Raw genomic sequence first — 72089 nt, forward strand, 5'->3', positions numbered from 1 at the left:
TATTAAGGGCCTGTTATCCCCATCTTATTTTCAGTTCAGTTCAATTCAGTTAAGTTCAGTTTAATTCAGTTCAGTTCAATTCAGTTCAGTTCAGTTCAGATCAGATCAGACCAGTTCAGTTCAGTTCAGCTCTTGACAATACTTTTACTCTCACATATCACTATTCATTTTAGTTCAGTTCAATTCAGTTCAGTTCAATTCAATTCGGTTCGGTTCAGTTCAATTCAGATCAGTTCAGTTCAGTTCAGCTGTTTTATGCCGAAGAGAACAGACCCTAAAATGTATATTGTTACTAAAAAAACTACAAACTTACAATCATTATTCAAACCTGTTTTGTTATTCAACGTTATTTGAATTTACATAATACATAGACAATTGAAATACTATATTTCGAATTGAATTTTATTGCATGATTAGGATGAAAATATGACATTATTATTCTACAAACAAATTAAATAATTGAAAACGACAGGAAATTTTAGTAGAAATCAATAGTAGAAAAATGGTGATGATGAATAAGATGAAGCTAATATATGATAAATCTGGAAAAAAAATTACAATTCTTTTTTTTAGTTTTAAACAAAGGATCATACAAATCTAAACAAAGAAAATTTCATAAAACAGATTTTTTAAACAATGATAAAGAACAAATCATCATTAAAAACAAAATTATCTATCGAAACTATTGGATAATATTATATGTAAAGGGATAATATTATATTTAAAGGGTAGAATGGTCGTTTACTAGTCATATGTCTGTATTATAAACATTATATATATATATTGAATGTCAAGGTTAACATACTCAGGTTAACACAATTATTCTCCACACTTGTACATGGTATCAAGAGCCAAAGTTTTTTTTTCTCTAAATAAAATTAATTTTTTTTAAATATGGATCCTTTGGCCTCTGCTTCCGCGCCTCCTGCTACCCACGTGTAGCCCCTTCCGGCGAGTTCTACCACCGTCCAACCCCTCACGTCGGTGCGCCCCACCGCCGTCCAACCGCCAGTCGACGTCGCCCTTGCGGCGCCCTTTGCTGCGTCATTCTAGTCGCAGCCTCTCTCGGCTGCCCTTGGCTCTTCCGCTTTCTCCTTCGGACTATCTTCGGCCCTCTTCAGTGCCACCAACTCGCCGTCGACATCGCTTACCCCGCCGCGATCACCACGCCGACTGCCGGCGTCTCGCCTATGTACTCCGGCGTCCCTACGATGTACTCCCAGACCACATCGTCCTCTTTATTTGCCCTCCAGCAAATATCTGCCCCCTAACCTAAGTAATTTGGTAACTATCACTCTTTCTTCTCCTGAAGATTATTTATTGTGGAAAACTCAAATTACTTGCTTGCTACTTTCTCATCAACTTCTGGGTATGGTTGAAGGCACAATTCCTATTTCGCCTGCAACTATTCTTGATGAACGTGGTGTTTCCATTCCTAATAAATAAATTTTATGAATATTTGCATGTGGATCAACAAATATTTATAAAATTTATCTACTATTTTTGCGACATTGTCTAGGGATGTTTTTGTAGATGTGCATGATTTATCTACTTCTGTTGAAATTTGGACTAGATTGCAAACTAGGTTCATGCATGCTAGTATGGCTAGATCTATGGAGTTAAAGGGACGCTTAACTCGTATTAAAAAGACTGCTTCCCAGACAATGGATGGTTATTTACGTGAGATTAAGGTGATTACTGATTCCCTTGCCGCCATTCAGTGTCCTATGTCGAACCAAGATTTAGTGCAGTATACTCTTTTTGGTCTGGATCGTGATTCTGAGTATGATCACATTGTCACCACTTTGCTGCATTATCCGTTCCCTATTAGTTTTGATGATTTGCGTCATAAGTTGCTCCTTCATGAACAACGTTTATTGAACTCTAAGGATGCATCTGATTCCTCATCTCATCATGCCTTACTTGCGGTTAAATCTACTGATTCTGGATCAAGTTCCCCCTCCTAGGCTAGTTTTGGAGGGAGAAATAGGGGAGAAATAACAAAAATCGTGGGGGTAACAATAATTAGAATGCTCGTGGAAATAATGGTGGAACTGGGGGAAATAATAACAATCGTGCCTCTGGAAACAACAACAACAACAACAATGCTAATCGGGGACGCTCCAATGGTATGAGTAAATATTCTAACTTGTCATACTGGAAAATTAACCTTCAAAACTACAAGTCTGTCATGTTCCTAACATAAAACATAATTTATTATCGGTTAACAAGTTGTGTCATGAAAATGATTGTGTTGTGAGTTTTGATAAAAATTCTGTTTATGTTAAAATCAGATAACGGGGGAGGTTATGCTTCAGGGAACTAGTAAGAAAGGTGTCTACCCTCTTCAGCCCAGCATTGTCCCTCTGGAGCTTTCAGTTCCTGCTTTTCTAGCCACTAAGGAGTCGGGTGATATTTGGCATGCTCGTCTGGGGCATACATCTTCTAGCATTTTAGGATCCTTATGTTCAAATAAATATATTACATGTACCTCTAAGTTTCATGATAATTGTGTTGGATGTAAGCTAGGAAAGATTCATCGTTTACCTTTTGGTTCAGTTGAACATATTTCTATATATCCTTTATATAAAATTCACAGTGATCTTTGGCAATCTCCTGTTTTATCAAATCAATTATTTCGTTATTATGTTTGTTGATGATTTTTCGCGCTATTCATGGATTTATCCTTTACGTCGAAAATCGAAAGCTTATTCTAAATTCCTTATGTTTCAAAAGATGGTTGAAAACCTTTTTTATTGCAAAATTAAAATCTTTCAAAGTGATGGAGGACTGGAATTTGACAATTCTCCTCTTCTCCAACATTTTTCTAACAATGGCATAATTTCCCAAAAATCTTGTCCCTATGCTCCAGCTCAAAACGGTGTTGCAGAACGCAAACATTGTCATATCATTGAAATGGCTCATACTATCATTATTCATTCTGACTTTCTTGCTGAATTTTGGGTTGATGCATCATATACTGCCACTTACACTATCGATCAATAGATTACCCAGCTCGGTTTTAGGGGGTGTTTCTCCTTTTGAAAAATTATTTCATTGTCCCCACTTCCTATCAATTTTTGAAAACATTTGGCTGTGAATGCTTTCCTTTGTTTCTGAACTCTAAAAATCACAAACTGCAACCTAAGTCTAAAACATGTGTTTTTACTGGATATGCACTGGATTACAAAGGGTATCGTTGTTTTGATCCTCCTACCAACAAAGTCTTCACTAGTCGTCATGTTCTTTTTCATGAACATAAGTTTTCGTATCGTACTTTGGTTGGTTCTACGTCAAATATGCCTTATACCTCCTCAACGATCTTGTCTTATGATTGGAGTCCTACTAATGTTGCTCGCGAGCCTAACCCAGCTCCCGTCATCTTGCCACCCTCGACCCTGCCCCTCTGACCCAATCGTCTAGGTCTAGGTCCGTTGGTGTCTCGTCCCCTCACGTGTCGCCTTCCTCGCCAGCTGCCGAGCTCACGCTCGCTGGGCTGGCAGGCCAGCCGTCCTTCCCAGCGTCTCCTGCTTTCGAGCGTCAGCTCGTGGACCCTCTCTCGCACGCTGCCATGTGCAGCACTCCTCGCACGCCTACTGGCTTGAGCGCACGCTCGCCAGCGCTTGCTAGCCCGGATTCGACGACTTCGTCGATTTCTTTAGCTCACGAGCGTCTGCCTCGCCTTGACTCTCCCTCTATGCCCTCTCCCTCCTCGTCAAGTCCTGTGTCACCCCCACCCCTCTTACTCGACCTCCCTCTGTCGTTGTCAACCATCATCCCATGGTCACTCTCTTAAAAGACGGTGTCTCTAAGCCAAAAAGAATTATGAACTTAAATATTGATATTGTCGAGTCTGAACCCACTAATTTCAAATAAGCTTCTAAGGACTCACGTTGGCGTCAAGCTATGTTAGATGAATATAAGGCTTTAATTAATAATCACACTTGGGAGTTGGTACCTCGCAACTTTGATAAGAATTTACTTGGTTGTACGTGGGTTTATCGGATTAAATATAATTCTGATGGTTCTGTGGAGCGGTTCAAAGCCAGGCTTGTCGTTTTTGGAAATCACCAGCAGGCAGGTATTGATTACTTTGAAACCTTTAGTCCTGTTGTTAAACCTACTACTGTTCGCTTGGTTCTTACTATTGCTGTTTCTCTTAAATGGTCTAATCGTCAGTTAGATGTCAAAAATGCTTTTCTTCATGGTTTTCTTAATGAAGAGGTTTATATGCGTCAACCTCCGTGTTTTATTAATCCATCTAAACCTAGTCATATTTTGTATCTCCGTAAGTCCATTTATGGTTTGAAACAAGCTCCTAAAACTTGGTTTTCTAGGTTTAGCAATTTTCTCTTATCTATTGGTTTCAAGTGCAGTAGTTGTGACACTTTTATGTTCACTCTCAAATATCGTGGTCATCTCATTATTCTTCTCTTATATGTTGATGACATTGTCCTTACTGGTAGTAGTCCTCCTCTTGTTGCCAAATTCAATTATGTTCTTTTTCTTCTCAATTTGCTATGAAGGATTTAGGGGATCTTCATTACTTCTTAGGTGTTCAGGTTGTGTGTACTCCCTCTGGTTTATTTTTGTCTCAACATAAGTATGTTTCTGATTTACTTCGTAAATTCCATCTTCATATTGTTAAACCAGTTACCACTCATGTTGTCTCTAGAGTAACATTGTCTCTGCTTGATGGAGAACTTCTTGCTGATTCCACAGATTATCGTAGTATGGTCGGTGCATTGCAGTACTTAACTATGACCCGTCCAGATATTGCTTATGTTGTTAATATGGTATCTCAGTTTATGCATGCTCCTCGTACTACTCACCTTCATGCTTTGAAATGAATTTTCAGATATCGGCACTTTGGATTATGGTCTTTATTTATATAGTAGTAGCTCTCATACTATTGTTATTGCCTATTCTGATGCAGATTGGCAGGATGTCCTGACACACGGCGTTCTACTACTGGTTATGCTGTTTTTCTTGGGAATAATTTAATATCCTGGCGTTCGAGAAAGCAATCTATTGTCTCCAAATCCTCCACTGAAGCTGAATATAAGGCTGTTGCCTACACAGCTGCAGAAACTATTTGGCTCAAGCATATTCTTGCTGACATTGACCATTTTCTCCGTCGTCCTGTGATTGTCTATTGTGATAATGTCTCTGCTACTTATCTCACTGCTAACCCAGTTCATCATGATCGTAGCAAACATATTGATGTCGACTATCACTTTGTTCGAGAAATGGTTGCCAAGGGAGGTCTTATTGTTCGACATGTTCCTACTCAGTCTCAGGTTGCAGATTTTTACTAAGGGTCTATCTACTGACTTGTTTACTAAACATCGTATCAATCTATCAGTCGTTTCCCCCCGTAAAGATTGAGGGGGTGTATTGGATAATATTATATGTAAAGGGTGGAATGGTCGTTTACTAGTCTTAGGTCTATATTGCAAAAATTATATATATATTGAATGTCATGGTTAACCTACTCGGGTTAACACAATTATTCTCCATACTTGTACAAAAACATTCTAAGTTTGGAATATTTTTAGTAATAATATACATTTTAGTAGTAACACATACACAAGTTATAAATTTTGTAGTAACACATACACCTAGTGTATATATATATAGCCCACATACACCTAATGTATGTGTACATTGTGTAGTCTTTGCGTATTTATGCTTAGCTAATTACTTTTATTACATTTTGAATTTTAGCTTTTTAATGCAAAAAACTGATTATGAACATATGTGATCGTTAATTTTTTTTTTTTTTTTGAAAGAAAAGGGATTTCATTAATATTTCGCCAAACGACACTTATAAGTCATTTCTGAAAAACATAAAATTCTAATAGAAATACATATACCCAAAATGTAAACATCGCAGATTTGACTTAATTTTGCCTTAATAAAAATCTTCATCTGAAGCAATGCAATCTGTGAGTTCGCTCTGGTTCGGCATACGATCTGCAGATGCGGAAATTTTGGGATGAACGTACTCCAATAGTCTTCCATAATTTTACAGAAGTTGTGAAACTCTAATTCTTCATGTTGAGTCTTGAACTTCAACCAATGAGAATAATTTCTCATACCTAAAAATAAAAGAACCATACTCACAACTCCCATAGGGGAGAAGGAGATTTCCAAAATAGAAACTAAAAACCTCATAAAAGTGTTTAAGAAAATCTCATAAAGAGATACTAATTTATTGAACAAAACAAGAAAATGAACTAAAAACTGAAAATAAAAAGGAAAAAAGGGCTTACCATGGATGAAAACATCCATGACAGCCCCCTAATTGATGAAGAAGGGGTAAGGGAGGCTATGGTTTTAGAGAGAGAAAAGGAGAAGGGAGGCTAGGTTTAAGGGGAATAATAATAGTTCTAATGACTTGGAGATTTTAAATACTATGTGATCGTTAATATGTAAAGTTATATATGTTGAAATGTGAATACATATGTCAGGCCCGATCTTTGTGCAACTCTATTTTCCATCAACAATATATTTGTTATGTTACGTCTGCGAACGAATAATATATTACTTCTACATAGTGTAGAAGCAAGTAAGAACTATAAATTTATTGGAAGAGAAAGAGTTAGTAAAGGGATCCTACCTTAGCTTACATAATGATAGTCTTAAATGTGCGTAATGCATGTTTGATTCAAATTTTTATTTCTATTTTAAGCTTCTTATACATAGCCCTTAGGGCTATGTATATCATTTTCCTTATATTATATAGTCTATTCTTACTATAATTATGATTACACATAAAATATGAAAGATTAATAGTTATATGAATTTAGATATATTAACTCGTTAATGTAGAAAACTAACAAAGGTTTATGGGGAGTTTAACTCCTTTGCTGAAACCTCTTTTCATTCTCTTCATTTTGACAATTCATCGTCAAACAGATTGAGCATATGAGGATGGACCCCGAGTTCCCTGTTGAGGTATGTTCTCAAACTAGTTCAGCTAAGAAGAGGGTTGTAGACATGGACGAAGATGATGCTTCTTTTGTTCTGAAGGGGAAAAGAAACTAGATAACCTTGGTTGGATAGGAGCAGATTTGGTTAAAGTGCATTATGTGAATTAAATAATGTCAATTGGCTTTTGGAACATCAAAGGTTGTAGTAGAAAAGGCGCTTTATCAGAAGTAGGGGACTTTTGTTCAAGTAATGGGGTGAAAATATGTATCTTGTGTGAAGTTAAATGTTAATACCTACCCATTGACTATAATGCATAGATCTGCTAGGTTCATTACATGTTCTATGAAGCTTTTTAATCATAACTATTCGTTTGTTAATTGTTATTATGTTCATTTATGAACCTGTTTAAGCTTCACAAAAGTTAGATTTTTGGGAGGAACTAATTAGTTATGTCAACAATTTGTCTTTACCATATATCATTTTAGGAGACTTCAATGAAATTATCCATCAGTTAGATAAAATTGGGGGGAGTTCATTTAAAATAATGTCACGATTAAAAATTATGCAAAAGTTTGTTAATTGTTGTTATGTTTATTTCTCTTAATAATACTCATCTTTGTATTGAAGGAGATAATCTTGCAGTCATTAAAGCTATCAATTCTACTTGGCGCATTCCCTGGGATATTGACTATATTATTACTGATGTAGGGGTAGAACTGTCTAAACTGATTAACTGGAGAGCATCTCATTGTTTTCGCGAGACAAATAGAGCTACGGATTTCATGGCCACAAAAAGCATGATTAGTCTTCTTTTCTGTATTAGTTTCCTCCCTATAGTGCTGATTTTTCCCTTATTATCCACAAGAATATTTTAAGCTGACATTCTAATTGGGATGGTTGAAGGTAAGTTTTCTTTCCATATAAAAAAAATTTATGAATAAAACAAAATTAAAAGTTAAAACATCTGTTAAAAACATATGGGATATTTTAAACAGGTTCCACGTGTCACTTATCCCCCACTTGCACGCCTAAAATTTTCATCTTGAAACTGCAAATTAAAGTCACATGTTTGATAATTGATATAACTCCTCCTCCTTCACTAAACTATTATAGTCAGCTTGAAGTCTTGAACTAGTGTTATATTATAAGTATATAGCATGAGATCTAGCAATTCAATCCATTATGTCAAAATTAGTAAACTTGAAGAAACCAAATAGCAGAGAGAGAAAGTGAGAATACTCTCTTCTCTAAAACTCTAATTCTTCAGATTGCAACATGTTGAAGGAACCTCTTTTAGGCACCTCAAAGGGTGGCCTAAAGACACTCCCTTTCATTATAGGTAAGTGTCCTATTCCCATATCATTGATAGTTGATACCAATTCATGCATATTCTTCGTTTGATTAACATTTGATTGTAAATACAGCAAATGAAGCATTTGAGAAAGTAGCAAGCTATGGATTATTGCCAAACATGATAATGTATTTGATGGCAAGTTATGGGATGGAATTAGCAACTGGCTCCACTTTCATATATTACTGGTCTGCTGCCACTAATTTGGCACCTGTTATTGGTGCTTTTCTTGCTGATTCTTTTGTCGGGCGCTTTTGGATGATCGGTCTTGGCTCCATTTTTAGTCTCTTGGTATTCTTCCAACTTCTTTTTTTTTTTTTTTTTTTTTTTTTGGCTTTTAGACACCCCAAAATCACATAAAATTGTCATCATATACTTACTTACTACTCCCTCCGTCCCATAATATAGTGCTTACATTCCTTTTTTGGTGTTCCAAAATGTTGTTCCTATTTTCTTTTTTTGTCAATTTATTTGGACTAAATTATCCTTAATTTCTACACAAACTTTTCAAAATACCCCTATTTTTCTCTCAAAACATGTGACCCCATTTATTGCTTTACACCATTCCAAGAAACATTTATTGCCTTTTGATTTTATTTAAAGGAAAAAGAAAATAAATAACTAGTTTCAATGCAAAAATATCAAAAAAAACACTTTATTAAATTTTTTTTTTTGGAAATCCTACCACTCATTCCATTTTCCTTAATTCCCGTGAAAAATGAGAAGTAAGCACTATATTATGGGACGGAGGGAGTATGTTATTTAAATTTGGAGTTATTAGAGCTTGAGGTCAAGCTTATTATACACTTACTAATCAGTAATCACCATATACTTTCTCAGTCCCAAAATATAATTCTCATTTTCCTTTTTTACGATAATTTATGCAAGTAGAATATAAGGAGGTTAGTAAAGATTTTTTTGTTTATTTAAATAAATGTTGTATGAGAAAAGATGATTTTAGAAGAGAGAATGGAAAATAATTGGTGAAAAGAGCATTAATTGTAACATTTTGGTTGAATAAACAAAGGAAAAAACAAAATTCAAGAAGTAAATAAATGATGGGATACAGTTTTTCCAGACAAATTACGGAAAAATGTGGAACTAAATATGAAAATAAGAATTATATTTTGGAACACCCAAAATGGAAATCGAAACTATATTTTAAAACAAAGGGAATAGTATATTTGCTTGAATCCCCCATTTTCATCCCTGCACTCTTGACGTGTCTGCCCGCAAATTCAGGCCAGTTTAACCTATGAAAGAGGTTCCGGTCTTGGTAATCCCTTTCAGGTCGGAGACCCCAAAAAAGACATAATATGCAATTTTGTAAGGTAATTATATTTGTGAATTGATTGGGACCAAAAATAATAGGAAAAATTACTTTCAACGGTATCAACAATTAGCGATTTATTTTAAACGGTACCAACTATCATTTATTCAAAAATAGTACTAACTGTTGGGCCTATTTGCAATAATTTGTTTGATTATGAATTAGTAAAAGTGTGACACGTGTCACCCTCTACCGTTTATTGCAAATAGGCCTAATAGTTAATACTGTTTTTGAATAGATGATAGTTGGTACCGTTTAAAGTAAATTGCTAATAGTTGGTACAGTTGAAAAAGTAATTTTTCCAAAATAATACTACAGTATTCGGGTTATTATGATAAAAGAAGAAAAAGTTGTTGGAATGGAGCCATGGAGGTCCCTTTTTCTCGAGAAGAGAGGACCCTTTTTACGGATGGCCATGTTCTGGCAGCTTTGCCGGTTTGACTCGTGTTATTGTATTTGCAAGTAGTTTTTTCAAAATTTGTTTTATGTATTTTTATATTATGAATAATTGTTCCAATTTACTCCATCTGGTTAGGTTGTGGCCCACTACAAATAAAAATTGTGATGTTGATGGTGGCAACAATTGTGGTGGTGTGTGGTGGCCCCACCAAAAGATCTATTATGATGTTTGTCCTTATGCTGGTGACTGGTGGGAAAAAACAAAGAAGTGAAGAACAATAGGGAGTTAATGTGGAGGTGGTGTTGGTGACAAGGGATGTACATTGACAGTGGGTGATGGCGGCAATGTGGTGTTGATGGTGGGGTTGGATTAGAGAGAGTAGAGGAGGAGAGGTGACGAGCGTGTAATCAAATTATACACGGACGATTTTAGTAATTACGGGCAGTATTTAGCTTTTATTAAAAATTTGTGGAAAATGTGTTTTGAGAAAAAAATCGGGATAGATAAATTACAAATTAGCCCCTCACTTCATCCAACATAACCTAATTTCTTTAGATTTGGACAACTTTTTTTCTAGTTAAATCATGCTATGAGGCATGTCAATGTGAAGATTGGATCCCTGTCAAAAAAAAAAAATCTGAAGATTGGAGAACACATTCTATTTCTAGAAATAAAAAATTAAATAAATTGGATTAACAATAACTTATTGTACACCCCAGTAACCATATGATATAGTCAGTTTTTATTTGATATATTTACTTTCGTTTGATATAGTTAGCTTTTGTATGACTTTGTCAATTTTCTGATATAGTCAGTTTTCGTGTGATACAGTCGGTATAGTCAATTTTGTGTGATAAAGTCAGTTAGGGTGCACAATAAAATTATTGTAGATCCGGTTCACCTAAGAGATTTTGCTATTTCTAATCATGGGTCGGGGGTGCTAATCGAGCGAGTCGATCGCGAGCAGGGCCTTGCTCGACTCGACTCAACTCGAAAACTCGCAAACCCTGCTCGACTCGACTCGAAAACTCGTTAAGCTCTTGCTCCACTTGTGCTCGTTATTTTTTTTCCAACTCGACTCGAGCTTGATAATTCATGGCCTAAACTAACCCAACCATTTTGCCCGAATTAAGAGCAATTTTGTCACCCTCGACCTCGAGTATATTTCAAAACCCAATCATGCAATGAATCTAACTCTAAATTGGCCCTAATACTTAATTAGAAATAACTCAAAATTCTAAATCTTTGCTACTGCAGTTCTTAATTTAACATGAGATGAGTATTAAGTTTTCCCTGTCTTACACTAGTGCACGGGTCCCTGTAGACTTCTGAGGGGTTGTAGTGTAGCCTCAGTGCAATGCTTCATGTGCGCTGCGTAAAACTAAGGATAATGGTTATTGGGTAATGTTGCAGGGTACACTTCTCCTTTGGTTAACAGCTATTATCCCTGGTGCAAGGTCATGTAATGACTCTGGTTCCGAATGTGTGTCCCCAAACTTCTTCCAACTTACACTTCTAGCATTATCTTTTGGCATAATGTCGATTGGAGCTGGCGGCATCAGATCATCTTCTGTAGCATTCGGAACTGATCAGTTGCTTAAGAGAGACAACTTTGGCAATGCAGGCATTCTAGAGAGGTTCTTCAACTGGTACTATTTTGCTGCCTCTGCTTCAGTTGTCGCGGCACTGACTTTTGTGGTGTATATTCAAGACAAATTTGGGTGGAAAGTTGGGTTCGGAGTTCCAGTTGTGCTTATGTTATTGTCTGCTATATCTTTCTTCTTGGCTTCTCCATTGTACATCAAGTTCAAAGCCGAGGCAGGGTCACCTATCGCGTTCTCTCAAGTGTTAACGGCTTCATGGAAGAAGAGACATTTGAAATTATCCGAAAGGGAAGATAAATTGTACCTTAGGAGGAAAGACTCAACATTGATCAAGCCAAGTCATAAACTAAGGTATTGATCCTTCCAAACCTGAACACTCAAGTACTATAAAGGGAAAATACTATGTTTTAGCCTCATTTTGTTCAACTTACAAAAATTGATTCCAACACCAATTTGTTATAGATCATTAAATCATCAATCTTATTTGAAAAATAATACATCATTTATCGAGTAAAGTAAAAATAAGTTAAAGTGAATAAAGTTCATTGACACTCGTCCGTGAAATTTATTGTAGTTACTAATTATGTTCATATATACTCCTACCTCATAGAAGTAGTATTGAGGGTAAACATGATCTTTTTCTTCCTTCACTCCTTTCAAAGTTGATCTATGATACATACAAAATTACATTTATATGGACAACTATTCATAATAGTCATTTTCACTGTGATTTTGTAGTTTCTTAAACAAGGCTTGCACTATAGTTGGAAATGCTGAGGAACAACTAACACCAGATGGAAAAGCCATAAACCCATGGAACCTTTGTACCATAGAAGAAGTAGAAGAACTAAAAGCTCTACTAAAGGTAATGCCAATATGGTCAACAGGTGTTATAATGTCAGTAACTGCAACACAGACTCCTTTTAAAGTTCTACTAACCAAAACCATGGATCGCCATATCACCTCAAACTTTGAAATTCCAGCCGGCTCTTTCTCTACTTTTTCCGTCATCTCATTAGTATTATGGATCGCCATCTACGATCTTATTGTCATACCATTAGCAACAAAACTGTTTGGAAAACGCGCTCATCTAAGTGCTAGAACACGGATGGGAATCGGTCTCTTACTCTCATTTGTGTCAATGGTTGCAATGGCTATAATTGAGTATGTTCGACGTGAGACAGCTATCAAGGAAGGATTCTCAGATAACCCAAACGGGGTAACACATATGTCCGCTTTATGGTTATTGCCACATCACTGGTTTTCCGGCATGGCTGAGGCTTTCTTTGTTGTGGGGCAAAGTGAGTTTTTCTGCTCGGAATTTCCGAAAAGCATGTTGAGTGTAGCAACAAATCTTAACGGCGTGGGTATGTCTTTGGCGAGTGTGTTTGCAAGTATACTCTTGAATGGCATCAATTATAATACAAGCAAAGATGGACAAGAGAGTTGGGTATCAAGCAATATAAATAAGGCTCATTTTGATTATTATTATTGGGTTATAACTGCTTTGAGTCTGCTTAATTTCTTCTATTACCTTATTTGTAACAAAGCTTATGGTACCTCTTCGGACGAGCAAGACGACAACTTCAATGAGGACACTGTAGATGAATGAATTTATCTCTTGTTTTTCCCTCCCCTTGGTTAAGGAACCGATATCAAGGAAATCTGTAATCTTAGAGAAATAATTAGCTCTAGTAAGAGTGTTATCATAAATAAGGTGCATGATGCATAACCTTTTGTATCTTCGCGACTAGATACCATTTACAGTTCAATTCAATTTTTATGTATATATAAAGACCAAAGTTGCACACGCTATTTTGGAGACGTGATTTGATCTTAAATTTTAGATACCATTTTTACAAAAATTTACTAACTGAGATTTATTGACTCCTTATAATAACATAGCGATTTAGTTTACTTTAAAGAACGGTGTATGATTTAGAGAAACTTATTGCTGATTATTATGATAAGATTTCACTAACTTCACTACTCACTAGTAAGTCTATACTAGAACAATATGACAAGTACATATTTATTATTATATCAAGAGTAAGAAGAATCAACATATAGTATTTATGTATTAGGTTCTGAATTCTGATGAGCACCACCTCTGTATTGTAAACTTAAAAAAACAATTGTTGGATATTGGACCATGTAAAACAAACAACTTAAGATCAATTGGTATCAAAGCAAAATCGCAAACTTTGACTTCATGATCAGCACCTACTATAGGACAATATAAGAAGATTCGCAACATTAGTCAATCCTGATGGAAACCTCATTATATATTAATGTTAGAAAGAAATATCTTGAAATACGTTAAAAAAAAAAATGGTGTATTGTAAAACAGATGTAGTATATATACTTTGTAGATATTATTACAAAATTATTGAAAGAGATGGTCTGATTTTAATATAAAAGTAGACATAGTCACTAAATGAATTATTTTAATATAAAAGTAGACATACTCACTAAATGGATTAAATTAATCACCGAAAGAAATTAACCTCGTCACTATTGGGTTAATTCTCTTTTTAATATTAAGCTTACCATTGTCTAATTTTGATTTTAAAATAGGCGGTCTTTTACAAGACAAACTCTTAAAAATTATCAGTTGTCAACATCATATGGTAAAAGGGTAAAGCCTATCAAAACCCAAAACTCTACAACTAGTGTAAAATAGAGCCAAAAATTGTCAACAATTACCTAATATATATCACTTTTCATAAACAACTATCTAATATAAAAATTTTCTTATACAACTACCTAACTTAACAATTCCGTCAACGTAACACTACCAAAGACGTTAAATTTTGAAATTTTCGTCACATGGAGCCCACCTTTTCTAATTTCCCACCAATTCGACTGCATTTTCCTCCTAAAAACTATGTAAGACATTATAAAACCCTCGAAAACCATACATTGTTAATACTTAGGCCAAAATATTCATTGAAGGTTGAGTGTGAAGGTTTTTAATTCTTTAGGTAAGTTCCCTTTCCTTCACCTTGATATCAGGGTTTATAGAATAGTGTTTTTGGTAAAAATTTAATGTCATTGGTGATATAATTGAGGCTTTATGATTTTATTTGAAATTAGGATTTTCTATAAATTGGGGGATTTGTTAATTATTATGATCAATTTCTATTTTTTTGACTAATTATTGTTGAATTTGTTGGATTCAAAGAATGGGTAGCACATCAACAGGTTTGTCAAATCGAGTTCTTCCCAAAATTTCAATGCAATTCAACAGTTGCCACAACTTTTTACACATACGGTAGGAGTGAGAGAACAGTGAAATACCTTTCTACTCCTTCAATTGATGCTTTATTTGCAATTTACCCCCTCTTTCTTCCCATTTATTCTGCTCTTTGGACCACCAAGATACTTCCAGAAAAGGAAGATGCTGGCAGAACCAGAAACGACAATGGGAAGCTTTTTTCAGGAAGATGGTGATTTATGATGAAAGAATTACAGTAAAGTGGGTGAGAATTGAAGATGATGAGTGAGAAATGAAAGAATTACAGTTAGACGATGAATGTGAAAAGGCAAACTAAGGTAAGCAATGGTAAGTTCATTCAGGGAGGGTATTTTCGTAAGTCAAATTGGTTCGAAATTAGAAAGGTGGTCCCCATGTGACGAAAATTTCAATATTTAACGTCTTTGGTAGTGTTACCTTGACAGAATTGTTAAGTTAGGTAGTTGTATAAGAAAAAGTTTATATTAGGTAGTTGTTTATGAAAAGTGATATATATTAGATAGTTATTGACAATTTTGGCTAAAATAGATGAAGCACATGAAAACACATCACTCACTCTCATTTCTTCCTTTTCATCAATCATCACTATACGGATTATTACAACCATCCAATAATTGCTAAAAAAGGCACCTTGAATCATTATGCTAATTAAAGTTGCAACTAAATCTTATCAAATAGGAAGGTAATGTTGCTCAAAAAGCAAGCAGATTCTGAAGATTGTCTGAATATCGTCTTTCAACAGATTCCCTCTCATATAACTATATAAGGTCTTCTTTAACAGACATATAGCCAATTCTGCCTACCATCGCTCAAGCCAAGTTTAATTTACAGACAAGTGAAAAATATACTGACAAGACAAGGAAGCAGAAAGATCTTCATAGTATTTAACATCCTTGTAACTGTTGATTGGTTTCATCCATATATTACAAGACATGAGTTTCTAATCTATCTAGTTGCGAAAAAAAACAGTTTAGTTACAGGACCAACGGACTTTTGCAGCACAACTTGGATCGCATCTGCTTCCATTCAAATGACCTATTTAGCTATCCCCTTTTGAAGCTGAAAAGGAGAAGCTGTATCCTAGGCTCAAATTTTATTCCATAGAAAGTTCATACTTATTACATTGAACCAATATTGCTCTTAATGCAAAGAGCAACCTTGCCAGAGACTTCACCACCCTCAGCACCGCATTCTAAATCAACCCCGAGAACCATATATACATTGCTGCACCATATGATACTGGCACAGACACCCCCACTACATTCCGCTGATCCAAGTACCTGAATAAAATCAAAGGAGGTTTCCGCCACAACATTGGAGATTGGGCACCATTTACAGTCCCAAAATATCTCTAAAGTTGTCTAGTGTTTGATTTGGTTGATCATCGAAAATGGGAGATATAGAAATACATGGTGATTTGTAAATGGTACAATTGTTTTGTTGGCGCCAAAAAGTTAAAAAAGGAGGAAATGGAAATTTATGAGAGAATATAACTCCAGATAGAACATGTACGAGTAATTACTCACAAGCCCTTTGTCAATAAAAATACTTGTGAATTACAAATTCCTTGATGCCAAACAAAAAAATGAATGTACATTTTTTAGCAATTGTATGAACGAAATAATATCCATTCAAATGAAATACAATTAGGAATTTGGATTCCATGTCAACCAAATAAGCAGTCGGTGCTTTTATAAAATGGGTGCGAAGTCAGAATTGATCCTGCACCAACTAATTAGAGAGGTAAACTACCTAGTCTAACAAAAATGAAGTCATGTATAATGGAGGTTAGCACAGTCATGTCAGCTATATAGCTAGAGTTTCTAGTTCTACACAGCATTTTTGGGTATGGAGCTCTAAAAGCGAGCAGATGGTGATGGAGCAAAAGCTGAAAACTCGTCCCAGAACAAGCAATGGTGTCATATACATGGCTACTTAAAAACCCGGACATATGGGCTTATCTGTTCCAGCATCTTGCTTGAGAAGATTATGTACATCAAAGCTGATTCAGACCTGATATAACGATCCAAAGGAGTTTTGGCTAAAGATGCACAACATTGGTTAGCTGATATAACATAACAACGTTTGAGAAATGAGCAACGTCACAGCAAGTCCAATGGTCTAAAGACCTCATGTGCCCAATAGCACTTGAATGGAAGACTTGCAACGGCCCATATCTTGATCAAACACCTCCTTTAAAAATATAGCACAAAATTTTAAAACCTTCATACAATATTCTAACCTCGACAATGTCCGCATCATACTGACTAAGACATCAGTAGAGCTCCAGCCTCCAAAACAAGTGCTCATCTAACAAGCTTATTTATTCAGACATATCCAGTCAGTCTGAAAAATCAAGGAGACTGATCATTTCTTCCCCATGTTGTGCCTCCAATTAACAGCCAGAACCAATGGGATAAACTATGTGTACGTGTAAAGTTACTAGGAACTTAGGGTGCAGCAACACGGTGTCTTCTACTAATGGAGCAAGCACTAGGAAATCATACCCTCAGAACAGTTGATATTGGTAACACTTTAATATTGCACATACTAATGATAATTATAATGGATGATATATCTGAAACCCAAAGAACCCACTCTTATTGTGGCAGTACATAAACCATGAAGACAAGGAATGCAAGAACATGATGTATATGATCATAGTACAGTCAAACATGAGAGAACCTAGTTCAGTAATTATAGGATAAAATATCAAGAGCAGACATGGTGGCACACCTTCAAACCTTAGTTTTAAGGTTTGAGTTAGGCCTAGTTTCATATCCCATACACCATACCTACACACAAATCCCGCCATCTAACTACCAACTTCCACAAACACAGACTTTGCCATCCCTATAGTATTGGTCATCAAAAGAATAATTAGGCTTATGAAAACATAACAAGGCCCATTATCTTGTCCCAGAGCAACCTACATCCCACCTTATATAAAGAAGTCTCAAGATTTAACAAAAAAGAGTTTCTTGCTCCTTCCACTCCACTCGTGAGTCCCTCAAACATTTAGGTATATATAAAAAGATAGCAAGTCTATGTTACCTCAAAGAAGAGGACTACAGGACATTGGCTATATAGATTTATTCTTTACCCACTTTGTTGGACACATTAAAAGGAGTGTTAAGTGATGGACCTTTTATTAGTTGTGTGGAAAATTAGACGCGTTTGGAATTTGTGGATATTATCGAGAATACACAAATTAAAAGTGTATACAAAAGGAAAATGCGTGTATTCAGTGGCGGAGCCCAGATTCTCAAAGTGGGGGGACAAAATTCGACCGTTAAGCATTTGGAAAAAAAAATTAGAAAAAAAACAATACAACACAAATTGTTCAATACTTAATGTTTTACATACAAAATTCCAAAGTTGCAAACTAACAATTTCCTATTAAATTGATAAACATTAATCAATTACATATCAAAGTATTCCTCTTCAAACCAAACTATTCAATATTTCAATTATAAATCAACTCATATTTATAATTTCCTAATTAGAAATTCCAAATTGCAAACTAACAATTTCCTAAATCATGAGTTCATGACCAATTCCAAACCAACAACAAATCAATTTATCAATCAACAACCATACATCCACAATCACACAAATTAACATTTCACAAATCACAAGTATCATAATTCAATAATTCACAACCAAACAATGTAAATTGTAAATATTACCTTTAAAAAAAAAACTTAAAACTAAAACTTAGGGTTAAGAAAACTTACTGACTGACTGAAGTGGGCGTCTCGGGAGGTCGGCGACGGTGAATGGACGCGGGCGGTGGGGGTGGCGGCGTCGCTTCGTCTCCTGACTCCGTTGTGGCGTCGCTTCCTCTTTGTGACTTCGCACTTCGTCGCAGGCTCACCACTGCTCGCAGCGTCGCTTCCTCTTCGTGACTTCGCAACCGCTCGTCGTCGTCGGCTCCGACGAATGCGAATGTGTGGTCGACATCGTCGGTCGTCGTCCCTCCTTCGCGAGTTTAGGGTTTCTCTCAATCTCTCTTCTTCCGTCTCTCTGTTCCTCACTCTCTCTCTTCAGAGTTTTTTTCAAAATGTTCCCTGCTGAGTGCCAAGTGTGTTTTTTTTCGTTTTTTTTTTAAGAAATTATTTTTTAAAAGTGGGGGGACATCTGTCCCCATGTCCCCCCTACTGGCTCCGCCACTGGCGTGTAATTTGATATTGGAGGGTGAAAAGAGGAAGGAGATGTAATACGAAAAGTTGGTAATTCTACATTGAAAATAGAGAAACAGAAGTAGATGCTCTCATACCTAAATTAGTAATACCCAACCAAATTGGAATAACTTAAAAAGAGAGATGACGAAACCTTTTTGGGTGAAGGGAGTATATTATACTAACTTACATGAATATGACACATCATCCCAATGATAGAATATATTATCACATATGATCTATACTATGGCCTTACAGAAGAATTGGACCCTATACCGTCTCCTCCAAAGAAAAAAAAGTACATGAGTTGAGATCAAAAAATCGATGGAGCAATCTAGCACTAGAACAATACATCAACCTTTTTTTAGTGAAAGAACAAAAAAGTGAAGTATCGAAAGAGAGATTGTGTTGTGGGCCAAAGAAGTAAGACCGTACAAGGCAAGTATTAATCCAAAAGTGTACAAGCTGTTGTGGAGTAGACGAAAGTGAAAGTGTTCGAACTAATCTAAGATGAGGAGAGTAGAAGTTTACGAGTTCGTTTCATTTACACTTAACTGAACATTTGTAAAGATTATGGAAAAATTGTCAAGAATAAGTCGACTTTTGCCCCATCTTCTCAAATTAAGTTAATCTTTTGATTAACTCATAATAAGCATATCTTGTGGATATACCTACTTTAATCAAGTCAAATGACCTACGACCTAAAGAAATGAAACCGCAGAAGCTCCTTGTTTACAAGTCCCACCAACTCGAAAGCCCTCCACCACCAACAAACCACCAGCCCCACCTACAAGAAACCCTCCACCACCTACCCAAAAACCCTCCACCACCCACGAAACACCATCCCACCAACCTGTAAACCCTCTACCACTCATGAAGCACCATCCGCACCTACTCGAAAACACTCCACCACCCATGAAGCCCCAACCCCACCCATGAAACCCTTCACTCCAACCTTTTGAAACCACTCCTAGCCCTCAACCTTCACGAAACCACACAATCGGAGCAAAATACTCGACAAAGTACACGTGAAACACTCTGAAAATTCAATTCCATCAAATACAAACACCATGAAATCAAAAATGAAGCTTGCTACCCAAACACAAGATCATTAGCCCACAATAAGTGAAGCTTTGTTGTTTTGACTAAAAAGTTAATACAAATACAAACATGTGTTGAAGTTAATACCAAATCCTATGAGATTATTCCATCTCACAAAATCAAATATAATAATTACTAAAAAGCCTGTTTTTTGGTGCTTTTGGACTTGCTACTAATATAATACCTTTGTTCTACAATATATGTACCACATGCTTTTTCACGTACTTCTTTGGACATTAATATCTCTAATTACATATATATAAAAATTATAAAAAGTTGATCTTTGAAATCGTCAATGACGATTTTTGCAAGATTCCACTTGCCTATATTTTTTCTTACATAATAGTGAGCGAAAGATTATCAAAGTTGATTGATAAATAGTGCCTAAATGAGAATGGTGCATGTATTGTAAAAAGGAGGTAGTGCATTTTTTGTTGTTTGCAAAACCTCCTCAACATTTAGAAAGTAAGATTCATGTACCCGGGTTAAGGGTGCGAGCTGAAGTGTTTGTGGTTATTATATAAAACAATCTCTTTAGACCATAAAATCGACCACAACTCCAAAAATAATAAATTAGTCCAAAAATCAATTCCTAATTTGGAGCAAGTTTATTCAGACTAAAAAATTGATCACAACTCCAAAAATAAGATATTTAGTCCAATAATCTGACTTAACCTCAGAAAATGAAAGCCCAACGTTCAATACTACAACCGAACGTTCAATACTACAAAGGTAGTGTTTTGGTGCCAGAGCCAAACTCTATTCGGTACAAAAATAACTTCAAAGCATTGAGTTCTTTCTTTTTAGACTTCCTACTTTGGAGTAAGATATGAAATTTTGGAGTTAGCATTTTGGTGAACTACAAAACATTAAGATCTTTCTTGTTAGGCTTCCTATTTTGGCATTACGATTTGTAACTTTTAAATTAGTATTTTGGTCAACTATAACACATTGAGTTCTTTCTTTTTGGACTTCTGATTTTGGTGTGCGAAAGAAAAAGATCATAAAACGAAGGTTTCACGTCCATCGCAAACTCTTTCAAGGAGATTCAGATAAGCCTCATCATGTAGAGTCAAATCGAATGTCTTGATGATCATGATTAGGGTAACAGGAAAGAAATTCAAAATAGCTAAGCTATATGTAAAATGTAACAATGAAAGTCGTCATGCTCAATTTCTTCTTTTAATTGGTAAAAAGAGATCTTGTGGCACAAAACAATCCTTAAAGGGTGAGTCGAAGTGAAAGTAGCAGATATATATATGGGGAGAAAATGTAAGCATTATCAACTCGAAAGTGCACTATTATCGTTCATAATGAACATATATGATGGGATATTTCGTAGATCGCACTAAAGATAACATGATACTCATGTCAGGAAAAAAAAAAAAAAACCGTAAGCATTGAAGTAAAGAAACAAGAGCACAAAAGAAGTCTAAAAGGAGAAACACATCAAATATATGAAAAATTAGGAAAAGAGCACAATGATTGCTTTGAAACACAAAGTTTCCATGATGAGCAAAATGCTTACAATGTTACTATATACAAGCTTTACATGAAACATGACCTTGTAAGCACCTTAAAAAGTGTTGACATTAGTCTCCTTAGCATACGAACTTTAATGCAAAAGCTTTAACAATAACGAAGGAGCATTAAGTTACGAACGGCTTTTATATTGTCCCAATTCAACTCGGGGTGAAGCTCAAAAATCACATTCTCCGCAGTACAGTACCCTCCCAACCAAAGTTGGTAGGCGTCCTTTTGGGTCAAATCTTGACCTCCCTTAAGCACAAGATCCTTCGCCAACTCAACTTCAACGGTTTTCTTAGCAAGTTCAACCATCTTTTCTTGGAGCTCTTTTTTAGTAGTCTCAAGCTCGTGAACGACCCTCCACATTCTAAGACGATTCTTCTTGATAACATCCTCCATTTTCTTCTTATCACCTTCGATTTTAGCTTTAAGCTTTTCAAGTTCAACATCATAGTCCTTCCAAGCATCGGGATAGGTTATACTTTCTCTTAGCTTCTTAACATTATTATCAACCTTGTCCAACTCATCCAACAGCTTCTCTTTGACCACATTAGACTCCATGAGCTCCTCACATAGAATTTGCACGGAGGAAGGAGATTCTAACATAAGAGAGTTGTGGTTAGTCGAACATAATTGATGTTTTGTTTGCATGGTTGACTTTGAAAAAGACACGCCACGATGAGTCGAATTACATCCCTCTTCAAAAGGAGGAGTGTTGCCATCTCGTACCTCCTCTACACCCGTGATTTTTTCAAAACCCTTTTCACAATCATTACAAGAAAGGGGTATCCTCATACGATTTTCACCTCCATGAATATGGTCGATGTATGTAGGTTCTTGCTCAAGCCTCGGTGAAAAAGCTATATTGGTTGATTTCAAGGCTTTATTATGCCCTATTCCTTGACTCAAAGGGAAACCTTTTTCACTTTGTTGACCATAAGCCATCATCGCAAGATCTCGAGTTGGAGATACATTGCTCAAGGGAAGTCTTAGTGAATCTAGTCCTAATTTTGATGTGCATATTTTTGTCATTTCTGCAAAATGTTGAAGTTTATGAGCTAAGCATAGAGATGCTAAGAGTACCTCGCTGCAAACACGAGGAAAGAAAAAAGAACTATGACTAGAAGAAGTACTAAACCAAACATGATAAGAATTACGACTGCTTATTAGATATAACATCCCAATCTTCACTAGTATCAACATATGTGCCACTATAAGAACCTTGGTATCACCGATAGGGACGGAAAACGGCAAAACCAAAATTTCCAAAAACGGGTACAGGATGTATTCGGCGAAAAAAAATTACATAAATTTATATCTATACGAAAAAGAATATCCATACTTTAATATTGAAAATAAATAGGATAAAAAATTACAAATTGTTTTTAGTGCTCTAGGAGTAAAAAAGTACTTCTCGCGGTAAAAAAAAAAAAGTAAAAGTAAACGAAAGAGGCTATTAGGATAGTAGGGCATGTGATGTAGCACACAAAAAGACCATATGCTTATCACTTGTGAGCTTGCTTATTTGAAAATTGAGTAATGTTAAAACACAATTCTCAATACTTCTTTTTCCACCTCATCATCTCCTCTCTTTTTTCCTGTGATATGTGATAAAACCACTAACCCAGCAAAGTCCCACTTCCAATGCTATCTCTCTCCTCTTCCCTTCCCCAATGTTTCTCCTTTAATCTACAATGAAGCCAACCAAGTTAACCACTAAAGATTGGAGAGAAATGCAAGCCCTAGACCTTATCCTAAAGAATATTGTTTTCTTTGGCTGAAATTCCATAAGGCATGTGGGACGTCTCTAAGCCTTTGAGTACGTCACCATATTTTGGCCCAGCCGTAACCATTGCAACCCCATGTACCTCTTTCCAATGTACGGTTTGGGGACGTATCTACCACGTACTCGTCTCGTACCCGTACCCGATACGGGAAACGGTAACTTAGAGGAGTACTTGTGCTTCATAGATAACAATTATACTCTCATTCTAAGAGAATTAGTAAGTTCAAATTGATTCGTTGCCTCTTCCAACGCCATCATAAACGTGCAAGTTTTGAAATCATTCATATGCTATATCAAATCTTGTTAATCCAATTAGTAACACAAACTAGGATATAGCCCCGATCCTTCAATCTCATCACACCACCATATGGTGTATAAATCAAAACACATAAATACACTACAAAACATTGAAGAACACAAAATTTAAGAAGACCTATATATAACTTCAAGTGAAAGGGTAACACATCAAACTCCTAACTAATTCGATGAGCAAGTTAATACGGTAAACTATTAGTGGTTATAACTATACCATGCATATTACTTATTGGCTTAGATTATAAAAGAAATGGCTTCAAGCAAAATAAGAATTGGCATTTTATCCTCAAAAAGACTAAAGATACATGATGTGATCTTGCTAAGAGTGATCAAGAACACATACAAATTTGAAATACAAATTTACAAGTATTAATCCCATTATGATAACTCATTCACATTTCATATAGAATATTCGACCTCGTTCCACAAGTAGTTTAAACCATTTTCCACAAGATGGGAGCTTAATTTTAGATGGTAGAAAGGTCCGTGAAACCACTACATAAGGCACAAGGAGCAACCATATGTAAAGATGATAGTAAAAGAAAATTACTTTGAAACGAAAGCCACTAGCAAAAATATAAAAAGGGTATGGGCTACGTGGCTTCCTCAATCATTAGATTTCAACAAAAACAAAAGGAGGATTGTTTTCATAAAGTAGTTCTTATACATGCAAAGGTGGCGAATGGGTAAATCAAAATACACAGGCTTTTGGGTGATAAATGAGAAAAAAAAAAAAGAGAATCAAACGAAGGTGACAAAGGGAACGAAGACATGAGAAAGATGGAAAAAGTGAAAGCCCGAGAAAGAGAGAAGGAGAAAACTTCACTTAAGCCACATTCTCGACAATGATTGAAGCTTCGAACATCACATATATTGTTCTTTGTTAATTTGTATCATAGACAATGAGTTGAAGACCACAAATATCAAATTGCAATAGAAATACTTTACTTGGCTCCTTTAAAAAAAAAAGAAATACTTTACTTGGCTCTCAATATGATTACGATTTTGATTTAAGAATAGTATAGAAGCAATTTCTTGCACTTAAATGAGGGCTTTTGCTCAAAATCGAGTTCTCAATCTTATGTCACTTCTCACGCCTCAAACCTAAGAGTGGTCAACTGGTCACGGCTTAACACGATCTTGCGGCACACACCTCTACTTATTCCCATCGGTAACGCGATTATCATGTCACCTACCACTTTGCACACAAAGAGCATGGCCACTCATGCCCCAAAAAAACATGTCATCCCTTTCTTTTATCTAACTTTCTCTCTCATCATACAAAAGTTGATCATGCCTTATAACACAAGTGCACCCCAAAAAATATGACATCCCTTTCTTTTATCAACTTTCTCTCTCATCATACAAAAATTGATCATGCCTTATAACCCAAGTGCACCCCACTCATGACCCAAATAATATAAACATCATCCTTCTCTCTCCTACTTTTTACTATACTTCACTCCCTTTTCTTTCTCGTACATCACTTCATTATTTATACATCAAAACATAGCAAAACGGATGTCCATTGATAGATCTCAAAAATATGACTCTTGGTGAAAGATTTTTGCTTATTTGTATTTTTGAAATTATTGAGATTAAACAAAAATATAACTATTGCGACATGTTACACATGTCCACACACGATTGGCTTGGCTTGTCGTCATGCTGACCAAAACTCACTGTTGCATTTAATCACCCAACCAAAATTGTCAAACTTTTTCGTGATAGGATGTTCAAAACATGGATTGAATCATAGTATGACCCAAATAAAAAAAAACAACGAAAAATCATGGATGCAACCCAATGTTCTTTTTGAGCAAGATTCATGACTCAATTTTATACCCAAATAAAAAAAAACAACGAAAAATCATGGATGCAACCCAATGTTCTTTTTGAGCAAGATTCATGACTCAATTTTATACCCAAATAAACCATGAATGTGGATGCTCTAAAGTCTCTTTATACTATAGTTTGAGATATTAAGATAGTAAAGTAATCGATATGAATTATCACATTTACGAAATTTAATACTTAGTTGATAATTTCTATTTTAGAAATGATATAGAGGGTACCACTGAAGAAATTTCTTGCCACCATAATAATCAAAATACAAAAGTCTAGGAGTAGTCCAATGCGACTTTGAGAATCCAGACTTTTGGTCAAAGAATTTATATAGTCATGATTTAAAATGTATTGACTTATACCTCCCGTATTTAAATGATATTACTTTTCGTCTTTCTCCTTCCTCCACTTCTTCCTCTTTTCCAACCTACCATTAGGCACCACATTCGCACCAACTCGCACCACATTCTTTGCAGACCAAATCCTTGATTTCTTCTACCCAAATGCTCTTTACAGTTTGAAACAAGATTCTCATATTTTGTTGGTCGCTTACTCTCAAGCCAAAATGTTCTAAAAAGGTTAAAACATTTCGAATTTGGAAAAGAATTTGTGAAACCCAACAAAATCAAGGTTTCCCCTCCCACATGCTTCTCCTCGTTCCAGGGAGCATGAATGCTTTTCGGCAACTATGCGAAATTTAGCAAAAAGGTAACAACAAGATGGAAGTATCACCACATCTGGAGCATGTCGAGATGATGGACGCCAATATGATTAATTTAGGTCATATTGCGTAGATTGACGATCGGAGGTCAAAAGTAGTTAACCTTCTTCTTACACTAATCATACCAGCTTCCGAAGTGTCTCCCTCAATGGCAGGAAAGAAGGAAAATAATGTTATAAGTTATGACTTGCCAAAAGCACGAGGTCAAGGCCTCAAGGGAAGGTGGTATTGCACTTTTAAAGTGATGAATAACCAAAACATTATAAAACCTTTCCTTTCTCCCTTTTTTTCCTAATGCTTTTGTTTAGTAAGATAACGTCTTACTACATACCACACGGAGGTATCCTAATGGAGTTCATTCCATGAATAACTAGAGCAAATGAGTCCACTCGATTTGTGTTTGATCCTCTATTCTATCTCCCAGGGTAATATAAAAAGAGGTCACATAAGTAACCTTCATATATAGAAACATTATGAATAATATAATTGAAAACAATGCTTTGCCCTCGGATAAACATCGTTACATTACAAGGAAATTATTACACACGGCCCATTTTATGCCAACGTTCTCACACATAAACATGTGTACCCCACCCAACCAAAGTTATGCTGACGTTGTCCCACATAAGGACATAAGGGCTCTCCCCCAAACACTATCTCAAAATATTAAACACAATGTCTTACTTTGACCGTACAAAAGAAAAATACCAATCTTGTCCTTCACGAATCACAAAATGCGTGCCCTAAATCCAAAGTCTATTGAAGGATAAGGGAATGGTAAATATACTTAAATTTTTGTAATTATTTCTCGCCATTTTCTACTTCCCATATATTTATTTTTTTCCCCCATTAACGCAATCGATTCTTGAATCCGTATGCAGCATGGCTGCCACTTACATTCATAAGACACAACCTCATGCTTAAATTAGCTTTGTATTGATGGAATCACATATGCACAAAGTTGTTATTAGTCTCATTCTCTACTTCATTAATATTAAAAAATGAGACCTTAAGGTTAGTTCCAAGAAGAATATTAAATAAATCTAGCACATGATGCTATACCAATTAAGAAAGCAAAGCAATAGCATCATATAAACTATCATAATTAGAGAAAACTAACCTTGGTCATTTAATCTATCATCTACCACAAGTGTTGTTTCTTTGACATCACTGCCACATTCAACCATATTGTTAAACAGACCACATTCTTGACTAAAGGCATCAACTTGCAATCCATCTCTCAAAGGGCTTGTGTTTAAGGTTTGAGGTTGACTTGTTCCATGAAGTATCTTCCCTACCGTAATAACTTCATGGCCATTGACAGGTTGATCACTCCTTTCTTCACCTAAATTAGCGATGGAATATAATTCAAATTCGCAAACCATGTTAATTAACTCCATAATCCACAGGAAGACACTTTAACAATGGAAGTAGATCATTGCAGCAGTATACCTGTAGTGCAAACATCTGTTATGGTAAGTTTGCAAGCATCAACCTCCTTACTTAAGGAAGGAGATATCTTACACCTTTTGCTTCTAGCTCTTTTGCATTCGGACCCTATGGATGGTATAAGGTCACAAATTGCTATAGTTTCTGTCCTCTTGCGTTTTACCCAATGCAAGGATCCATTCCCAATAGCTGGAAGACCCATATCTATAACTTCCCGAACATTGGTATCCTCACTTGTATTCTCCGGACAAGTATCAACTGCACCTTTACAAAAGCTAGCATCCTCATTAGAATAACCAGCATCAATTTCCTTGTCCATTCTAGAACTGACATCACCAAGCTCTGCAGTTTCTTGAACAGCACATTCATCCCCAACGACTAGTATATCTCGATTCATCTCATTGCAACTGCCAGTAATGTTGACAGTAGATATACTCATGCTTCCGAAAATAATGATTTTCCCCGATGCACTTGCCAACAGAACTAGTCCACTCATAATCTCTTTCGGGGATTCCATAAAAGAAGAAACTGATGGCTCATGTTCTTCCCTGTGATTCGCCGAATGAGTTATGATAGTGGTGGCCATCCTTGAATTTACTTCAGCAATTTGACACTGATCGTGTGTTTCCATGTGTTCTGAGCTTCCATGGGGTAAAAGTGGTAGCAAAGTGCAAAGTGGTTCTACTTCATCAACAATGATCCCATTCAAAAGACCTAATTAGATAGGTAAAATGATCGAATCATTAGATATAGAGAATTATCATGATATAGAAGATTGTATGATGGGGATAAAATTGTACACAGAAAAGAGAAAGTACATTGCTCGCTTTGCAGTTCAAGTGGTACTGCAAGCTCTTCAAAACATTCTTCAGTCCTTATAAAAGTAGCACCAGAGGTATCAAGATGTTCAAATTCCATCGATGGACAACAATATTCGCAAAACCAATTGTATGTATCATCGATGCTTCCTGGCGATATACCTAAGCAGTATCTGGAAAAAAACATATGAACATAAATAATAAATAAAAATATCACAGTAGCCAATTTCTATATGATTCACCTCTTGACCGACAATAGATTAACTGAATTTAAATTCTCCCCACAACAAAACTTCAAAAATGTTAGATAACTACACAAAATCAGACATCTACTTCTGCAATACTGCAATGTGCAGGTTCATCTCTAAAACATGTCATCCTATTCTATATAAGAGCACAGCTAGAGCTTAGAAGAGCTTCTGGTTCCTTCAAACTTTGAAACAAATACCAGAAAGAGAGCATATATAACTTACTGGTGTACAGCGGTATCTGAACACGTTGAGCAGTATATTAGAGCATTCGAAAAGCCGTTATCCCCACAGACATCACAAACTTCCACCTACCAACCAGAGTTTGAGCTGTGGTCAAACATTTGTATTGTCCATTCTATTTAAAACGATAAGTGAATACATCATCAAAATCACAGGGAAGGATGAAAGCCAGTAAAATAAACACCCTAAACCTAGTACAGCGTACTACATATCGGTGTCACAGAATTCGCCCAAGTTCCTCGATGTACCCGTCGATTTGCAACCGAATTCGCATTTCACAGGGGAAGAGGCCGTTTCTTAAAAGCAATACCCTAAAAGCCAAATTCTGTTCCTGAACCGGCTCCACGTTCCAGAGCGAGCTGCAAATTGTGTGACACAGTGACACTGCTACAGAAAATATATGTACATACTTATTTCATCCAATAGAGAAAACCCTTCAATTACATTCCTACATACTTCCTCCATCCATAATAAGTGAAATACTTGCTTTTTTAGAACGTTTGAAAATAAGTGAAACATACTTTAAATGGAAAAAAAAAGTGACAAAAATGACAAGAGTACCCATCATAAACTTGTGTGGTTTGCTTTTCTCTCTCCTACTTTTGATAATATAAAAGGTATTTTATGACTTTTTGGCTTTTGAAAATGAGATTTACTAAATCTTGTGCCCAATTCCTATGCTTCTCTTATTATGGAACACAGGAAGTATGTAAAAATCCAACTATCCGTATAATCTAATGAATTTTGACTCCCAAAACCACGACAAATGAGATTAAATATATATACTCGAATAAAAAATATATATATCAAGAATCATTGGCTACAATCAAACGTCACACCAAGAAAAAAATAAGGAATCAATTCAACTTAAAAAATATTCAATAGTCAATACACATTTTTTAAACAATAAAGTATAGACTTTTTTAAGGAGAAGTGTCCTACTAGATCGAAACCCCATACAAGTTCGCTATCAGGCAATGCCCTTTCGAGGAAAGTAATTCCACCATCAAAGTGCCTATAGTAGGGTTTGATCCCACAACCAGGTCTACAAACCTTACCACTAGACTAAGTACTACTCGATAGTTCACTATAAACTATATACTTTCAGCAAAATTCAACAAGTAAAAAATTTCAGTTTAGTTGAATTTAGTAAAAATAATCTCTTTTTCTACCTGGGTTTGCTGTAAATCCTCCATGCATGCATTTCCCACCTTTTTTCCAAAATCTCCCGTCTTTTTCCTACATAGAAGAAGGACAAACGCAGTTAAGCGTAACAAAAACAAAACTCGACAACAGAATTTCAAAAAAGAACAAAAATATAAGGAAACCGAAAAAAAAAAAGAACAAACAAAAAAAGGCATAAAAAACAGGGGAACATGATCATACTGAAGCTTTTCTTCGTCATTCATGGCGTTCATACAAAGTTGCACTGGGGATGACATGCTGAGTTCGTTTAAACACTAAAAAGTGAAAAAAGAGAAGAAGATTAATCAGTAATTTGCAAAATTGGGGAAATAATTTATGATGGGTTTTAAACAGAGATAATAAGAAAAAGTTCAATTTTAACCTTGGTTTTGATCTTTCGGGTTTTCCGAGATTTCTGACGCTTCGAAGATTTCATTGCGCTATAAATAAATTATGATCGGTGCAACTCAAAACAAAATAGAAAACTGGGTTGTATGATCAGTCCTGTCACTTACCTGACGAGTGTGAGAGAAGAAGCAGAGATGTCTGTGAATCGCACATGGGGCCGATGGGGGTGTGGTGGGGTTGGAACTTGGAAGAATATTAGGGTTCCTAGGTTGGCAACATAATATAAGTTTAGGGGTGAAAGTTATTCGGATGAAAGCTAAAACTCAATTTAATTCAAATCGAATTAGTAATTAGGATTTGATTTTAACTAATTTTAAATTGGATTTGAATTGGGTTTTTTTTTGAGAAAATGAATTTTTGAATATGATTGTATTGATGAGGATTGGATCCAAAAATCCAAAATAGTTAGATAGTAGATATGCTCTATATCATCTATACTCCCTCCCGAATACTCTTACACTTGATTAAGGCATATAGCAGTTTTAGATGATAAGTTGATGTTTGGTTATTAATTGTTATTTTATTAAAAAGTAAATGTGATAGGAGTTAATAGTTAATAAAAGTAATATTATTTCATTTGGAGGAGAGAGAGTCGGTGAATAGTTAAAAGATGGAATAATTAAAATAATAGTGGGTCATATCCCAAAATAAAATTGTAAATAGTATTTCAGGACAGATAAAAAAGAAAAGTGTAAATAGTATTCTGAGACGAAAGGAGCAGTAATTATGACTGGGCTTAAGTGATTTTTTTTTTTTTTGATAAAAAGAAACATAAATGCTCTGTTAGCCATTCTCTTTCCCTAAAAGTTAAACCCTGACTTTCTGCTGTAAAGTTAAACTTGTTATATAGTTTAAACATGCGGTTATATTGTTATTGAACCTTCTATTGTAATAAATTATGAGTTTGAAATTAATTATGAGTTTGTACTGACTTATTAGTTCTTATTAGTTTATTAATAAATTTTTATGGCATTATATTAATTAATTCAATTATCAAACACTTTATTTTGATGATCACATCAAATTTATTTCATCTAAAAAAAAAAGTTTAATACAATTGGATAATTCAGATAGGATCTAATCTAATGTTTGAAAGTTTAGGTTGGATTGGTTCATACTCAAACTCTAATTGGTTTGGATTTGGATTGAAAAATTTAAATTTAAATTTTGTTCGGATCGGATTGGATTATGCCTACCAAACTTTCACCCAAATATAAGAGCATGTATAATGGTATGTGGCTTTCCAACTAGCTCTCCACTCTCTCTGATCTATTTTCTCTCTTCAAGCTACTCTAAAACTATATCTCAAAACACTCAACAATAATAAAACTCTGGAAAAAGCTCTCCATTCGATTTTTTCATTATTTAGTGGTCCTCATGTCGATAAATAAACATTATTTCATATTATGATTAAAATTATATAGATAAAGTTATTCATACAAATTAAATATAATTACAAAAAAAAATTAACCTTCTCCATAATTTATGTAATGTAGTTTTTTTTTGAAAAAAATATTAATTTTGAATGCTAATATTTGATTCAAAAATTATTAATAGAGACGATCTAATTTTAATATAAAAGTAGACCTAGTAATTAAATGAATCAAACTAGTTACCGAAATAAATTAACCTAGTCACTATTGGGCTCATTCTCTTTTTAACTAGCAATTTACGCACGCGATGCGTGCCTCATTTTTTTAAAACACAAATTTTACCTTTTTTAGGCATTAGCAAGGGTAAAATTTGATCCATAATCCCAAAATTGTAACCGAAAAGTATAAACTAAATTCAGTTTTTTTTCCTTGTCTAACTTCTAAATTATATTTTCACACATTGATATTTAAAATTTTCATCATTTTAAATTTTGTCCTTTTCTAAATTTTAACACTTTGACCTTCAATTATATTTGAAATGAAATTTTAAATTATTCGTACACAATTTGATATTAGATTATTTTTAGAAAAACAAAAATTGTTACTTTTTGCAAATTAATGTAGTTTTTTTTCTGAAAATGGATTTTTGCAAAAGTTGTTTGTAAAAAGTTTGATATTGTTTTGTTTTTCAAAATTTATTTCAAAAGATGGATTTTTTGCAAAAGTTTTGGGCAAAAATTTTAATATTGGCATTTTTTTTTAGAAAAAACTAAATTTGTTTTATATGAAAATGAATTAAATTTAAGTCTGATTGCATAAAAGCCCTTTTGAAATCATTGCTATCATCTCCATTTTTTTTTAACTACACAACAGTCGACTAAGTTGTTATTGTTTATTTCAACTAATGTGAAATAATATTGAAGGTTAAAAGAATTATGTACCTTTTTGGAAGTTCGCAAATTGCCGATGGATGAATGTGTGATATATATCGCCGTCAAAATCTTATGTTTTCTCAGATTTGTGTTTATAGGTAACTTTTGTGAGTATGTATGTAATTGTGAATGTTTCTTGAGAATAGTGATATTTCTAAGACTGCATTTAGGACGCGTCATGGTCACTATGAGTTCACAGTGATGCCATTTGGTCTGAATAACGCACCTGCAATGTTCATGGATTTGATGCATAGGATTTTCAGGCCATGCTTGAATAAATATGTGGTTGTGTTATAGATGATATTTTGATATATTCGAAGGTTAGGAGCAGTCATGAACTGCATTTGAGGGAAGTTTTGTCCACCCTAAGAGAGCATAAGTTGTACGCCAAGTTCTCTAAGTGTGAGTTTTTGGTTGGATAAGGTTGCATTTTTAGGACATGTTATCTTAAAGGATGGAGTTTCAGTGGATCCTGCTAAGATTCAAGCGGTGCGCGAGTGGCCAATACCAAAGATAGTGTGTGATATAAGGAGTTTCCTTGGGTTAGCTGGTTACTATCGAAGATTTGTAAAGGATTTCTCGAATATCTCGAGACCAATGACTAGCCTGATGAAGGAAGAATGTAAGTTTGTTAGAATCCAGAGTGTGAGGAAGTTTTTTTTTGGTGTTGAATGAAAGGTTGACTACAACACCTGTTTTGGCTCTACCTGATGAAAGTCAGCAGTATGATGTTTATAGTGATGCTTCGAAATTTTCGTTTAGGGTGTGTATTGATGCAGAACCGGAAGGTCATTACTTATGCTTTTAGGCAGTTAAAACATATTAGGTGAATTATCCAACTTGTGATCTTGAATTAGTTGTAATAGTGTTTGCTTTGAAGTTATAGCGAACTACTTGTATGGGGCAACGTGTAAGTTGTACACGGATCATAAGAGCTTAAAGTATATTCTCACTCAGAAGGAGTTGAACATGAGGCAGAGGAGGTGGTTGGAGTTGATCAAGTTATGATCTAGAGATCCAGTATCATGAAGGGAAAGCTAATGTTGTTGTGACGCATTAAGTCGAAAGTCGAGTCATTCAGTTAATGCAATGTGTTGCCAAGTCAGTTATGTGTCGAGTTTCTAGAAAATGTCATTGGAAGTTAAAGAAGAAGGTGTTGAAGAATTATTGGGTTCTTTGTCGATTCAACCCTCAATCTATGATGAGATTAGGGAAGGTCAATCAAAGGATGAAAAGTTAGAAAAGATTCGAGAGAAGATCCAGGATAGTCAGGTATCAGATTTCCAAATAGCCGATGATGGAAGTATTCGGTTCAAAGGATGTGGTGTATACCAATAATAGAGATGATTGAAGCGGAAATTAATGGAAGAAGCTCATAGCTCACCTTATTCAGTACACCAGGTGGTGATAAGTTGTATAAGGACATGAAGCAAATGTTTGGTGGCCAAACATGAAGCGAGAGGTAGCAGAGTTCGTGGCTAAGTGTCTCACATGCTAAAAGGTCAAGTTTGAGCACAAAAGATCGCAAAGGAAGGTTCAGCCCTGGATATTCCGAGTGGAAATGGAATTCTATATCAATGGATTTTGTGTCTGCATTACCAAGAATTAAGGCTGAAAATGATACAATTTGGTAGTGGTAGATCGTTTAGCTAATCAGCAACTTTCATTCCTATGAAGAATACTTGGTCATATGGATCAATTGGCTAAAGCATATGTGAATGGGTGGTGAAGTATCATGGTGTGCCTAAGGACATTGTTTTGATCGTGATTCACGTTCTTATCAAATTTTGGTAGAGTTTGTAGAAGGCTTTGGGAACTTATTTATTATTGAGTAAAGCTTTTCATCTGGCTACAGATGGACAAACGGAACGAACAATCAGACTTAAAAAATATGTTGCGATCTTGTGTTATGGAGTATCAGGGTTCGTGGGAGGATTTCTTGGATTTGATAGAATTTTCCTATAACAAACAGTCATCATGCAAGTATATTGGTATGGCTCTGTTTGAGGCTTTATGTGGTCGGAAGTGTAGACGTCTAGTCTGCTGGAATGATATTAGTGAAACTGTGGTGCTTGGACCCGAATTCCTCAAAGAGACGCGAAAGAGGTGAAAGTGATTCAAGAAAAGATCAAGGTTTTAAGAGTTATGCTGATTTGAAGCGAAGGGATGAAGAGTTTCAGGTTGGGGAAAAGGTATTGTTGAAAATATCTCCAATGAAAGGGGTGATGCGATTTGGGAAGAAGCGAAAGTTAAGTCCAAAGTATATCGGGCCATATGAGGTGTTAAAGAAGTTCGAAAAAGTGGCATATAAGTTGATTTGCCAAATGTTTAAGTCGAGTCATGATGTTTTCATATATCTAGTTAAGGAAGTATATTTCGGATGTGTCTCATGTGCTGCAACCTGAGGCCATTGAATTAAATGATAGTTTGACTTACGAGGAAAGACCTGTAAGAATCCTTGATAGTAAAGTTAGAAGTACTCGACTTAGGATGTAAGATTAGTCAAAGTATTATGGTAAACCATCATATTAGGAAGCAACATGGGAAGTTAATGCGGATATGCGCAAAAAATTCCGGCGTTGTTTTTCGAGGTTAGTTGTCGAGTTACGGGGTCGTAACTCCTTTTAAGGGGGGTAGAATGCGATAGAGTTTGCGTTCTACTATAGTTATGCATTTTAGCATATTTTTGAGTCATATATGCATTTTAGACGTCAGCATTTGAGTCAGAAACTACAATTTTGAGATTTTAATCCTTTTTTTGGTAAGTGTTATGACTGTTTGTCTTAAGTTTCGAGGTCGAAACTTCTTTTAAGGGGGTAGACTGTAATACCCCATATTTTTAGTATTTATTTAAATAATAAAATATTATTTATATTTATTTCTAAAATAAATATTTTAAGCAAAGGGTATTTTAGTATTTTCAATGATTTTTAATTATTTTGGCGGAAATGGCGCCAAAATTGAATTTGTTAAGCTTTTGGTATTAAATCCTAGTCAAAAAAATTCAGAAAACCAAAAAAAAAAAAAAAAAAAATTTTTTTTTTAGGGCCATATATTCCTACGGATTTATGTGAATGAAGGGAGTTTTGTTTTCCTATAACTTCCAAATTATGATGGATGTTACAAATCTTGGTTTAATCCCTAATTTATGGTGAAGGTTACAAACTATTTAATTTTTGAAATTAAGTACTACCTATTCTACTCCTATAAATACCCCATACCTTAAGCCATCTTTTCCACACAAAACTTTGAAGAATTATATTCTCTTACTTCAAAGTTCTTCTTTCTCTTCCTATTATTCTAGTTTTATATTTCTTATTCAAGTTTCAATTTTCTTTGGTTAAGAAAAATATTTTCATATTTCTTACTCAAAAATATTATGCTCATGATAGTCATTCATGTTTAAATTCATGATTAAGTTCATGTGGTAATTGCTTGTTGGTTGGTATGAGAAAGCTCAAGTATAAGAATAAGTGAAGATACTAGTATTAGTTTGTGCAAGATCAAGGTACGTTATGTAGCTAGATCTTTTAAAATGTGGTTTATATGATAAAGTTGTTTATTATGGTTGGATTGGTTTAGAAATTTGGTTTGAAATGGTTACAATATTTTATTATTTCTCTTGAAAGTGAAAAGAAGGAATGATTTTATCAATCATTTTTATATAGAAGTTTTGTTATCCTTTTTGGAAAATTAAATTATTTTTACAAGGAAAGGTTGATTGGTTTTTATGAACTTTGAATGTTCAAAAAGTTGTTTATGAGGAAAGGAGGTTTATTCATGACTTACAAGTCATATTATTATTTTTTCCGCTTGATTAATATCAAGAGATTCAAAGTCCACTTGTTGGCAATTATAGTTACCCCTTGATATAGCTCCGTGATGGGATGACTAGTTTGGGGGTGTGCACACTTAGCAAAATAGAAGGGGGATAAGAAGAGGAATTGTTTTCAGGATTATTTTTAATCCAAGTTGTTTGGAAAGAGTTTGTTCTTAAAAGTTATTCTTGAATTATTATTCAAGTGTTTAAAAAGTTTGTTCTTAAAAGGTTATTCTTGAATTATTATTCAAGTGTTTGGAAAGATTTGTTCTTAAAAGTTTTCTTGAATTATTATTAAGTGTTTGAAAATAGTTTATTCTTAAAGAGTTATTCTTGAATTATTGGTGATGGAGTTTTCAAAATGAAAAATTGTTATGAACTAACAAATGTGTTACTTATCTAGTACATTTCATACTCAGTTTTATACTGACGCGTATTTCCTTTTTCCTATTTGGCTTTGCCCTGTTTACCTTTTTGGTAAGCAGTTTTACAGGTGAATTTTGGATGTGCATGGGAGCATACTAGGAAGGGATCTTCACCTAGATTAGGGTTTTATTTATATTGAGTTTTGAGACAATATTTACTTTTATTAATAAAGAAATATTATATTTTTGGTTAAATCTTCCGCTGCAAGTTATTTTGGTTAGTTAGTAGTTGGTTGCCGAAAGCGTGTTAGTCACGTGGCGGTAATACTCCTAAATTACTCAAATATTATTTATTAAATTATTTATTTAAAAGTGAGTAATTTGGGGGTGTTACACAAATATTCTAATCGAAAAATTATATGGACAAAATATCTTGACCTTTTTATTATAAGAGAAGATGTTATACATGCGTGAAAAGTTTGACACACTCGCTACACTCGCTATCTTTAATACTCTTTAATTTAGTTAAACCAACTCATTATGTCTATTTTTTTCTATTTTTATTTTTTTTATAATTTGGTGTTGTTTTATTCCATGTGTAGCTTTGGGTACATATTGTAGTATGAGTGTGCTCTCATACCATTGGAAACAAGGTTACAACATGTTTACATTGAAATAATTGAGTAATTGCCTTGGTCTAGGCTATATCCAAGCTACAAAATCGTCTTGTCTCGATAGTCCCTGTTTAGCTAGGGCATCCGCAACCATGTTTGTTTCTCGAGACTTATAAACCACCTCAAAGTCCAAGTCGGATTTGTGATGTTGTCGAATGAGATTTATGTGGAAGGCAAGATTCCATGGCCCATTGTTCATTCCATTGCACCATTTGACCGTGTTGGCCGAGTCTGATTCTATGATTAATCCATGAGATTCAATGCAAGCTGTTGTGAGAGAAATCTGTATTGCGCGGCTTATAGCTAGGACTTCCGCATTGTTGATATCCATGAGCGGGATTGGCTTGAGAAGAGACATTTGAAGTGGCCCAGATGATCCCGAAGAACACCCCCTATTGAGGACTTCATTAATTCCTGATTTAGTGACGCGTCCACGTTCCACTTGAGGGAGCCTGGTGGAGGTGGAATCCAGTTTTGCGGCTGGGCCGTGGCATGAGGACGCAGCATGAGTGGCGGTGTTTCAGACCACATGAGGCATTTGGGATTGCGTATGATTTCATTTGCGCCGTACGGGAATGTTGTGTCCCACCCTTTAACCCACCAGCTTGATCTCATAAGGACAAGCTCTTTTAGATGATTGAGACTATTGAAGGATTGGCTAAAGCATCTTTCATTCCTTTCCTTCCACAAGGTCCAAACCATAATGAAGAAAATAGCACACCATATTTTCTTGAAGAATACTCCTTTTAAGGGAGGCTTCCATTGATCAAAGGCCATTTGGATAGTATTAGGGAAGGCCCATTGTAGATCACATAGGTTCAGCCACCAAGACCACAACTGATGAGCGAAGATGCAGTGGAGAAAAAGGTGGTTGACGTCTTCATCCGCCCCGTTGCAAAGGCTACAAATGGCTTCATTTGGTAGGATAACACAATTCGAGCAAGTTTTGCTTTTACATTTAGTTAACTAGAAATTTATATTAAAAATCACTCACAACATTTGCTTGTTAGTTTTTTATATTAACAAATTAATACATCTAAATTCATCTAGCTATTAATCTTTCACTTTTACAGTGTAATCATCACTATATTACGGATGGAATATATAATAGAATAACAAGTTTTGAAATTAATACGCGAATCGCGTGTATATAAGACTAGTGCAATATAAGGGATTGATAAGGGAATTTAGGAGATAAGAGAGACATACAGAAAGAAAGAAAAAAAAAAGGACTCATGTGATGAGGAGAGAGGAGAGAGATAGAAAAAAGTAATTCCTACTAAGGTAATGTTTTAATATAAACGACTTAAAATGTAAGTGTTCCATTTACTTTAGAATGAAAGAAATGTATTTTTTTCCCACAATAAAGTTGATTTCATAAGATAATTCTCATTTTACGTGAAAAACAAAAAATCCCTCCATATTTTTCATTTCAGACGTAAAGTGTTGAGTTTTTTTTTTTAGTTCAACTTTATTGTAGAAGATAAATAATAAGATTCTGTTCTGCTCAACTTATTTTAGCTTATTTAAGATCTTATAAGATAGGATAAGATCAGATAAAATAAATAAGATGTTTTGTTCAACTTATCTTCACTCATTTAAAAAAAAGAAGATAAGATAAAATAAGCTTAGATAAAATAAAACGGAATAAGTTGAATCATACCCTAAATATTTATCTCGAATCCGTTTCAGCCCTTACAAAGCAAATAACTAGAAACAAAGCTCCCCCACCTCTCTCTTTTCTCTCTCAAATCCTAGCCCCCTACCTTTTTTTCGCAAATTAAGGGCTGCCATGAATAATTTCATCCATGCTAAGCCCCCTTTTTCCTTTTATTTCCAGTTTTTAGTTCATTTATTTCTTGTTTTGTCAAATAAAATAGTCTCTCTTTATAAGATTTTCTCAAACCCTGATATGGGGTTTTTAGTCTTTGTTGTGGAGATCTCCTTCTCTCCTATTTGAGTTGTGAGTATGGTTCTTTTGTCTTCAGGTAGGAGAAATTGTTCTCATTGTTTGAAGTTCGACACTAAACATAAAGGTATTGGAATCTCGGATGCGGTCAACATGGCTAGATCAAGAATTTTCTTCCCAAACTATGTCATAATGATAGACTTCCTCTCAATAGCTGCTTGATTCCGCAAATACAAGGGGGTTGCGCTGTATTGCTTAATCTGGTTCATTGTAGTTTCTTGGAAGATGAATTTGATGTAACCTTGTTTAACTGGATTTTATTTTTCTTTAATATCTATTGTAGATGTCATTTGACCTTCAATTAATAAAATTTCTCGTTAAAAAAAAAATCTAAATAGTTATAGTAGTAACGGTTTTCCCATTAGCCATCACTAAACTAGTAACTACAACCTTTACAAAGCAAAGGATTTGACTCTTCAACAATCGACTTTGTGTAGAGTATTATAAACGTACATGAAATGAAAGCGGCATTTCTTTTGTATTGCATAATCCAGCCCAAGAAACCAACTGGGCTACATGATGTTATAGTCATTATTGTGCGTTGAGTATTATAAACGTTGTATTGCGCCTTGCTGCCCAACAAGACCGCTAACTTCTTTGAGGAAACCGACAAGTCAATTAGCGGCATCTATATTAACCAAAAAAAGATGTAGATTCGGGGAGTAAAATGGTGAAAAGTGGAAAAAAATAATTGCTTAGTGATATTTAGGAAAAAAAGATTGAATATTTTGGCTGTCAAAAATATAGAAAGGGTATGAGAAAAAGTGGACTTCGACATTAAGATTCTATTCATTTCATTTATTTTGTACTTCATCGTTGACACTTAAACTAGTCTAAATATAAAGTAACCCTCTTCATATTTTTCTCCTTTATGCAATCCCGAACATTAATTCTAAGAAGGTGACCATCCATTTCTTTTAACAAGTGGGAAGGGTCTCAATTCGTGCATTCCTTATATATTTTCTCCGTAACATTATTTTTCTAGGCAATTTTTTTGAAGAAAAAAGAGATAGAGAAAGAAAAAAGTTGACCCATGTGATAGGAGAGTGTTGGTACAAAATCATCAGTTGGTTGACTTTACAAACAATTCAATGCACGCCCAATAGTTAGATACTGAGCGCCACGGGAGTTTTAGTCCATACATGGAGGTTACTGGTTTTAATTAGTTAAAACCTTGCTAACGTACTTTGTTGTAATCTAAATTAATTAAACTACAACGTCTAATAAATTCAGGCAATAAGTATCAAATAGAACAAAAATGCAATAATTAATCTATCAATTAGAGTTGAATATTCCCACTCATATCACAAACTTTTAGAAATATTCTCTATAATACACATGGAAATAAACCAGGCTGGACGGTTAAAGGGAAAATAGGAAGATGAATACCTCCATGAGTTCCGGCTAAACTGAGGATGAACAAACTTGTCACTTAGTACATGCTCGAAGTCTAGGAACTAAACTATAACCCCAGAAGGGGGTTGGCTAATCTAGGTTAAAGCTACACTAGAAAGGAAGTAAATTGCACGTTGTTGTGTGTTGTGTTTGTTATCTTTCAATTGATCCTTCTTCTTGTGTTTATACTTCATTACTACGCATAACTTCCTTGCCTCTTTGGAGGAAAATGATGTGAATCATTTATAATTCAAATCATAACTGCTTTCTTCTGGCACCAGAGTGGCCACTTCTCACTACCCACGTAACTTGCATGCTCCATAATTAGATTCATAGTTACCCACGTCTTTATGTTGTTTGGCTTCCATCTCCTGAACATTCTTGACTTCTATAGACTTTCTTTTATGGGCTTGTGGTCATTGACTCCTTATTATGGACCTCTTAGTATGATTGTGTCTCCATATCAACATAAACATTAAACCTTTGGGGCTTAATACAATGTATCGCAATAAATATTAATCATCATATAATAATGATGGTAACAGAGAGATAGAGAGATTGTTGCCCAAAAAGGAAGTGTAATATCTATTTTGTTACAACTATATTTAGAAAGGGTAACATCGATTTTGTTATCGAGGAAGTATATAGTTAATTTATTATCACATTTTCTCTTATGTCAAAAAATGAAGGAATTTGGTACCTAAATACTCTTATTTGTCTATCAATGGTATTTGCTTGACATTAAAAAAATATAAAAAGTGAAGTTGTTATCTAAGTTGTTTGGTTGACAAAAAATGATAAAATGGGAGAAGTTCAATTCAATTTAGTTTCTCACATTTTAGTTCAGTTTAGCTTAGACACTCTTTCATGTTCAGCTTTCTCCCAATTCAGTTTAGTTTAGTTTTTCTCAATTTAGTTCAGTTCAGTTTCTCCCAATTCAAAAAACGAAACATTTATCTTATTTTTTATTCTCCAATATGAAATAACTCACAAGACATAGATCCAACAAACTTGTAACTTATATAAGATTTTACTCATAATAAATGAAATAGCATTGTGCTCTGTTTTGCATAATTATCGATTGGCTAAATAACCCAGTTAGTAATTATTAAGTTATATTCCATCAAAATTGAATTAAATGTTACGGCCATGTTTGGTAAATGGCTATTTCATTGGCTTTTGGCTTTTCAATTTGGTCAAACAACCAAAAAAAAATTTGGTTATTGGCTTTTTGGTTGCCTAAAAAGTTGGCTTAGAAGCCAAAATGAAAAACTGTATGGAGCAGCTTTTCGGATTGACTTTTGGCTTATTGGCCCACAAACTCTCTAATACACCGCAAACAGCTACAATTAATTTTGCCAAACACTTTTGCAAACCGTTGGCTTAAACAACCAACTTAAAAAGTCAGTACATATAGTCAATGATTCCATCCAATCAAACAAGCCAACTAAACCAGCCAAAAGCCAACCAAAACGGTCGATTTTCAAACAACCCCGTTATCTCTATCAAATTAATACACCACTCGACATTGTTTTTCTCCAATCGGTCACCAACTCAGCACTATAAATAGATGAATATTGAATATATGGTCTATGGAGGTAGGATTTAGGAATCTTGATTCTGGAACAAGTTATTGCTCCCCTTTTCGAGGGCAAAAAATTTAGTAGCAATTTGCCACGAAGCTTTTTCACCGTTAGCTACGTGTCTATCTTCATCATCCCTAACGATTTCCAAGAATATGGAACATTTGCTAAGGATAAAATTTATGATCTGATTATGATCTTTAAATCTAATTATGAAATTAAAAAGTTTATTCGTTTTAATTAATAATTTGATGAAATCGCGAAAAGAGATTTGTACAGGATGGAGTGCAAGAGATGAATGGTGGAATCAGGTGGATAGTTGGACTGCATGACAAGTGCTGCATGATTGATTGTCTATGGGGGGTACTATTGTACTAAGTACTAAAACTATTGATCTATTCAAAGCTGAATATCGTGCGTACTTTAAACTTTTACAAAAATTATTAAAATAAACGGTCTAATTTTAATATAAAAGTAGACTTAGTTATTAAATGAATTAAACTAGTTACCTAAAGAAATCAACTTAATTATTATATACTGAACTAATTTTCTTTTTAATATTGAACTTATCATTACTTAATTTAAATTTAAAAGTAAGCGATTTTTTATAAGATAAACTCTATCAAAATTTTAAAATAGCAAAAGAAATCATACGTACTACCATGACGAGGAATTGAGGAAAACAACACACATGAAAGCATGAAACAAGTTCAAAGGGCTTACTATCGACAAGAGTATTGATGGAATCCCCTACTTAATACAAGTATTATTATGAGATAAACAAGCAGGTGAGAGAGAATAGAGTTTAAGATTTAATTCTTTTTTTGGCATGATTGAGGAGAAATATTGTTCGCTTTAATTAAGCTTGGAAACATCATTAGTTAATAATAAGTTTATATTTGAACAACTTATATTACATAATTTTTTAAAATTCATATGAATAAGCTCTAAACATCTAAAAATCAATATCAATATAAATCGATAAACATATAAGAGAAAATAAATCAACTAAAACTAACCAATCATGATAATTACAAATCACCTTTAATCTCTACTAGTAATTTGACAATTTAGTTTAGTCCAGTTCAACTCATTTCAGCTTATCTCATTACAATTTCAACTCGAATAATGATAATAATAATGACGATGATGATAGGGTGTATTATGCAAAAATTATTATTATATGCGATATTTTATAGACTGGATATTGTATTATGTATTATGGCCTGTTTTTTAAGATTGAACCAAATTGAGCTGAACTAATAATAATAATAATAATAATAATAATAATAATAATAATAATAATAATAATAATAATAATAATAATAATGATAATAATAATAATAATAATAATAAATTTAGTTAAATTTGATTAAACCTAAAAAATATGATAATAAATAATACAATATCGAATCTATAAAAAATATTACATACAACAATTACTTTTACATAACACGCCCTATATAATCACACCCTTTGTGCCTCTTTTACATTGGAAAAACTTATATTGTACATAAGTAAAATATTTGTCGGTAGATACATACAAACTCTATAACAGTAGAGTTTCTCCATTTTTAGGTGGGAGCATACAAAAATTGGCAGAATTTTCACCGATAAAGTAGTTTTAAGTTTGGCAATTTTGGAGGAGAAGTTTGGAGAATGACGTTGGTCCTATAAAACTAAGCTAATGTGTCTTGTAGTCTTCAGTTTGCGCACCTTGCCTTGCGCAACCGCTACTTTACTTTCTCTATGAAATATCACACTCCACTTCTTCACGACTTCACTTCTTCCCATTACTTTCTTCCCAACATTTCTCTCTCTTTCTTTTTGTCTCTCCTCTCTATATATATATTGTGTATTGTGTAACTAACTACTAATGAAACATACATAATTAGTTAGTGCACACTACTTCAAAGATCATATCAACTCAATTATTCATGGAGAATTCAGAAGATATTGATCAAGAAAATGGGATGAAAGAAAGTCTCTTAGATAAACATCCCTCAAAACATCAAGTTGGTGGTCTCAGAACCTTGCCTTTCATTTTAGGTAAGTCTTCCAAGAACCTTTTTTCTTTCTTTTTGCATAACTATAAGTAGAAAAATAATACTCCATCCGTCTCAAAATATAGCTCCCATTTCTATTTCGGGAGTTAAATTTTAAAAATTTTGACCAAATATTCTTACTAATGTATAAAAAAACATATTCATGAAGGATCTTGTTAAATTTGTCTTAATATGTGAATTCGTAATATCAACTTTTTATATTTTTTTACTCATAAAAAATAGAAGGATATCATAGATCAAAGATACGTCTTGGAAACTGTGTAAAATAAAATGAGAACTATATTTTGAGACGGAGTTTGAGACGGAGGGAGTAATATTTTTTCTAAGTTTTGTAGGATATTATCTTTGCATTTATCATACACTGGATGTACTATATAAGCATGGTATATAGAGTTTATTTTTTACTCATTTAAAATCATTAAAAAAACAAAATATATTAAAAGAGAAAGTTCTAAAAATCAGTTGTATGATGAATCAATTCTACAAGTATTAACTGTTATTATTATATCACCGATGATTTGGCTTGTATGCTTCTCAAGTTAGTTTAATATTACTTTACTATATTAGCATCATACAGTGCATATAAGTACTCCCTTTGTCTTTTTTCTTCTTATTATAATTGTATGTATTTATGTTGCAATTATTTGATCTTAAATATCTTTCATATATATTTATTTTGTCTTTTTTCTTCTTATTATAATTGTGTGTATTTATAATGTAATTATTTGATCTTAAATATCTTTTATATATATTATAATGATTGAATATTGAAAAATAATTATTGAACGAATCAAACAAGCCTCTAAATGATTATATTCTTTTCTTATACATGAAAAAAGCCTAAAAAATTCTCTTTAATTGTAAATAGTGTTGAGATTTCAAGTAGGAAGAAGAAGAGAGAGGGAGTATCTTTTAAAGAATAATGTCATACAATTTAGGACTTGGAACGTATTAATGGATTTGGGTTTAATTTCATAGAGTTTGTCTTGTGAGAGACCACCTACTTTTAAATTAAAATTAGGCAATGGTAGGTCCAATATTGAAAAGAGAATTTTCGCAATGGTGACTAGGTTAATTTCTTTCTGTGATTAATTTAATCCATTTAGTGACTAAGTGTATTTTTATATTAAAATTAAACCGTCTTTTTTAATAATTTTTGAATTTCATATACTTTCGCGAAATGTTTGCGAGAAAGATTTATGTATATTAATAATTTATCTCAAAATTAGAGTGTTTTTTAGTTTTTATATTTTAAGGAATGATTTCTCACTCTTAGTAGAGTTAACATCTATATAAATATATTAAAAGGTGTTTCTAAATCAGGAATGTGTCACGTGGGTCGTGGTGTTCTCTGTAGGAAGTTTTAGTTCATGTAATCCATGTACAATAAAAAACTTAGAGATTGCGTAATATAGATTTTGAACCCGTGACCTTAAGTTTATACACTGAAGTTTTAACTATCAAACCAAGTTGTATTTAGTGTTATCATTTTAATGTATAATATTAAAAAATGATTTTTTTTTATTCGGGACATAGTCCGGGTTTAATAACCGGTTAATATATTGAAATAAGTATTTGTAAATTCGTCCCCTGCGTCTGAGCTTTGAAGTGCTCTCAAGGAGTTCTCTGAAAATGAAATCTTAGTAATGGTATAGGACTATTTTTTGTGTCTAATAGCGGATCATTGAAATTTGAAATTTGGAGTTAGTGGATCCTCACGATCAAATAGATGGGGAAAAAAGTTATTATGAAAGCTACATTTGGTCCTACTATGAACTCATTTTGAATATAAATATCAAATTTAATATAAAAAAAGAGTTTTTTATTTTATATGTACACATGTTGCCGGAGCTATGTTGTTTTATGAATTAGAATTGTAATATTGCAATTAAATCTTCATGATTAATCTATTATCTTAGCTAAATTAGATTATAGAATATAATTTTAAAAAATTATTTAAGATTTCTTGCTAAAAAAGAAGATAATTTCTTTTTAATATTTTTTTTCCGAAATTTTTTATTACAAATTATTTAACAGGAAATATTTTAATAAGAGAGTTACACATGTCAATTCTGGTTGATTTTGTATAATGTGATGATATAGAGACTTGCTAGGGAAGATATATGGAACATCCCATCCTATCCTACCCCAGTATATAGTTTGTTAGAATGTCTCTTTATTTTGAAATTTTCAAAGTTAGAATGAGTAGCTTCGAGTGGATGTTAATTAGTTTAGTTGGTTAAAGTATTGGAAGATGGTATTCAGAATATCAAATCGAATTTTGTCCACATAATTTACTATTTATGGCTCTTTCTACCTAAAAAAAAGCCTCTAAAGTTAACTACTCCAACCAATTAGACCTAACTTAAATTTTTTTTCCCAGTTATATACATCTCGTAACTACTAAATAAGATTTTGCAACATGCACCACGTATTATAGGCGTATTTTCAACCATGTAATATCATTATCTTGCATGGACCAAAGGATATGTACGCCCTAGACTTAATGATCCATTTTAGTAGAAGAAAACAAAACCAAAATTTTCATTTAAGAGGAGACAAAGAGGGACGGAGGTTGGAGGATTTGACTGGAAATTTTGTTGTTTATTCCATAATTGTTTTTATCACCACGCAAGCAAAAAACAATGGAGTAATAATTAATCCGTAGTTTGGTCCCCTTCTAAAATATATATACCCCCAATTAATATATATGAGGTATATGTTGAATATTGATAAATTCAGTTTTCAAACTGACTCTTATCAACAAACTATCTTTAGTTTACGACTTCTTAGTAATAACCAAGCAGGTTTTGGAAATAAACTAGTTATTAGGCCCGGGCTATGCTCCGGGTAAGAAAAAATTTCATTTATTAATATAATACTTTATGATAATAACAATAAACACAACTTAGCCTAGTGGTTAAGACTTTAGTATATGTACTTGAGGTCTCGGGATCAAACCCTATACTACACAATTTCTAATTTTTTTTATTATACATAGATTACATGAACTAAAACTCCCTAGGGGTAGTACTGTGGTGGTCAACACTGCTTTTCAAATAGTTTCATGCATACATAATTAATTTTAATGAACATGCAAATTTATTTATTTTTAAGGATGCAAGGGATATGTTTAATAACATTAACTGTGGAAACATAGATCACTAAAAGAAGTTAGATGAGATGGTGATTCTTTGAAAACCCGTATATAAGGTCAGGGGTTCGAGCCCAAGCTTCAGCATATTTATTTTTAAAATAATGACCACTTGACTTTATTGGTTAATAGACACGTGGCGAAATACTGGTAGCAGGAGGAGGGTGCCACGTGGCGCATCGACGTTGTTACGCACGCCTTTTAATATATTAGTATAGATCCTAATAACATAATATTTTTCTAAGATAATATATATATATACTAATCATATCTTTATTCCACAATAAAGTAATAGTATCTTTTCAAAAAAAAAAAGTAGTAGTAGGAAAATATATTGAAACAAATTTGAACGAAAAGTATGAAAACCTTTAGGAAAAGGAGAGGGTATATTACTAATAATTATTGACATATAGTAAATGTAATACATTGATAAAGCAGATGAGAGCTTTAAGAGTACGTAGATGGAGGGAGTAATATATTCTATTCCTAGGTAAATCCTAATCACCTATTCCCACTCCTTTTCTCACTCTCTAAACTTCAAATTTCCACTGTAATTTCCATAGGTGAAGTGGTGATGTTTAGAGACTATGACTCCGTTCTTTTGGATTGAGAGAAACTAAATTGAACAGAACGAAATTGAACGGAACGAAACTGAATTGAACTGAGAAAAACTGAAATGAAAAGAGTAGATGAACTAACTGAAAATAAGTCCAAAATAACAGGGTCCAATCCACTTAGAAAATGATTTCCATCTTTTCTTAGACAAAAGAGAAAACTTTCTACAATTTTTAAGAGAATTGGTTGAGCATCCACCACCATGAGTACAAAAATGTTCATCTCCCTAATCTCTCTACAACTTTCTCTCTCATTATCCAATAAAATATTATATGTCATGAGCAAATTTACAAAATCCACTCATGACATAAAGAAAGAATTCCTCCTATTTTTTTTACTTAAATAATATTTTTTATTAAAGTATTTAAAGATTTGGCAAAATAAATATCATTTTATAGATTTCAAAAAAATATAATCGTTGGTATTTTTTTACTTTTCATACGTGTATGTTTTAAAATATAGCCATTTAAATTTGGCGAATACATTTGTTATACAATTTTCCATTACTTACGTGGGATCATTTTTCTCATGACATCTTTTTTGGTCACAATATCACCAATTTCTTGGTTGGTCACAATGATATTTTGGTGCTTGTTCATTATGGGGGTAAATATTTTCTACCATGACCTACTTTTTCATAGTGGTAGATGCTTTTAGAGGTAATAACTCATGGACATGAAAGTAAGTAGGGCTCATGTCCAACATGCCCACGAGTTAGCAAGCAATTATCGTATGAATAGGGTAAATGTAGGGTAAGTTCCTTTTGCACATTTTCACGATGTCAAAAAAAAATAAAAAATTCATGGACATTAAATTATTTAAGTGTTACTCTATCAGAAAAAATAATGTGCATTCCGAGCTCATAAAGCGCTTTGTAGATATAACAGAAAATTTGCAAGATAAATTAGTTAATATTTGCAATCTTGGACTTGCTATTTATCAAGAAATACATGTCTACCGGCGGATATTTCATAGTAAAAAGTAATTTTTGTTTATATCTGCATCCTAATTTTTTTTTACCGTCCATTTATTATGTAACTTTGTGAAAAATGGTGTAATGACATTAAATTTTTAGGTAAGTTTGTGAAGAAAGATACATGTTAATGTTTGTAATTATGAATATCTGTAATCTCCAACTATTTATGGTTCTAAAATTATAATATCACCAGTTACCACCCTATACCAATTTGAAGTCTTAAGTGAGGACATTAAAAATATAGGAAAAATTAAATAATTAACACTATCGATCTTAACTATGACCAGTTAATTTGAAAAATTTCTCAATTTTTGATATCTTATAACTAGTTATTAGGCCCGGGCTATGTTCCGGGTAAGAAAAAATTTCATTTATCAATATACTACTTTATGATAATAACACTAGATACAACTTAGCCTAGTGGTTAAAACTTTAGTATATGTATTTGAGGTCTTGGAATCAAATCTTATATTATGCAATTTCTTAATTTTTATTGTACATGAATTACATGAACAAAAACTCCCTAGGGAGAGCGCCACGTAACACAGTTTCTTGTTTTCACACGCCTTTTAATATAGAGTTAACTACCTAGTAAGGACCTAAAGTATGAGTTTTTTCCAACAAGGACCTCAACAATTTTTTTTATCTACTATGGTTACATTTTTCATCCAACATTATTAACTTTGTTTTCTTTTTGCTTTAAAAAATTGAAATGGCCCCACCAACTCAATAATTGTTTATCTCTTTCCATATTCCTCTTAATTTGATTTTAACTTTTTTTTCCATAAAACTATGAGTATTTTTATCAAATTGGTACTTTAAGATACATTATTTGATCACATGAACATATTTTAAAAAATTATCACATGTGTGTATTTTCAAAGATTTTCTTTAATCATATGAGTATTTCTTAAAATTTGGACTACTTATAAGTATTTAATAAATCTTCATTGACCATATAAGCCCTTTAGCTAATGTTATATATTCACCTCTATTTACATCTTATATATTCTTAGAGTAATTGTCTCAGAAGAACTCTAAAGAATCGATAATTATATCTCTCTCAATTCTTTACCTTTTTTCTCTTTTCTCTCTCGGACACTAATAAAAAGTCTCGGGTTAGTAGTTAATGAATTCATGCCACAACTATTCACAAAAGCAGGATAAAGGGCAAAAAATGAGGGGTAAAAGAAAAAAAATACAGAAATATAAAGAACAATAAGAACATGTATTGCAATCTAGTATGATTAAAGATGGACGCCAACATATGTTAAGAACTTACCATACGAGTATTTCAAAGAAATTACTACGGTATATTTGTTTTTAATAAATTTCTACATCTTATATGTAGCCGAAATTTTAAGAAATACTCATATGATTAAAGGAAATCTTTAAAAATAAACACATGTGGTGATTTTTTTAAAAATGATCATATGATCAAAGAATGTATCTTAAAGTACCAATTTGACAAAAATACTCATAGTTTTATGAAAAAGAGTTAACGTCAAATTATGAGGAAGATGGAGAGCGATAAAGAATAATTGAGTTGGTGGGGCCTTTTCAATTTTTTTAACCAAAAATAAAAAAGTTAATAGAATTGGATGGAAAATGTAACCTATTGGATGGAAAATGTAACCATGGTTAATTTGAGGTCCTTAGTAGATCAAAAAAATTATTTAGGTCCTTGTTAGAAAAAATTCCCATAGTTTAGGTCCTTATTGGGTAGTTAACTCTTTTAATATATTTATATAGATGGTAAGTTTTGAGGGTTTCATCTCAAACCGATCTTTTAGCTCAATTAATTTATTTAATTGCTAATTATTAATTGAGACATACTACGACACTTATTTGACATGAGACTTTTTTTAGAAAATGAATATAATGTCAACCGAACATGCTGTTAAAAGTGACATATTCGAGCCAGAAATATAGTAACCAGTTACCCCCACACACTTTCCGCAAACTTTACAACTCCCTTTGAAATGGAAATATGAAAGTGAAACTTTCGTGTTGGAAATCAAAGTTAACCTAACCAAGCATGTTCTCCACTAAAGCTGTGTAAAATATGTTGCTAGAAGTATGGTAAAGATACGGAAACATGACATAACTGTGAGATTAAAAAAAAAGATGTATAGGTCATAGACTTTGGAACAACTAGATTTTTCTTTAAAAGTTACTTCCGCCACTAATCCGCAACTCATATTAGAATAGCTGACTACTATTTCCAGTTTTTATTAATTATTTTTAGCTTACTTATTTTTTAAGCACATAATTGTCTATTGGTATTGTAAGACACGGTTTACTTTTAGTTTAAAAATTAAGCCAAGGTTCAAGGGCAATATTAAGAATAGATCAGACCATCATTTTGAATACAATGACTAGTTTAGTATATTTAGTGATCGATTTAATCTATTCGGTAATCATATTTCTTAATCCATATAGTGACTAATTTAATTTATTTAGTGAGTAGCTTACTCTATTTAGTAAGACTATCTTGTGATTTTTTAAAGCCTGCTGCAGTTTGAAATTCAAAAGGAAATAAAGAAAGGAGGAGAAGGGACGATTAGGTTGGTACGAGATGTTTAAGGATAGTGTTGAATGAGAGTAAGATGCTTTGAGCTTATTAGGAGAACTAATTCCATGTTAAATTAGATTGCCTATTCTAATTTTGTGGAGAGCTTTAAGAAAAATAGGTATGTGGATGTAGGTCATAGAAGGTAAGAGAAAATGTTAATTTATTGTATATTGCATTGAAGTTAATATTGTAGGCCAAGAGAAATAAAGTAAGAAAGAAAGACAATAATATAAAATATTCAAAAGCAGAAAAATAAAGTGGGTATATTAGTAAATGTCAATCCAAAGAGGGAAACAGATAAATTAAATAAAAAGCTAGAGGGAGTATTATTTAATGATTCGATTATATGGGAAAAAAATTAGTTGATTGAAAAAAAATCCGGTATAAGGTGATGCTTGATAAATTAAATGAATAACATTTTCTTTGTAAGTAATTAATCTTATGAGGTATCTTCTAAAAAAAACAAAAAACAAAAAACAAAAAGGGGAAAGAACTTGTGTATCATAAGTTGGTTGATGTCAAAGAGTGATAAAAGATTGGTCTTAACTATGGCCAATTGATTTAAAAAAAAGAGCGATAAAGATCGAAATCTTGAATAAGGTAGTATCTTGCAAAAAAAATTCACACGTTATAGTTTAATGCTATTTTTTTTTTCTTAAAAGGTCGTCTTTCAAAAAAACTAAGTATTGTAAGGTAAATCTGACAAATATTTTCTTTATTTATATTTGACTATAATAATGTTTTTATTGATACTGCAGCAAATGAGGGATTTGAGAGAGCTGCATTTTATGGGCTGGAGCCCAATATGATAGTTTATTTGATGGGAAATTATGGCTTGAAAATGACAACTGGGTCCAACATTATTTTCTTGTGGTCTGCTGCTACCAACTTCACCCCTATTTTGGGCGCCTTTCTGGCTGATTCTTATGTGGGCCGCTTCTGGATGATCGCATTGGGCTCCATTTTTAGTTTCATGGTAATTACTATGTTTATAATTTAAGTTCACTCTCGTTTATTTTTCTTTATTTTACTTACACGAGAGAAAAAAATAGGATACCCTTCTCTCAAAGAAATGATCTAATAAACTCTATGTCATGTTTATTTTCTAATTTTCTTTTGTCTCCTTCAAAAATCAAATGATTTTATGCTTCTTACTTAGGCTCCGTTTGGTAGAGCGTAAAACATTTTCAGTGTAAAATGATTTTCATGGAAAATAATTTACAATGAAAAACACAATTCCAAAATTAGTTTTCCGTTGTTTGGTTCGATGTAAGAAAAATGATGAATGAAGGAAAATGAAAGGGAAAGTAAGGAGGTAGTGAGAGGAGTGTACAAGAGAGATAAGGAAAATAGTTTCCCCTTCATTTTGAAAGGAAAATGGTTTTCCATCACTGGGAGAGTAGTTTTATTCCAAGGGAAAATGGTTTTACACTCTTTTGTCAATTAAACAATGTAAAACTGAAAATATAGGAAAACAGTTTTCCGAGAAAACGTTTTACGCCCTACCAAATGGAGCCTTAATGATAAGTCTTGTAAGATTGCAGTAGAATTACGGTAAAACTATATGATCACTTTTTTTTTAAAGAGAAATTTTATTAATCGAAGGTCAAACGACATCTGCAATAGATAATTAATTAGATAACATTCAAGATTGATTACCCTAACTACTCATTTTATACAGGGGATGATGCTCTTATGGTCAACAACTATAATCCCAGGAGCAAGGCCATTCACAACAGCCACTAACACAACCACTTCTCCAACACCATTTCAGCTCATTCTTCTTTTCTCCTCACTTGGTCTAATGTCAATTGGCACTGGTGGCATTAGGTCATCCACCTTAGCCTTTGGAGCAGATCAACTAACACACAACGAAGACGAAAATGCAAAACCGAGTTGTGTTGGAGTTTTGGAGAGCTTCTTCAATTGGTACTATTTTTCGGTGTCGTTTGCCGTTCTCTTCGCTCTTACGTGTGTTGTGTATATACAAGATCATGCAGGGTGGCGAGTAGGGTTCGGAGTTCCGGTCTTGCTTATGTTACTTTCTACTATATCTTTCTTCTCGGCTTCTTCGTTTTATGTTAACGTGAAGCCTCCTAAGGCTAGCTTGCTTACTCAGTTTGCTCAAGTCATTGTTGCTTCTTGGAGAAATAGGCATTATGATTTTTCAAGCCAGTTGAATATGGATAGGGTTTATCATGTTGTGAAAGGATCAACATTGGAATTTCCAAGTGAGAAACTAAGGTAATATTCAATGACTTGCTTATTTACTTTCTTAACTTCATTTGTTTTTTGAAATTATTTATTGTAAATATATGCTTTACAATTTTCCGAATTACCCTATTTCACAACTTGATCTCTCTTTAGAATTACCAATAGAGATGGCAATGGATCTGGGACCCGTCCCAGATTCGTGGATCCAGATCCGTTTTGAAGGATCCGGATCTTAGCATTTTGGATCCAGCGGATTTGGGTCGGATCCAGATCCCACACAAAAAATACGGATCTGGATCTTATGGAGAGGATCCAGACTCGACCCGTGAATCCGTTTTTTATAGATTGAATATTTTAATTAGTAACTTAAGGCTACTGTTTATCTCATTCTCATACAAGATTGAATTTAATATTTTGATGGGACTGCTATATTGTAGTTTGCTGAATGTTATAATAATTATATCATTTAGTGATAACATATTGGCAATTGTTTGTACAAATTTTTGGGGAAACAGTCAGATCCAGATCCAGACCCGCCGAACCGTGGATCTAGTGGACCCGGATCTGGGTATTACCTTTTGAGATCCGTAGGATTCGGTCCGGATCTGGGTTTAGGCTCAAAAACGGATCCGTATATGGTACCACTAAGAACCGATCCAGATCCGGCCCGTTGCCATCCCTAATTACCAAGGATAAAACTATAGAGTGCTTTCAAAATCTCCCAGTGAGTGAAATATTTTTAAAATTCACAATCAACTGTGTCCCACATTTTGTATATAGATAGATCTAAGTCACTAATAATTTCAATACTCAAGTGAGAACTAATAAAAGTATGATCCTCATGATATCAGGTCGAATAGAAGAAAAGTATATTTTATGGTGCATAGAGAGTTATAAGGTCATTGATGTAGACGAGATTTAATCTACATCATGATTACTATCTGTTAGAACCCAAGGTGACACTCAAGAAGGGGGGGTTGAATTGAGTGACGAAATTTGATCGATTTTCGCAAAACTTTTGTTATCGCACAGTGCTAGACACTGTGTGAAACGCTCGAAAATTTCTGTTTTGAGTTTTTGCGAAAATTAAAACTAAAACTAAATTAAATCAATACTCAAACTCAAGATATAACGTGGTTCAATCTCACCTCTGAGATCTACGTCCACAAGAAACAAAAACTCTTTTATTTCTTTGAATCCTAAAATATCAAACTCTTGATACAATACGATTCCCCTCACTACTAACCCTAGTAATGACTCCCAACACTTAACTCTAAGTGTTGACACTCTCTATAATGGTGAAATTACAGAAAGAAAACGACCCTCAATTGTGTGCTTCTTAGTCAAGCAATTTAGAGGACAATTACACTTGTATTTTCGTTACTTGAATCTGACTTAAACAGTGCTATACTCTGTGCGAAGGAAATAGTTTTCAGCTCTTAATATCTCCGATTTTTCTCTCTGAAAACGTGAGATCTAAAAGTGAATTATGAATCCCTTTTATAGGACTTGGTTTGGACGAAAATCCTTCAAAAATATCTTTATCTTTTAATCCTTAATTTAAGGGATAAAACTCTCTTTTTAGAAAAACGACTTTATCTTTTTCTATCTTTATCTTTAACTCAAAAAGATAAGTTTTTTTATTAGATTTTCTTTTCAACTAAAATTCTGTTTTTATCAAAAAATATTTTCCAAATCCTTTTTGAAAACCAAATTACGTTGTTTACTAAAATTCTTTTCTAAAACCGTTTTCATAAAATTATTTTATTAAACACGTTTGTAAAAATATTTTTCTAAAACCACGTTTTTTATAAAACTCTTTTTCTAAAACATTTTTTATGAAAATCTTTTATCTTATTTTATAAACTAATTTCCTTTTTATATAGACATATAATATTAATACAATTATTTATTTTCTTAACTCTAAGAAAATAATAATTATACTAATTTTATATTTCTATATTTAGCACATAGTATATCACCTAATTCAAGCCTTTACATTTTACACAAAGTAACTATTCTAAAGGAACATATAAACTTGACTTCAATCTTGATTCTTCTTTTCTTCAAAGTCTTCATTTATTAATTCCTTTCTCATGCATCTGTTTCAACTGTTACATACTTTCATACTATAACATATTATATTAATTTTCATCATCAAACATCATAACATATATGCACAAAATTCCCCCTTTTTGATGATGAAAACTATGAATATAATATTGTTAGATAATGACTTGTTCCCCCTCAAGTATGCATATGATATTCTCTGTTATTCCCCCTCAAAGTATGATGCATATTTTATTGTTTTCATTTACCCTTTACAACCTATCCATACATTGGATTAATAGCTTTCAAATCCCACGTGTTTCCACATGCTCATTTTTATATTCGATTCTCAAAGTAGCAATGAAATATCTTACTGTTATAAAAGCATAATATTATATAGATCGTTTTCCCCCTTTTGGCATCCTCAAAAAGTACGAGAAGAAAAAAAACCATGCACGTAGTTAGAACATTCCAAAATAGTCAATAGCTCTACTAAGCTAGCTAGTGATGCTGGTGCTACAATCATCACCAATTCACAATCCTCATGATCATCCAAAATATATCAAAAAGTATCACAACAAACTAAAAACCGATTGAAAACAGACAAGTTTTAGCAAAAAGACAAGACTAGCCAATATCATAGTACAGTTAGGATCAGGGTGGGGATGGTTTAAGAAGGACAGCAGAGAGAAGTTGACAGTGCCGCTGTGCTGCAATAGTCTCAATAGCTCGCAGACGAGCCAATGTCTGCTGCTGTTGTTGTTTTAGCACCCGCATCTCCTCACTCATCTTTAGACAACCCGCACAAGCCTCTTTCTGTTGAAACCCCACAAAATCTTTTTTCAGTAACTCTTTACCCATGACACACAGCTCCATTCTACTGAGCATCCCATCGCTCATAGTGTCAGTACAAGGAACGCCCTTAGAAGTAGGGAGCAACACATCAAATGCTTTAAACACTCTAGTAAGCCACATCCCATATGGATAATAGGGAGAAGAAGAGGACAAATGACCCATATGTGAGATCATCAGGTGAGGAAGGTTTATGGGATGTCCATGAGATAACAACCAGATTAACACTTGGTCCATAATCAAACAATCTCCACGGTTTTCTATACGGGGAAGAAGGGTCTTTGTAATCAGGCTACGAATCAACTTGAATTTTGCAGGAAGCATAGAAGCAGAAAAGATTTGTGCATGAGAAAGAGGGCGGTCAGATATAGTGCGACTAATCGTAGCATTGTTCACATCAGGAACAAAAGGCCAGGACTGAGTTGAATAATCCGAAAAACCACTATGAGGAACTCCTAGTAACTGGGCCAATTCCTCCACCGATAAGGTGATCCCAATATCATTCACAGTAGTAGTGAGAACAAGATTTTCACTAACAACCAAATTCTCATAAAATTGAGTAACCTCATCAATATAGATGCCATCAGTATAATCCAACAAATTCAACCAACCTTGATTTTTTAATGCATCAGACAAAAACTTAACACCAGAATTTTTAAGCCATAGCTTCGGAAAAACTCGACCGGACAAAATCTTAACCGAAGTTGAAGAATGCAGAACTTGTGTTTTTGTCTTTTTCGAAGGAGGGTGAGAAGAACTCGGCTTACCGGATGGTTTTCTTTTGCGAGATGGACCGGCGCCGGTGGAGGTAGCAGCGGAAGGCGACGGCGGAGAGGTCGGAGAAGCCGTGTGCGCCGTGGTGTTAGCCGAGTTCGAAACCGGGTTCTTGACCAATTTCTTTCCCTTCGTCGTCGCCGGTGTTTTTTTAGGTGGGATTTTCTGGGCCGTACTCTTTTTGGCCGGAATTTGCTTGGTAGCAGGTTTCTTGGCCGGAGTTTTTTTCCGAGGTGGTGGAGGTTTTTTGAGAGGTTTCTTTGGCGATTTTGTGAGAGGTGGGTTAGGGGGAGGAGAAGGTGGAGGAGTCGGGTCACGGGGAGGTGGAGAGGGTGGTGGAGTCGGGTCACGTGGAGGTGGAGAAGGTGGTGGAGTCGGGTCACGTGGAGGTGGAGAAGGCGGTGGAGTCGGGTCACGGGGAGGTGGAGAAGGTGGATCTGGTGCCGGAGGAGGAGAAGAGGTGACTGTGGCGGCGGTTTTCTTGGGAGTCCGCCGGGTGGTTTTCCTCTTCACCATTGTTGATGGTGGAGAGTGGGTTGAGAGATGGAGTAAGTGAGAGAAGTTGAAGAGTGTTAGTAGTTTGAATTTCAGAATGTGGGGAAATGAAAGGGTTAGGTGAATTGAAGGTGTATTTGGTTTATGGGCAATGGGCTATGTGTGTTTGGGCTAAGGGGGGAAGGACACGGGTTTTAAGAATGGGGAGGTTTGGGCTGGGCGTGTATTTGGGTGAGGGGTTTGGGCGTGTGTTTGTGGGTTAGGCATGTATGTGGCTTGGGGTAGGGAGTACTTGAGATATAGCAGCCTAATATTTTTTTTTTTTTTTTTTTTTTTTGAAAAAATGTTGAAAAACTTTTTAAAATAATGTTTTTGTATTTTATGCAAAGCAACATCTCAGTATTTTGTAAAAAAATGTTTGGTGACACTTATATGATTGTTTAGGGAATTTTCATAAGGCAACTTAGGTGTAGATTATCAGGACAGCATCAATAGCCTTTTTAGGAGTCTTGACTTATGATAAGAACCTTTCTAACTTTGTTTAGGTAAAATCTTTCGAGCTTAGTGAGACATGTAAAGGAGGTCAATGAAAAATATAAAGCAGCTAAGTTCCAGAAATCAATCCCAAGGCAACTCTAAGTTTTTCAAATCTTTCACGAGCAAGTGGTTTAGTGAAAATATCAGCTATTTGGTCCTCAGTACAAATAAATTCAAGGGCTATGTTACCTTTTTCTACATGATCACGTAAGAAATGATATCTTATTTCTATATGCTTAGTACGTGAATGTTGAACAGGATTTTTAGAGATGTTAATAGCACTTGTATTATCACACATAATGGGCACATTATCAATCATAACTCCGAAATCTCGAAGTTGTTGTCTTACCCATAATACCTGTGCACAACAAGAAGCGGCGGCAACATATTCAGCTTCTGCAGTGGAGAGAGCCACGGAATTTTGCTTTTTGGAAGCCCATGAAATTAAGCAAGGACCTAGAAAGGTGGCTGTTCCAGAGGTACTCTTTCTATCTACCAAAAATCCTGCATAATCTGCATCAGAAAAATCAATCAAGTCAAAATTTCCTCCTTTAGGATACCATAGATATAAGTTAGTAGTGCCTCTTAAATATCTAAGTATTCGTTTTACAGCTTTGAGGTGTGATTCCTTTGGGCAGGACTGAAATCTGGCACAGAGGCATACACTGTGCAGAATATCTGGTCGACTTGATGTCAAATATAGAAGAGAGCCTATCATACGTCTGTAGATTGTTTCATCTACTTTCTTACCATTGTCGTCCATATCTAACTTAAGAGCAGTAGGTACAGGTGTAGGATAAGTTTTTGAGTCTTCCATACCATACTTCTTCAAAAGCTCCTTCACATATTTCTGTTGATGTATCATTATGCCATTATCCAGCTGCTTGATTTGTAGACCTAGGAAGAAACTTAATTCCCCCATCATAGACATTTCAAATTCACTTTTCATTAGCTCAGCAAAATAATGACATAATAATTCTGTAGTTGCCCAAAAATAATATCATCAACATAAATTTGAACAACTAGTAATTCTTCCCCCTTACTTTTCAGAAACAATGTCCTATCTACTGAACCTCGTTTAAAGCCATTTTCCATTAAAAAGATAGATAAGCGTTCATACCAAGCTCTAGGAGCTTGCTTTAAACCGTAAAGTGCCTTATCCTTGTTAAAACATGTTTAGGAAAATTTTGATCAATAAAGCCAGGAGGTTGTTCAACATACACTGTTTCTTTAAGTACCCGTTTAAGAATGCAGTTTTGACATCCATTTGAAAAAGTTTAATTTTTTAAAAGCTGCAAAGGATATCAAAATTCGAATAGCTTCAAACGGGCTACAGGGGCAAAGGTCTCTCATAATCAATTCCCTCTTGTTGGTTAAACCTTGGCACACTAGTCTGGCTTTATTTCGAACAATCATCCCACTATCATCCATTTGTTTCTAAAAACCCATTTTGTTCCAATAACTGATTGATGAGTGGGACGAGGTTCTAATGCCAAACTTCGTTTCTTTGAATTGATTCAACTCATCCTGCATAGCCAAAATCCAATCAGGGTCAGTCAATGCAATTTTATAATTAGTGGTTCAATTTCAGATATAAAAGCATTGAAAGCACAAAAGTTATGAAGAGATGAACGAGTTTGAACTCCCTTTGATATGTCGTGGTATTAGGTCAGTAGGATGTGATCCTTGTGTTTCCACTTCTTCGGAGTGAAATTACTTTGCTGGCTCAGTGCCATGCTCTGAGCGTCTCGTGTTTTGTTTTGTCTTTCTTCAGCTTCTGTTGGCTCTTCCAATACTTCTTCTACATGAGCTTCAGTGACTTCTTCTGTATCTTTTTCATTCTCGTCGCAGTTGTTGATTTGTTCTTCAGACTGTGCCATGCTCTGAGCGTCAGAACTTGTTTCAGGTTGATTCTCATCATGCTTTGTTCTCGTGACTCTCTAATCAGTCCAATAGAGAAGTCTTCGTCATCATCTACCTGCACATCTTGTAAGCTTTTATCAGATTCATCAAATATGACATGGACACTCTCCTCCATACGCATTGTTCTTTTGTTGTATACTTTATATGCTTTGCTATGAGGAGAGTAACCAATGAACACTGCTTCATCACTTCTTGGATCAAACTTACCCAAATTATCCTTGCCATTGTTGTGAACATAACAAGTACATCCAAAACATCTTAAGTGAGAGATATTTGGTTTCCTACCTTTGATGAGTTCATATGGAGTTTTATTCAAGATGGATCGTACTTTAGTTCTGTTATATATATAGCATGCAGTACTTACTGCCTCGGCCCAAAAACTTCTAGGTAAGCCACTATATAGAAGCATGGTTCGAGACATGTCTTCTAAAGTACGATTCATCCTTTCTACAACTCCATTCTGTTGTGGTGTTCTTGGTGCAGAGAAATTATGATCAATTCCATTGTCATTGCAAAATTTTTCGAAATCTGTATTTTCAAACTCAGTGCCATGATCAGTACGGACAGACAGCAATTTACAATTTGTTTTGATTTTGAACTTTTCGAATATGAACAAGAAAAACATCAAATGTTTCATCTTTCCCACCAATGAATAATGTCCAAACAAATCTAGAGAAATCATCAACAAGTACCAACACATATTTGCTACCACCTCTACTCCTTACACGCATTGGGCCACAAAGATCCATGTGAATTAGTTCCAAGGGTTTAGAGGTGCTAACAAATGTCTTTGACTTAAAAGATGATCGAACATGTTTGCATCTAGCACATGCATTACAAATTGTTTCCCAATCAAAGTTTATGGATGGTAAACCATCTACTAAATCCATTTTTCTCAATTTGTTAAGCAGTCTAGAGCTAACATGTCCAAGTCTTTTATGCCAAAGTAGTGGATTATCTTGTAGGGCACTCATGCATGAAATTTTCTCATTAGGTAAGGTATCTAGACAGATTATATAGACATTGTTTAATCTTTTACCTTCCAAATTACTTCCCTAGTTTTCATATTCAAGATTTGGCACAAATTTGCCTGAAATTCAACAACATTACCTTTATCACACAGTTGTGATATACTTAACAAGTTGTGTTTCAGTCCATTTACCAACATAACATTCTCGATGGAGTGTGTTAGAGATTTGCCGACATTGCCTATTCCAATGATCTCTCCCTTTTTGTTGTCGCCAAATGTAACACACCCTCCATTGTGGGCTACTAGTGAGAGGAATTGTGTTTTGTCACCAGTCATATGTCTTGAGCAACCACTGTCGAGATACCATAGGTTGCTTCCTCTCACGTTTACCTGCACAAGAATCACTTGTTAGTTTTAGGAACCCATACTTGCTTGGGTCCCTTTTTCTTACGTTGAGCGTCTAGTATGTCCTTCCTAACCCAGATTTGAGTAACATGTTTAATATTCTTAGCAATTCGATTTTTCTTCTTGTTGCAGTCGTCAATTAGATGACCATTGTTTCCACAAAAATTGCAAATTAGATATTCAGGAAGGCCCACATATTTTCTCTTTCGGAAGTCTCTCTCGTAGGTCCTTACACAGAGCCTGGCACTGTGCGGCTGATCAGTGTATCCTAATCCAGTTTTGTTCATGTTGTTTGTGGTGCTAGTTAAGTAGTTTAAAGCATTCATTCCGTTTGTCCATTTGTCATGCATCTTACGAGCAATGGAAAGTTGTGATTCTAAGAATTTGACTGAGGTATTTAGATCACTACTTCTTTTTCTAGAAATCTCTAAGTCTCTTTTAACTTTTTCAAGATCTTCTTTTAAATTAGCATCACTAGGCAGCATTGAAGGAACAATACTAGATTCCTGTCTTGAATTTTTAAGTTCAGTCAATTCGTTATTTAGTGTTTCAATCTGTTTTTCAAGACACGTTTTTTCAGTTTCACAAACAGTGGATGGCACTGTCCGATTTTTTATGTCATCAGCCAGGATTGTTTTTTCGTGTTTTAGTGTTTGTATCTCAATGTCTTGCTCATCAATCCTTTTCAACAATGTTTTATTTTCTTTCAATAAATCCTTATACTCTAACTCTAATCCAATCTTTAGCTTGGTCAAATTTTTAATTTCCTTTTTCATGATATCAAAATTATCATTCATGTTTTGACAATCATCAATTACATTACCAAGTAGAGTGACAAGTTGACTTTTTGAAAGAAGATGAATTGAAGGTTTTAAAGAAGTTAGGCTTACCTCACTGTCTTCTACCTCTTCAAGAGGATTCGAACTTTTAGCCATTAAGCATAGATGTGAATCGTCCTCGCACAGTGCCGTCTTCAGTGTTTTCTGTACAGCATTCAGACACAGTTTGGCCTCGTGGCACTGTGCCACGCTCTGATCGTCATCAGACTCCGAATCTCCCCAAACTGCCGCAATCATGGCTTTCTTGAACTCTTTCCTCGACTGCTCTCGTTTTTCCTTAGGCTTTTCTTCATCCCACAGAGGGCATTCTTTAATCCTGTGATCATACTCACCACACTTGAAACAACCAGAGTTAGTAGCACTTTTCTTAGGGTTAGATGTAGTGCCTTTACCTTTGGAGTTTCCACTTCTCCTGAAGTTGTTACTCCTATTCTTTTTCAAAAAATTTTGAAACTTTCTAGTTAGAAACGCTACTTCTTCATCACTATCACTATCATCCGTTTCTACTTCAGTTTTTAAGGCCAACCCTTTATTCTTTGGTTCACTTGATTTAGAGTCTAAAACAAGTTCATGAGTCATTAAAGAACCAATGAGTTGTTCTAGTGAGAGTTTTGTTAGATCCTTAGCCTCTTGAATAGCAGTTATTTTGGGAAGCCATTTATTAGTTAAACTTTTTAATACTTTTCTAACTAAATCTTCAGAAGAGTAGATTTTTCCTAAGGATCTTAGTTCATTAGTTATTAGTGTGAATCTGGTAAACATATCTTTAATAGATTCGTCCTTATTCATTGAGAACAATTCATATTGTTGGACTAATAAATCTATCCTAGACTGTTTTACCTCGTTTGTACCTTCATGGGCCAATTCCAGTGTGTCCTAGATTTCCTTAGCTGTAGTGCATGCCGAGATCCTTGAATATTCATCAGATCCAATTCCAGATTGGAGAATACTCATAGCTTTGTAATTCTTTTCGGCTTTTCCATAATCAACAGAATTGTACTGATCTTCTTCCTTGTCGATCAGCTTTCCTTCAGCATCTTTGACTTGAATAGGTAAAGGTCCAGTCTTTATGATTCTCCAGCATTCAAAATCAGAACCTTGAATGTAGATCCTCATCCTAGTCTTCCACCATCCATAATCCTTCCCGTTGAAAACAGGACACTTGGAATACCTGTCACGATAGTCATCTTGCGTGTTCATGATTTCTATTCTCTAGATGTGAGTCTTACGAGAATAGCCTGCTCTGATACCACTTGTTAGAACCCAAGGTGACACTCAAGAAGGGGGGGTTGAATTGAGTGACGAAATTTGATCGATTTTCGCAAAACTTTGTTATCGCACAGTGCCAGACACTGTGTGAAACGCTCGAAAATTTCTGTTTTGAGTTTTTGCGAAAATTAAAACTAAAACTAAATTAAATCAATACTCAAACTCAAGATATAACGTGGTTCAATCTCACCTCTGAGATCTACGTCCACAAAAACAAAACTCTTTTATTTCTTTGAATCCTAAAATATCAAACTCTTGATACAATACGATTCCCCTCACTACTAACCCTAGTAATGACTCCCAACACTTAACTCTAAGTGTTGACACTCTCTATAATGGTGAAATTACAGAAAGAAAACGACCCTCAATTGTGTGCTTCTTAGTCAAGCAATTTAGAGGACAATTACACTTGTATTTCGTTACTTGAATCTGATTTAAACAGTGCTATACTCTGTGCGAAGGAAATAGTTTTCAGCTCTTAATATCTCGATTTTTCTCTCTGAAAACGTAAGATCTAAAAGTGAATTATGAATCCCTTTTATAGGACTTGGTTTGGACGAAAATCCTTCAAAAATATCTTTATCTTTTAATCCTTAATTTAAGGGATAAAACTCTCTTTTTAGAAAAACAAACTTTATCTTTTTCTATCTTTATCTTTAAACCCAAAAAGATAAGTTTTTTCTTATTAGATTTTCTTTCCAACTAAAATTCTGTTTTTATCAAAAAATATTTTCCAAATCCTTTTTGAAAACCAAATTACGTTGTTTACTAAAATTCTTTTCTAAAACACGTTTTCATAAAATTATTTTCATAAAACACGTTTGTAAAAATATTTTTCTAAAACCACGTTTTTTATAAAACTCTTTTTCTAAAACATTTTTTATGAAAATCTTTTATCTTATTTTATAAACTAATTTCCTTTTTATATAGACATATAATATTAATACAATTATTTATTTTCTTAACTCTAAGAAAATAATAATTATACTAATTTTATATTTCTATATTTAGCACATAGTATATCACCTAATTCAAGCCTTTTACATTCTTACACAAAGTAACTATTCTAAAGGAACATATAAACTTGACTTCAATCTTGATTCTTCTTTTCTTCAAAGTCTTCATTTATTAATTCCTTTCCTCATGCATCTGTTTCAACTGTTACATACTTTCATACTATAACATATTATATTAATTTTCATCATCAAAACATCATAACATATCATGCACAACACTATCCTTTAGAATGTCTTGGCTAATAGTTAAAATGTAACAGACCTAACATAGTTGGGATATATTCTAGTCGTAAATTTCATTATGTAATTGTTAAACTTCGTTCTTGATGACATGAAACTATATGATTCATCATCGACTATATATATTTTGATAGGTTTCTAAACAAGGCATGTATTGTAAAGGACCCTACACAAGATGTCACGCCAGATGGAGTGGCTGTGGATCCATGGCATCTATGTACGATAGATCAAGTTGAAGACTTCAAATCAATCATCAACATAATCCCATTATGGTCAACTGGAATTATGTTGGGTGTAAATGCAAACACAAGCTCATTTCGAGTTCTTCAAGCAATCTCAATGGACCGACATCTCTTCACACAAAACTTCGAAATTCCTCCAGGCTCCTTCGGTACCTTTGCTCTAATCACTTTAATGCTTTGGCTTGTCCTCTACGACCGTATCATAATCCCTTTAGCATCTAAGGTCATGGGCAAACCCGTACGTTTAAATGTAAAAACTCGGATGGGAATCGGGTTGTTACTCTCATTTATATGTTTGGTGGTGGCCGGAGTTGTGGAGAGTGTTCGCCGAGAGATGGCAACTAGAGGAGATCACGATGGTGCCTCTTCCATGGTGCGTATGTCGGCATTATGGCTAGTGCCACAAGTTTGTCTCTTCGGACTGGCCGAAGCTTTTACTGCAATCGCTCAAATCGAGTTCTTCTACTCGGAGTTCCCTAGGAGTATGTCAAGCATGGCCTCTAACCTGTATGGGCTAGGCGCTGGTGTTGCAAGCTTGGTTGCAAGTGTGATTATGAGTGGTGTTGATCATGTCACTACAAAATTTGGGGAGAGTTGGGTATCTAGCGATATTAATAAAGGTCACTATGACTACTACTACTGGATTCTGGCTGGTTTGAGTTTGCTCAACTACGTATATTTTGTATTTTGTAGTAAGGGATATGACCAAGGAAAAAGGGCTCTCCGAGACACGAAGGTGATTAGTAATGCATGACTTATTTGTTTTAGATAGTTGTTTAGAAAGGAAATTGACTAATTGTACATTGTTTAGTGATATCAATAATGTTAAATTAGTTGAAAGATCATAGCTATGTATATGAATATATAATCCCAGATCAATAAGCATTTTTGTGTGTTTTATGAAGATTAATTCATATGTATAATATTTTAGGAAAATGATATACATAGCTCTTAGGGCTATGTATAAGAAGCTTAAAATATAAATAAAGAATCAAGCATTCATTACCTCAAATGATGTGAAATTTTGTCATGAATTCATAAATTGTTTCCATTTTAAGACATGTATTTAATGCTTATATGTAGCTTTTAGGGCTACATATAACATTACCCAATATTTTATTGGAAAATGAGAAGTTGTGGCTATTAATGTATTGCATTTTTATTTTTTCTTTCATATCTATGATTAATTCATCATCATGTGTTCATATAACAAATTTAGTAACTTTATAACAAAAAAAAGTCATGAAAGAGAAAGTTAGTGAGAGAAATTCTAGGCCTAAGTCTCTATCCAAAAGCCATCAAAGAAACCCTAGAAACCCGATAAAAGCCTCAACCAAATCTCTGTTCAGATCTCCGGTATGGTTAATTTCCTTCCTTCGAGTGTTAATCATTACCTTTCTTATTTCTTTGCCATTAGTGGAAGATTTATTGCGTATAGTTGGATTTTTTCAGCCTATCCCCAAATTAATTAGGGCTAGGTCTGCTAGAGTTAAGGGGTTTCGTTCCCCCAAAATTACTAGTTGGCGTGTAAATTTGGCAGTAATTGGAGTGAGTTGTGTTATCTTAGTTAAATTATCTTTAATTGTCAGTCATTATGGTTGAGGTGGCTCATTTTTAGGGATTTTAAGTACAAATTAGGGTATAGGCCTAGAGTTCATCAAAGGAGTGAAGTGATGCTTTAGTTTCCCGATTGTGTGTGGGATGTGTTATTTAATCGTTTTGGAGGTATTTTCATCATTGGGCTAGGGTGCGTAGAGGATAAATTAATCATATGGTCATGTAAGATCTTGTTAAATTCATGTCAATGTGTAGCTTTGAAATATATATTTTTTGATAATTTTTATCAAAGCGTAATTAGAGGCATATATGATCAAAGTTATGCATTGGAGACCCTGAAAACTCAAGTGTTGCATTCTTTATGCAGTGGAGGAAGTATTAATTAACTAAAAAATTTCATCATCATCGTTTTTTTTTGTGTGGAAAAAAATCATAGAGATTATCTTCCTCATCAATTTCTTTCTTTTCCTACAAAATTCATATAATTTTCATAACTAATCATAAGAACATTCTTAATTCATTTTCCTCCGTTTGTATTTATCCAATTTCTCCCTACTAAACAAACTATAATGTATCTTTGTATAACAATTAAAAATTATAAAAAACAAAGGTAATGTTTGGTAAATAGAGGATTAGACATAAAATAAAGGTTTTAATCATTTTAGAAGATTGACCAGTCAAATTTTCTAATGGGGTTTCATAAACAAAGGATTGGGAAAGTTGTTTGAATCTAAACCTTTAATTGTGAAACATCTGCTGGACTGACTTTTTGGTGAGAAAGTTTTGGGCATATTAAAGTGAAACGATAATTATGTTAATAAATTTATTTTAAGGGTAAGGATAATTTCCTTGTAACATGGGGGAAGAAATTGAAGACTCTCTTACAAAAGGTTTGCCTATCATAGGGGTGGAAGGGGGGATCCCATAATCATTAGCAATGGCGGACCCATGAATTAAAATATGGGGTATGGAGTATAATCCATACCCATTAAAAAGAGAGAACTTGTTCTATTGTAGCTTATGAACAGTGTGGACTGTTTTACCCTTCCAAATCCTTACAATTGCATCCTTGCCCACACGTTTTCTTTCTTCATGGTTTTCCTCCAAGCCATTCAACTCGCTTTACCAAGATCTCCTCCCTCCTTCCTTTTTCCATGTAGATTTCCTCCTTTTCTCTCCTCATTTCTGCAAATATATCCCTCTCATATTAGCAATTTTTTTTTTGAAGCTTGAACATCAGGTTCAAATTCTGATGGGTTCTTATTCGATCTTTCGGGAGTCTGGCGTCTTGCCGATGTTGTCATCACCCGCTGCTTCAGCTTCGCAACAGGAACAACAACAACAATGTTTAGAGTTTGATTCATTTCGGCTAGCAATAGCGACATCAACAACAGCAGCAACGACAACAACAACCAGGTTAGGATTATGAATTTTGGGATTTTTGATGCAACAATTTTTTTTTTATCGAATTAAGGTTGAATTAGTGTTTCAGTGTCGTCTATTTTGTATCAGTTTGGTAGATTTAGCTTCAGGATTATGAACTTTTCAAGTTTTGTAGTATGATTTTTCAAATTGTTGAGGAAACGTGAAAACTTTCTCGTTGTTTAGGAGAGAAAACTGATAGGCATGTCGTGCACTTAACAAAAATAAATAACCTAACTAAACCTCCTAACTATGTAGTAGGGTAAGTCAAGGTCGATCCCACAGAGAGAAAGTTGTTCTATGATTAACTCTTAAACAATGGTACGGCTAAAGGAAATTAATATCAATAGTGATCGAATAAACTATACTAATCAATATATAAATAGAAGAATCTATAGTTAAGTATCCCCACTAGCATGAATAATATCCACGGTGCTAGGAGAGCAAGCTGGATGTCCTCTTATTGCCTGGTGGTGAGGTAGTATTTTGATATTACTTTTTTTTTATGTCGTTCAATATCATATTATTTTGTTGTCAATTGTTAGTTAAATTACCAAAGTAATGTTATTGCCAGATAGTAATCGAATCCGAATAATTGGTTTAGGATTACTTTGTGGTTGCTTGTGTTATATGGTAATTAAAGTATTGTTACTGAGCAATAGAAATTGGATCGCAAAGACACAATGTAGGCTTACTTTTCAAGTGTAATTATGGTTAAGCTTCAAATTATCTTTCCTCTTTTATGTTGTCTATGTCTCTATGAGCTCTCCACCTTAGGATTACTCTGTGCACCTATCATGTTGCTTTTAGGGGTGTAAGCGGACTACGAAAAGTCCAGAGTCCAATCCAGTCTAGTCCAAACTTGTCGGGCTGGACTGGATTGAAAATTTTTCGGACTGGACTCGGACTCAAATTTTCAAGTCTAAACATTTTTGGACTGGATTTGGACTCATCCCTTTCGAGTCCAATATATAAGTCTAGTCCAGTCCAAAAATATTTTTATATATAATATATATTTAATACATATAATGTTTATATTTAAAAAAAGTTGATACTATTTTTAAAATTTTGGAGTTTTCAACCTTCCCTCTCTAAATATTTCAACTGGCGCCAAACATTTTTACTTGACGCCAAACTATTGCAGTTAGCTCCATTTGTTAAATAAGTAAATTATACTAGCAGTACTGTAGTAGTACGCTACTAGCCGACTATTTCTATCTCACTTCACTTCTTTGTCCTTACTACTCACTTCCTCTTACTCTTCATTTTCTTTCTACCTCGCTGTCTCGACTCTCGCATTCTCTATTTCTCCCTCAAATTAATTCTCAGTCTCTCTGCTTCCTCTCAACTTAGATCAAGGTAAGCATCTAATTCAACTTTTTATTCATAGTATTTTACTTTAATTTAAGCTTTCAATCGAATTTGTGGATATTGATAATTGAATCAGATGTCAAATGCTCAAGCATCTCAAAAAACTTTGTGAATCATTGAATCTAAATCGAGAAAAAATATATAATAATCAGATTGGACTGGACTGGATTCGGACTCAAGAAAAAATTATCGGACTGGATTAGACTGGACTCAAAAAATATTTGGATTGGACTTGGACTCAATTTCTCGAGTCCAAAAAACTTTGGACTGGATTTGGATTAGGCAAAGTCCAATCCAGTCCAATCCACTTACACCCCTAGTTGCTTTATGTGAATTGGCGAGGAATTGCTGCTTCTTATGATCATTTATGTGCTGTGATTGCTGAAAATGTTGCCTTTTAGAAGATTAGTATTGTTGGTGGCTTTGCAGCAACAACGCGACACCCTATCATGTATTCACCATTGGTGGTGCATACAATCTTGGTCTAACCAACCGTACCTGTAGCAGTAGAATCTGATAGAGAGTGTCTTTTAGGAATAACACGAGTAATAAAACAGACAGACACCCAATTCATAAATCTACAGTTTATGGTACAAGCTCTGTTGACTTAGAATAATGTATTAATTTCTATGTTGCATGTCAAAATCATGTATAAAAGATGTGATGTTTGCATTTTTCACGTACAAGAGTATACATCATGGTGTTGGCTACAAAGACGGGTCTTTGCTATTGTCGTGTAACAATAATTTATGCAGAGTTGAAATAAAAGTACCATATGAGATAAGAGATGATTGTAGGTGTGAAATCAATCTCAACACTGTGAAATGAAAATTTTAATGGAAATAACAATATGGTAAATAAACTGCGATTTGCATCACAAGTAACTTTAAATAATATATATTACTTGCAAATCATAATTATGTGCTTTGTTTCATAAACTCCAACTATCGTTATACAAGAATGTCCTTAGAATAACATATTTAGAGTTGTGGAGAAGATATAAAGTGTTAGAGGTTCAGGAAGGGAGAAAAAAAATTTAATATATCAAAATGAGAAAGAAATAGTTGAGTTTGGAGAAAAGAGTAGAGTTGTTCGACCTTTTTTATCATTAGATAAATATGAATAATAGAAAAATACACAAATAATTACAATTGGAAAAACCAATTAAGTAAAAGAGTAATTACGTGAACACCATTTTGATATACGAGAGATTGATGAATGAAATGTGTGTATCAAGCTTAGTAACACATTAATTAAACGAGAACATAACTTGCATTGTAAGCTTGGAATCTATGGTAGATTTTCTAGTGGGCGTCAATTTTCCCTTTTTGATGTCTATAATTCAAAACTGATCAACATGAGATTTTTGTTGCAATGAATAGCCTCGTCCTTGGCATTTCTAGAATGGTCAATATTGTTGTGTTTGCTATTGATTAATCTTACATGAATTTACAGGTATGATTTCATGCCAACTCTCCTGGACTTAGATTAGTAGTTCTACTTGGATTATGTATGGTAGCAATTAAGGAATTCTCATATAGCATCCCAATGAATACAAATTGACTAGAAAGCTATTTTTGATTTACTTTTGATATGGACTTTCGTCGAGACTGGAGTTGTGAAGAAGTGGTTGTACCTCAGTCTTAAACTGGCAATATCTTGGAAAGATCACTAACCAGATTTAGCGACACTTTATAACTTTAGCAATCCTAG

General features: G+C 34.1%; 3 protein-coding genes across 3 annotated transcripts; 2 read left to right on the forward strand and 1 right to left on the reverse strand.

Annotated features, from left to right (window-relative positions):
- The first annotated feature begins 8036 nt into the window (after positions 1 to 8036).
- LOC104885232 (protein NRT1/ PTR FAMILY 1.2) lies at positions 8037 to 13436 on the forward strand. The gene is made up of 4 exons (XM_010669937.4): positions 8037 to 8275; positions 8361 to 8578; positions 11431 to 11972; positions 12360 to 13436. Exons 1-4 carry the CDS (start codon positions 8212 to 8214, stop codon positions 13231 to 13233), a joined length of 1698 nt encoding a protein of 565 aa, XP_010668239.3. The 5' UTR covers positions 8037 to 8211; the 3' UTR covers positions 13234 to 13436.
- Positions 13437 to 16809: 3373 nt separating this feature from the next.
- LOC104885220 (uncharacterized) lies at positions 16810 to 30869 on the reverse strand. The gene is made up of 9 exons (XM_048639753.2): positions 30812 to 30869; positions 30679 to 30736; positions 30498 to 30571; positions 30284 to 30350; positions 29094 to 29179; positions 28621 to 28793; positions 27806 to 28516; positions 27474 to 27698; positions 16810 to 22720 (listed from the first exon to the last, which is right to left on the reverse strand). Exons 2-9 carry the CDS (start codon positions 30730 to 30732, stop codon positions 21789 to 21791), a joined length of 2322 nt encoding a protein of 773 aa, XP_048495710.1. The 5' UTR covers positions 30733 to 30736; positions 30812 to 30869; the 3' UTR covers positions 16810 to 21788.
- A 13437-nt stretch (positions 30870 to 44306) lies between these two features.
- LOC104886105 (protein NRT1/ PTR FAMILY 1.2) lies at positions 44307 to 66936 on the forward strand. Its single transcript, XM_048639767.1, has 4 exons — positions 44307 to 44864; positions 52960 to 53177; positions 53883 to 54445; positions 65919 to 66936. The coding sequence occupies exons 1-4, from the start codon at positions 44753 to 44755 to the stop codon at positions 66778 to 66780; spliced, it is 1755 nt and encodes a 584-aa protein (XP_048495724.1). The 5' UTR covers positions 44307 to 44752; the 3' UTR covers positions 66781 to 66936.
- Positions 66937 to 72089: the final 5153 nt, after the last annotated feature.

The sequence above is a fragment of the Beta vulgaris genome, chromosome 2 (assembly GCF_026745355.1).
Source record: "Beta vulgaris subsp. vulgaris cultivar EL10 chromosome 2, EL10.2, whole genome shotgun sequence".
Taxonomy (NCBI): Eukaryota; Viridiplantae; Streptophyta; class Magnoliopsida; order Caryophyllales; family Amaranthaceae; genus Beta; species Beta vulgaris.

Coding starts and splice junctions, on each gene's coding strand:
- LOC104885220 (XM_048639753.2), bottom strand. CDS start 30,732: ATGAAATCTTCGAAGCGTCAGAAATCTCGGAAAACCCGAAAGATCAAA. Junction 27,699..27,805: donor AACAGATGTTTGCACTACAG/GTATACTGCTGC, acceptor TCGCTAATTTAG/GTGAAGAAAGGAGTGATCAA. Junction 22,721..27,473: donor TGATAGATTAAATGACCAAG/GTTAGTTTTCTC, acceptor AACATTTTGCAG/AAATGACAAAAATATGCACA.
- LOC104886105 (XM_048639767.1), top strand. CDS start 44,753: ATGGAGAATTCAGAAGATATTGATCAAGAAAATGGGATGAAAGAAAGT. Junction 44,865..52,959: donor AACCTTGCCTTTCATTTTAG/GTAAGTCTTCCA, acceptor TTGATACTGCAG/CAAATGAGGGATTTGAGAGA. Junction 53,178..53,882: donor GCTCCATTTTTAGTTTCATG/GTAATTACTATG, acceptor CATTTTATACAG/GGGATGATGCTCTTATGGTC.
- LOC104885232 (XM_010669937.4), top strand. CDS start 8,212: ATGTTGAAGGAACCTCTTTTAGGCACCTCAAAGGGTGGCCTAAAGACA. Junction 8,276..8,360: donor GACACTCCCTTTCATTATAG/GTAAGTGTCCTA, acceptor TTGTAAATACAG/CAAATGAAGCATTTGAGAAA. Junction 11,973..12,359: donor AAGCCAAGTCATAAACTAAG/GTATTGATCCTT, acceptor GTGATTTTGTAG/TTTCTTAAACAAGGCTTGCA.